Source organism: Muscardinus avellanarius (assembly GCF_963383645.1).
Source record: "Muscardinus avellanarius genome assembly, chromosome: 18".
NCBI lineage: Eukaryota > Metazoa > Chordata > Mammalia > Rodentia > Gliridae > Muscardinus > Muscardinus avellanarius.
This window is the reverse complement of record NC_137804.1, coordinates 31,316,050-31,388,138: the sequence shown is the minus strand read 5'-3', so window position 1 is coordinate 31,388,138 and position 72,089 is coordinate 31,316,050. Positions and strand designations below refer to the sequence as shown.

Sequence of the window (72,089 nt, the reverse complement as noted above, 5' to 3'; positions counted from 1 at the left end):
AATGGCAGGAAGATATACACACGACATTCCTATTTTATTCTCTCTGAGATGTCCAAAAATGTATGGTCTCTGGTTTTTGAACCCAGGATGAAACTGAGAAGTCATCTAAGTAAGATGAAATGAGAGAGGAAAAAAACCCGAAAGAGGGCCAAAAAGAAAAAAATAAAAGTAAATCAGACTTAACAAAGCACGTAATACCAGGTGAATTTACCAGAGAAAATTACCTGAGATGTTTGTTTGTTTGTTTTTTTCCTTTTTCAGCTTATGGTAATTAAGGCAGGTGGGTCCAAGTCAGCCACAGGTATGTGAGGGCACAGGATGCCAAGAGAGCAGTGCAGTGGGAGCCAGAGACGGCACTTTCAGGGCTGCTGGGGATGGAAGGGGCCCTACAGGTGACGGTGGATAGGTGCAAGCAGCTCACCACATAGTACTGAGAGCAGGCCCTTAACAGGAATCCTACAGAGAGAGGCTTATTGAAAAATCCCACCTGGGGTAAATCACACACACACACACACACACACACACACACGGTGTCCCCACACACACCTAGGAAGAGGTCTGCTTGGTTTTGTTTTTCCAAGAGCCAGAACCATGTTTTCTGAGCTGGTTACTATGCCTTAGATTTTCTCTTTCTCCTTTTTTTTTTTTTTTTTTTTTTTTTTTGGTGGTTCTCGAGATGGAAACCAGGGGCCTTCTACCTTCAGCTTACACCCCTAGACCTATTTTGTTTCTTATTTGGAAACAAGGTCTCACCAAGTTCCTAAGAGCCTCATTGAGTTGTGGACACTGGCTTCGAACCTGCTGTATCAGCTTCCCAGTACTGGAATTACAAGCATGCACCACCACACCTGACCTGATTTCGTTTTCTCTTAAATGTACATTTAACTTATGTAGAAATACCCTTTTCCTAGCAAAAACAACATACTTTGTGATTTTGATAGTTACATAGACTAGAAACTAAGTTTCTGGCAGCCTGTGTTGTCTTTAGTAAAGACCTCCAAGAAAAGCCATCCTGTCCATGTTATTTTTTATTTTAAGAAGCCAAGAGCATTTTAAAGCATTTGTTGTATTTTTGGATTACCCAATTTAATTTTAACAGTTATAGGTTACCCCAAAATCAAGACATTAGACAAAAACATTATTATTTTAAATCACTCCTTCCTATGAAAAAGGTTTTATTCGGCAAACCATGAACCTTACTGGCTTGTTATCTAGGGAGAAGCAGCATTTATTAGACATTTAAAGACCATGTTGCCCAGAGTAATTTTAAAATGGTACTGACTGTTCATGTGAAGATTGGATTAAAATGGCATGGGAGGCAGGGAAGGAAGTTTTTCTTTCATTAAGACAGCTTGTCTGGGTGCTAAAATGGTGCCAGGCCACACTCAGCGTTCTGGACCTGGAATACCAAAATAGCATCCAGCCAGGAAGGCGCTGGGTGCCCTGGCAGAGAGTGGGTGAGAAAGAGAGCTACCCACTGGAGCCACTAAGAAGGGTGAATGGGGACATGGGGGCAGGAGAGCCAGGCAGATAACACCCTGCTCGAGGAATTTTAAAAAATGGCAAAGAGTATAAAAATAACAGGATCAGGGTTGGTAGAAGGACCAGACACTGGTGGCTTGGCCCACTGGACCATAAAACAGCAAGGAGAATCAGCAGACCAGAAGCCAAAAAGCAGTGGCAACAATGGGGTAGAACCAGTGGATGGTGGTGGTAGCTTCCTCCTGGAGTAAGGGAGGAGGGGAAAAGTGGGGGCATGCCTGCCTCACTTTAGTGGAGCCCCAGCATCTTACCTTATATATATCTGACTCATAGCACCACTTATAAGGCAGTGAGTTTTTCTCAATTCTTTTCTCCCCTAAAGAAAGATTTTGTCTGTAGGATTCAGATAAGGTAGGCACAAAAAAGCTTTATTGGGTAGGTTCCACAAGGGGACCACAGAGCTGGTTAGTTCGGGAGCAGAGTAAAAGGGTGACCATACAGCAATTCAAAGGGGCTCATGAGGTGGGGCTTTGAGGGGTGGCCCGTATGTGGGCCAGAGCCAGTGGTAGGAGTTTAGGCCATGACACTCACAGCTCCAGGGAAAGTTTTGTTAGATGGTTTTTAAGGATCCTATTCATTTTTTCTACCTTTCCTGATGACTGCAGTTGATATGGGACTTGGAGCTTCCAAAAAATGCCAAGGGCTTGTGCCACCTGTTGAGTAACCTTAGAAATAAAAGCTGGTCCATTATCAAACTGTAAGGGAGTCTAAACCAAGGGATGATGTCTGAGTATAGAACATTGGCCACCATGTTGGCTGTCTCATCCTTTGAGGGAAAAGCCTCTACCCAACCTATTAGAGTGTTGACCATGGTAAGAAGATATTTTAGTTTTTTGTGAGAAGGCATATGGGTGAAATCAATTAGCCAGTCCTGTCCTGGCAAATGTCCTCTTATTTTGTGGGTAGAAGAAAGGGCAAAGGCCTCCTTGGAGAGAAACAGCAGTGCAAGTAGAACAGGAGGCATTGACTTTACTAGTTGTTGCAGAAGAATAAAGCTGTTGCAGGAGAAGAGAATAAAATAAGGGGTTTAGGAAACATTTAGGCATCATAGGCCCCATGTGTAGGGAATTATGTATTAGGCTGATGACCTCTTTGGCTTGAGCCTCAGGTAGGGCAATCTTATCCTGTATCTTGAGTCATCCATCTCCTGTGCTAGATGCCCCAAGTTTGGTCAGGTGTTTTTGTTCAGCCAGGCTGTAGTTAGGTGTCACTGTGGGAAGAGTTAAGAATAATACAGGGGCCGGTGGGCTTGGTTGGAGTTGTTGTGACAGCTGTCACGCTTATAATCAGCTTTATTGTTTCCTTTGGCCAATAAGGAGAAGTGTGCCTGGTGGCCCTGAAAGTGGATGATGGCCAGCTGAGATGGTAAAGAGAGGGAGTCTAGGAGCTTCTTAACTGAAGTGGCATTAACAATGGGTGAGCCCTTAGTGGAGAAAAATTGAGACATGGCAGTGTGCTATTAAAAAGAAATATTTAGAATCAGTATATATGTTTGCCCACTCGTGTTTTGCTAGGTATAGAGCTTGAGTCATGGCAATCAGTTCAGCCTTTTGAGAAGTAATGCCATCTGGTAACCTGGCAGCCTCAATGACTTGAGTTAAGGTGACCACTACATTAGGCTGCTCTTCTCTTACCTCTGGTGTCAGGAACAGAGTGGCCATCAACAAAATAAGTAATATCTGGATTAAGAAGGGGGGGTATCCTGAAGGTCCGCCTGGGGCTTAACTAAGGCCGCATATCTATACAAGAGTGAAAATCATTAGGTGATTAAGAATCAGGGCCTGAACCCTGGCCTAGTGGTAGAAGAGTGGCCAGGTTAAGGGCTGGGAGTGAGACAGTCTAATGTCTGGATTTTCCATGAACAACAAGTAAAGTTCGTGAAGGGGACAGAAGAGAGAGTGTTTGAGGAGAGAGTAAATCCTGGAGACTATGTGGGGAAAAAACCTGCAGCCATAGACAAATATTGAGAGCCTCTTTTGTGAGCATGGCAGCTGCTGCCAGAGCCCTAAGGCAGGGTGGCCACCCATGAGTAGTGGGGTCAAGTTGTATGGATAAATAGGCCACTGGTGTCTGGGTTGGTTCCAGGGGTTGAGTAAGCACTCCTGTGGCTATCCCTTGCCTCTCATCAGTATATAATAAGAAGGCCCTAGTGGGATTGGTGAGTTCAGGAAGGCTCGATGAATAGCCAAGGGTGAAGTGAGGGGGCCAATTGGGGTTTCCTTGATTGCTTTATGTAGTGGCTCAGCTAAAATGGCAAAGTTGGGGATCCAATGCTGGAAAAATCCCACAAAGCCCAAGAAAGATTGGATTTGATCAGCCGAGGTGGGTGGCTGCAAGTCTTGTAAGACCTTGACCTGGTCAACAGTCCCCGGGTGTTTGGGGTGAGATGTAGGCCTAGGTACCGCACCTCTATTACCGATGACTGGGCTTTATGTGGGGCTACCCTGTAACCCCTACTTCTGAGAAAATTAAGAAGAGCAGTGTGCCATTTGGACACTTTAAGGGAGAGGTTACAAAGTAGAAAATCATCTACATATTGTAAAAGGGAACTAGAACCCAAGGGTACTGGAGGAGGTTCTGTGCTAGAGCCTGGCCAAAAAGGTGTGGGCTATCTCAAAAACCCTGGGGAAGAATGGTTCAAATTATTTTTTGAGCGACCTGTGTGTCAGGGTCCTCCCACATAAAGGCAAAAGGTGGATACAACTCAGGATGCATAGGAATAGTATAGAAGGAATCCTTGAGATCAATAATGGAAAAATGAGTGGTAGTGGGGGGAATCTGAGATAAGAGGGTATAGGGATTAGGACAACTGGGTGGATTGGGACCACATCATTAATTAAGCGGAGATCTTGGACTAAACAATAAGTCCAATTAGGCTTTTTGTGGGGGGGGCACTGGGGGTGGAACCCAGGGACTTTTCTACCTCAGGGCTATACTCCCAGATCTATTTTATACTTTATTTGGAAACAGGGTCTCACTAAGTTGCTGAGAGCCTCTCTAAGTAGCTGAGGCTGGTTTTGAACCTGTGTGACCCTCCTGTCTCGAATGGGGGTATTGTAAGGGGAATCGATGGTGATAAATAATCCCTGGGCCAGGAGATGAGAAATTATGGGTTCAAATTTGTGTTGGTGGTAGAAGGATATGGGAAACTGGGAGCGGGCAGGGAAAATAGTGGGGTTATGGAGGACAATCCCCAAAACAACTACCAGGGCTTGAGCTTTCAGATCTGCCTTTTGGCGAAGTCAGAGTGTACACTCCATCGCCACCTCCTCTCAGGAATTAGACTTTAAATGCCATGTTTACCAAATCTTGGATAGGGGTTTGAGGGCCATCCTCAGGCTTTCTTAAATTTTTCCAAATATCAGGGGCTGACTGCCCAATTAAATGGATTGCCGACATCACAGATCCTACCTCAGTAGGTGGATCTAAGCGGGTATAGAGGGTAAAAGCCTCCTGAAGCCAATTAATAAAAACAGCTGAGTTTTCATCTAGACCTTGGGTGATTTCCTTAAGTTTATCATAATTAACCACTTTATGGGAAGCAGCCTATATGCCATCAAGAAGGCATAGTATGAGCTGGGTGTGGTCAGTAGGCTGAGACCAGAGGATCATGGTTCGCGGACAGCCTCAGCTACCTAGTGAGGCCTTCTGCAACAGAGTGAGACCCTGTTTCAAAATAAAGAATAAAAAATAGGGCTGGGGGTATAGCTCGAAGGTCGAATACCCCTGGGTTCCATCCCCACACCCGCAAAAAAAAAGAAGGCATAGTATCATATTGTCTCTCATTTTTATTCCCACATTCCTCCATTTAGGGCTGATAATCCCAATGAGGATCTTCAGAAGGTACCGCAGCTGCTCCCGTAGGGAGTGTTGGGTTGGTTAAATGAGCCTGGTTGGCCCATTCTCAGGCAGCCTTTACAATATGATCCTGTTCATCTGGAGTTAAGGCAGAGGTTGAAATAACATGAAGATCCCACCCTGTGAGATTGTACACTTGCACAATGTATTGGAATTCTTTAATAAAACCAATGGATTGGTGGAAAAGGAACCCAGTTTTCTTTCAATTTGAGCAAGGTCAGGGAGGGAGAAAGGGATATGGATGCAGACTACGTCTTCTGAACCAGTTGTCTTGCAGAGCGGGACCAAGAGAGAAGGGTGTCCTTGGAGCGGGTACAGTAACATATGGGGGAAGGTGAGGGGAAGGTAAGGGTTGGTCCTTTAAGGAAGGATGGTAGGGTAAAGGAGCAGGTTAGAGTGGGAGGCTGTCCTAGAGTAGGTTGGTGGTCAAGGCAGTGAGGAGAGATACTGGGGATCAGGGTCCTCAGAAAGAGGTGCCTGCAACCCAGCAGGGTCAGAAGATGGCGACCATATGTCACCACAAAATGGTGATGTGTCTGTAACTCAGCAAGATCACAAGATGGTGCCTGCATGCCATCACGAGGTGCTCAAGATGGTGACTGTGACCTAGAAGAGTTAGAAAATGGTGGCAGCTGGGAAGATGGTAGCTGGTGGGAATCCCTAGCCAGCAGGACTTGGGTGGTGGAGCAGAGGAGGGGGTAAATGTGAGATGCAAATCAAAACTACTCTGAGATTTCACCTAGCTCCAACTAGAATGGCAATCATTCAAAACACAAACAACAACAAATGCTGGTGAGGATGTGGAGAAGTGGGAACTCTAAGACATTGTTGGTGGAATTGCAAATTAGTGCAACCACTTTGGAAAACAGTATGGTGGATTCTCAGAAGAATGGAAATGAACCTACCATATGATTCAGCAATACCACTTCTGGGTATCTACCCAAAAGACACCAAAGGACCAAACTAATGCATGTGTATCTATGTCCGTAGCTGCACATTTCACCATTGTCAAATTATGAAACCAGCCAAGATGTCCATCAACAGATGAATGGATTATAAAACTATGTACACAATGGAATTTTACTCAGCCATAAAGAAAAACACAATTATATTACAGGGAAATGCATGGAACTGGAGGACATATGCTAAATGAGGTTAGTTGGTCACACACAAAAAAAGAGAAATCAGATGCTCTCCCTAATATGGGGAAGCTAGGGAGAAAATGGGTCATAGGAGGAACTCTAGACAAAGAAGGAGATACTATAGATAAGCAAATAAGGTGACCTAACTGAGGGGATAGGAGGGAGGAAGAGGGTAATTCTCTAATGCATATGATGTACTTTAACAAATATATCAATGTCAACCACCAAGCCAAACATGAGAAGGAGGGAGGGGGAGAGAATGGGGTGGGAATTGGGTAAGGGCTAATTGGGTGATGTGTGCATGTATTTCTCTACTATCTTAAGTCCTATTAAGATATATGACTATAATGAACCAATAAAAAATTTAAAAATAAGAAACACTGTATTCCCCAGAATATTTTCATCAACCACAGAGTATAGCTAGCAGAGATAGAATCTCAAGGGTGGGAGGTCCCTGTTTCTCATTATTTTTCCTCAGACAGTTGAATTATCTAGGTGGACATAGAAACCTAAAACTGCCAATAAATCAGAGATAGCCACCTACAGATTTTTTTCCTACTAAATTTTCACAGGGGTCTATTACCAGCCTATGTCATGTTAGGTGACAGAAGAAAGAAGACCAGGACATAGAGGACATTGGTCTCTGTATAAATTACATGGGCAGAGCAGAATAGAAGTTAATTTGGAGGCAATAGGATCCTGAGGATCCTGGGCCTCTGGATCTGCACTTGGAGTGTTTGGGACCCAAGGCTCCCAAAAGTGGAGGCAGTGGTGGCTGGTATTTGCAGAGCCTCCCATCCCTTCCCAGGAACCTGAAGGTGCAAGGTGCATGTAGGTGTGGCGCAAGGGTGTGAAAGCAGCCCATTCCCCTCTATCCCGATTGCAATGGCCATGGCTGTGGAGCTGTGCCAGCTTTCTGGCTGCTGCTGTTGTTAATAGCAACCCTTGCAGGGTGCAGCTGGATCCAAAGAGGCTTATCTCGCCTGGTGCCTGTCCCTAGCTGCAGCTGCGCAGCAGGAAAGACTCACTGCTGTTTAGTGACAGGCGATCGTTGGCGTCCCCTCTGTTTTGGAGTTCTTTGGAGGTGGGTTATGGGTATTTCTGAGATTTAACTTTAGGCAGGGCTTTTCTTTTTTTAAGACTATCCCATTTTTGATGGGGGTAGAATGGAGGGCACTCATTTGGAGCCTCATTAGACAATAATGGGTTTCCTTGAAGCCTCAATAAGGACCAAGTACTGGCCCTGCTCCCCTTACGTGGGCATTAGGCAGTGTGGATCTTAACCCCAGAGGGTGTGGATCCCAGATTGTGACTGGCTGCCACTGAGCCCCTTAGTAAGCCAGGAGGAGGTGCAGTCTCTTCTTGTCTCTTACACAATTTAAAGGGGATTTCTTTCTGAAGGGGATCTGATTGTAGATTTTTTTCCATGATTGGGGGTCTCCACAAACTGGAATTGCCTCCCAGGCACTGGACATCATGGTTGTTCTGGGGGAACTTCTCATTGCTTTCAGAAAGGAATGTACCTAGCCGGGCGTGGTGGCGCACGCTTGTAATCCCCGCGCTTGGGAGGCTGAGACAGGAGGATCAAGCAGGTTCGAAACCATCCTCAGCTGGCTTAAGAGACCCTGTTTCTAAATAAAATATAAAATAGGTCTGGGAGTGTAGCCTGGAGGTAGAAGATCCCTGGGTTCCATCCCTAGTACCACTAAAAAGAAAAAGAAAAAGAAAAAGAAAAAGAAAATAAAGGCATGTACCTTTTGGAGTGCAGTAGTGTTAAGACCATAAGCGAGATGCCCCGGAAATCACTAGAGATGCAGTGGCGATAAACTACCATTAGGTGTCGCTGTTGCTCCACAGTTGTTTCAAAGCTCTACACCCGGAGCTCAAGCTACTCACTGAATTACCGGACCAAAAATCCTGTGAAAATTATTATTATTTTTTTAATTTTATTTTATTGGTGCACTGTATTCATACATCATAGTGGGATACAAACTTTTGTAGACATACATGCACACATCGCCCAGTCAGCCCCCACCCGATCCCCACCCCATTCCCTCCCCATCCCTCCTTCCCATGCTTGGCTTAGTGGTTGACATCTAGTATTATAGCAATTTATCCAAAATTAAAAATGTTAATCTCACATAACAGTTTCATTTGTCTGATACCAAGCTTTTGATAACTTAAAGATAACATTTCAATATTTCTTTTTGCTTTCTTTCTTACCAGAGAATATTTTTTTTCTATTTTTTAGGTGAAACTATCATATATTCATATATTTATTTTTCAGAAAAAAATCTATCCTAATATGGAATATGAATTCTAGATACCCAAAACGATCTTGAAAAAGAACAAAGCTAGCAGATATATATTTTCTGATTTCAAACCATATAAAGCTACAATAATTGAAACAGTGTAATACTGTTCTAAAGGCAGATATATAAACCATTGGAGTTAAATACAAGCCTAGAGTTAAATTCTTCCCTATATAGTCAAGTTATTTTTGACAAGGTTTCCACGAACATTTGGTGGTGGAAATAATAATCTTTTAACTAAATATTGTTGAAAAATAATAATTACATGGAAAAGAATACAATTGGACCCTTACCTGATCCCACATACAAGTATTAACTCAAAATAGATAAAAGACCTAAATATAAATCTTAAGACTATAAACTTTTAGAAGAAAATCTGGGTCATAAAACCTCACAACATTGAAATTGGCAGTGATTTCTTGGTTATGATTTCAATGGCACAGGCAACAGAAGAATATACAAACTCCCTAAAAAATAAGAAAAAAATATTGTATATCCAAAGACAATGTAAACAGAGTTAAAAGTTACTAATAGAATTGGATAAAATATTTCCAAATGCTATATCTGAAGGTATATTAATATTCCAACTAGAAATCCTAAAAATTAACAACAATAAAGGCAAACAATACAATTTAGAGATAGGTAAAGACTAACAAAAATAATGAATCTCCACAGATAACCAATCTTAGTTGTCTGTTGGATGGAAAATCTTGTTTCTCTGCTTCTGGTGAGTGTTACCTATTTCTTCTTTGTAGTTAATCTCTTTGAGTATTTTCTCTAGTGCTGGTTTTGAAGACATAAATTCCTTCAGTTTCTGTTTGTCATGGAAGCTTCTTATTTCTCCATCTAATTTGATAGAAAGTTTTGCTGGATAGGAAATTTTTGGCTGGAAGTTGTTTTCTTTCAGAGTTTGGAATATGTTACTCCAAGCCCTTCTGGCTCTCATGACTTGGTTTGGGAAGTCTGGAGTGATTCTAATTGGTTTGCCTCTGAATGTCACTTGGCCCTTTGTTTTTGTTGCCTTTAAGATTCTCTGCTTGGCTTCCACATTGGTCATTTTGACAATTATGTGGCGTGGGGATCCTCTTCTCCGATCCTGTCTAAAGGGAGTTCTATAAGTTTCCTGGATCTGTGTATCAACCTCTTGCTCTATATTTGGAAAATTTTCTGCTATTACTTCCTTGAAGAGATTGTTGATCCCTTTGGTTTCACTTTCTTTTCCCTCCTCTATTCCAATTATTCTTAGGTTAGCTCTCTTAAGATGGGCCCATATTTCTTCCATGTCAGATTCCTGCTGTTGGATATTTTTTTCTAGATTAGAAACTATGCGTTCATTTTTGGATTGCTCATCTTCTAAGAGCGAGATTCTGTTCTCCATGTGGTCTAATCGGTTGTTTGTGCTTTGAATTGAGGCCTTTACTTCATTAATTGCATCCTTTATCTCTTTTTGGCTCTCTCTGAGTTCTTTTCGAAGCACCTCTATTATTTCTACAGTTATTTTCCTGATTTGATCTTCTAGAAATCTCTGATTTTCAGTTTTATCGGGTTCTGATGTTGTGGGGTTGTGCGCATTCATTACTCCAGTGTTATTCCTCTTTCCCATGATTTCGGAGGTTTGTGCCTTCTCTGGGTTCTTCCCTTAGGTCACTATGGCTTCACTTAAGGTGCTCTGGATCTCGAGTCTGTATTATCTCAGACCCCACTACTCCTTTACTGGGTTGTATCACAGAGTCTCCGACCCAGGGAGTCGATAGAGGCTGCTTTAAACTATGGGGGGTGCCAGGTTGCACGTTCTCCTATGGTGTGATATCTCTGCCACCACCACTCCCTCACTGGGTCAAGTCCCAGGAGGTACAGTACTGGGATTTCTCCTCTGTGGCCCGCAATTTGACTCACTGTTCTTGAGTACGCAGATGTAGCTGTACTGGACTCGGTGAATTCACTGCTGCTGCCGCCGCCGGTGGCAATATGGCGCCTCTGCCACGCCCTCGGCCGTGAGGCTGGCGTATTTTTTCTTCTCTGGTTTTGATTTCCACTCTGAATCCCTGCAGCGTGTGCTGAGCTCGGCCACTGGGAGCTTTAGACGCTCTCTGCGTGGAGAAATCCCGCCTGGCTGTTCCGCAGTGGCTCACCTCGGCTTGCTGTAGCCATCCATTGAGTTCGCCGCTGCCGCCGGCAGTATGGCGCTGCTGCCGCGTCCTCGGGCGCGTGTGTCTCCTCTGTGGCCCTGAGCTCTGTTCTCAGTCCGCTTTCTCTCTGGAGCCTGGTGGTTTTTTTTTGTTTTTCTGGTGATGGTGTTTTCTGGCTATGAAAGGCGCTGGTTTTGTGGTAATGGAGATTGGTTGTTAGCGGGGCTCTTAAGCCCCGCTTTTCTCGGTCGCCATCTTCCCAGAAGTCCTGTGAAAATTATTACTTAAAATTTATTATTGAGCTGGGTGTGATGGTGCACATTTGTAATCCCAGCATTCAGAGGCTGAGACAGGAGGATCGTGGTTCACGGACAGTTCTTTGGAACTCAGTGAGGCCCTGTTTCAAAATAAAGAATAAAAACTGGGTGTGATGGTACACACTTGTAATCCCAGCATTTGGGAGGCTGAGACAGAAGGATCACACAGGTTCAAAGCCAGCCTCAGCTACTTAGTGAGGCTTTCAGCAACTTAGTGAGATCCTGTTTCCAAATAAAATATAAAATAAGTCTGGGAGTATAGCTCGGAGGTAGAAAAGCCCCTACCCCCCCCCCCGTACCACAAAGAAAAGATAAAAAATGGGGCTGGGGGTGTAGCTCAGAGGTAGAATTCTCCGGGGTTCCATACCCAGTACCACAAAAAAAAAAAAAAAAAAAAAAATTGAGCCACATGTTCCATCTGGGTCACACTGTGGAGTCATTTTCTCTATTTAACTATAATTTGTTGAATAGGAAAATTAAAACTAATAGGCATCTTGATGCAGCTTTAACAAGTCTTTATTACAAAGTCAGTAGGAAAGAGAGAAGAAAAAGCAGCGTGCAGGCACACTGGAGAGCCCAAAAATGGAACTCTGACCCCCTCCATCCCTAGCCTTTAAATAGATTTTGAATTGGTATGTTTTCAGAATTACCAATGCATTCAGCTAGTAACTTATTTCTTAGCCAGGTTGTCCCTTTTTTCCCTCTGGACAGCGCACTTACTAAGTGCAGAGGCCAATAATTTACCTGGTTTCTGCACTATCTTTATGGCTCTGAAATGTCCCAGGCAGAGTCACTGTAATTTTTGGATTTTTAATTGTCTCTAGATATTTTTAGAGCTAATGGGTTTATATTAGGATATAGGGGGAGAGAGGAGAGGAGAGGAGAGGAGAGGAGAGGAGACAGAGAGAGAGAGAGAGAGAGAGAGAGAGAGAGAGAGAGAGAGAGAGAGAGAGAGGAGAGACTGCATTGTAACAGCTGCCACCCCTCTCTGCCTGCGTGCCTACGCAGCACCCAGGCTCTGACTGCTTTTCAGATTTTGGAAATGAATATGAATACTGGAGCAATTTTCCAAAGCTAGCACATTTTTTGTTGTTTATACCTAGAGACTGAGTTTGGCCTAGGTGTCTGTCTCAGTCACACACACACACACACACACACACACACACACACACACATCATTCACACATACCTGATCCCAAACTTAATGAATTCCAGTTTCATGTCCCTCAGACATTGCTTGGGGAATTCCCAAGGGGGTGATAGGATTCCCTCCCCTGCGACTCCTGTAGTGGGACCAGATTGACCCTTGGAGTGGCTTACCATAATTTAGATATCAGTGCTAGAAAATAAACTTGCTGGCCTAAAACCTCCAAGGCTGTTAGTCCTGGAGTCGACCCCTTCAGGTAAGGTCTCTCATGAGGTGGCCGGAAACCTCTGGCGTGCTCAGTGGACTGACATCAGTGACGCACTTCTGAGGGGCAAAAGCCCCTGGGCCCCCATCCTCAGGACTGGCTCAGAAGTGCCTCCTGGCTGGCTCAACAAAATGTTACAGAAGATGCCAGCCCACAGAAAAACAAGACTCAGAGGCTGGAATAGGATACATCAGGGCTGTTTATTCACTGGTGAGGCTCAAAGCTCTGGGTCTGAGGCCTGAGCTTAGGACATAAAGGGTTTTATACAATTTCCAACTTAACTCTCAGGTGGAGGGGTGAGTGGAAAACTTTTTTTCCCCCCCAGCGTAAGCAAGATGCAGAAACAGAACAGCAGCCTGTACATTGCTCTCTTCCTCTCTCTCTCTCTCTCTCTCTCTCTCTCTCTCTCTCTCTCTCTCTCTCTCTCTCTCTCTTGCTCTAGCAGTTATGTGCCTTATCTTGCAGTTAGAGCTACCCAGAAGGCCCAGCTATGTTCATCAGGGGAGACAGTCTTGAAGGAAGAAAAAACAGGTTAGAGAAAGTTAGGCCTAAGAAACCTTGTATACCAGATTTTTTTTTTTTTATGGGTTTGGGGATGGAACCCAGGGGCATTTGACCTCCAAGCTACACCCCCTGCCCTATTTTTTATTCTTTATTTTGAAACAGGGTCTCACTAAGTTGCAGAGAGCCTCACTAGGTAGCTGAGGCTGTCTGCAAACCGCGATTCTCTGGTCTCAGCCTCCTGAATGCTGGAATTACAAGCCTGCGCCACCACACCCGGCTTTGTATACCAGTTTTTGATGACCACTTCCTAACTGATTAACATGCCTATGTGCAGAGCTGGGTGGGAATCTGAAGACAGATAAAAAATGAAGGTGGAGAGGCCAAACTTCATCTTGTCTTTAGTTACCAATTGGGCATCTGTAGGTCCAATGAAGTGTCAATGATTTCAGCAAAAGTGTTGCAGGTTCTGATTTTTTCTATTACTAGCCAAGGGACTGGGGTAAGAAAGGAACCTCAAGTTCCACGAGGGTGGTACCTTGTTTGGAATGTCCCACCACTGCATCCCAGGGCCCAGCACTGGCTTCCTCCTCACATACAGAGATCATGAGCATCTACCTTACAGAGCTGTAGGATTAAAAAAAAAGTTGAAAACTGCCTGGCACACAGGAAATACTCAGTTATGGGGAAGTCTCTCTAAACCTGGCAAACTCATCCTGCCAGCCTGTGACACAGAAAAATTGTCCCTTCTTCTGCACCAGCCCTGAAAAGAAAGTTCCTTTCCAGTGGCCTTACTTCTCTCAGTGATTGTGTGTGTGTGTGTGTGTGTGTGTGTGTGTGTGTGTGTGTGTGAGAGAGAGAGAGAGAGAGAGAAGGAGAAAGAGAGAAGAAGAAGAAGGAGGAGAAGGAGGAGAAGGAGGAGAAGGAGAAGGAGAAGGAGAAGGAGAAGAAGAAGAAGAAGAAGAAGAAGAAGAAGAAGAAGAAGAAGAAGAAGAAGAAGAAGAAGAAGAAGAAGAAGAAGAAAGCGAGCCGCTAAAGATTGAATCCAGGGACATTCTATCAGCTCTTTTTATTTTTTTAGTTTTTATTTTTAAGTTGCTGAGGCTAGCCTCAAACCTGCAATCCTCCTGTCACAGCTTCTCAAGTACTGGGATTACAGGTATATTTCACCACACCTGGCAAATGCTATCCTGTTAATCCAGAGCTGAGTATAAGAGATACCTTGGAATGGTTAAAAAAATAGCTTTTGCTTTTCAGCTAAATTTAATTTGTTTTCTTGTTTTCTTGTGATGCTGGGGACTAAACCCAGAGGTGCTTTATAACTGACCTTCATCCCCAGCCCTTTCTGTTTTTTTTAGATAAGATGTTGCCCAGGTTGGCTTTGAATTTAGGATCCTCTTGCCTCCACCCCCTGTTGAATTTTGAATAGATGCTATAGACTTATGGTACATCATTTCAAATGAAATTAGCCCTTCCCCAGCCAGCCTTTCCTCTCTCCAGATGCAGCCATGGGTTTGTGTTTCTTAAGTGTCCTCTCAGAGGTACAGTAAGGGGGCTTTTCCCTGTAGATGACACAGCCTAACATCACTCCAAGTCAAAACACAATTCTGCCTCAGCCTTGTAGGACCTACCTGAATCCCATTGGGCAGTCAGTGGACTCTTAAGGGGCCATTCAGGCAGCCTCTATGTGTCTCTGATTCAGGGCAAAGTTGTCAGGGCCAATCTGGAGTATCTTATTCTCTTGGAAAGTATGACAGCCAAGAAGGGGTTAAGTCTACCTCCAGCCCCCACCATATGACTCCCGGCCTGACTTGCCAGCTGGTGCCAAGTGGATTTGCCAAAGTTGAGATGGAGGAGCTTTTCAAACTTTGTCTCTTCTAATAAGTTTGGGTTTGAAGTCTAACTTGTCTGATATCATAGTTGCTACTCCTGCTTGTCTATGAGTACTATTAGCATGGATTACCTTGCTCCAGCCCTTTACCTTGAGTTTGTTCCTATCTTTACTTGTAAGGTGTGTTTCTTGTAAGCAGCAGATGGATGGATTCTGGCTTTTAATCCATTTTGCCACTGTATGTCTTTTTATTGGGGAGTTGAGGCCGTTTACATTCAGTGTGATTATAGAGAGATAATTTTTAATTCCCAACATGTTAAGATCTTATTTCTGTTTGAGATACTGTTTATTCTTCTTTGCTTAGTTGTCTGCTGGATGGGAATTTTTGTTTCTTTGGTTCTGGCATGTATTACCCATTTCCTCTTTGCAGTTAATCTCCTTGAGTATTTTCTCTAGCGCTGGTTTTGAAGACATAAATTCCTTCAGTTGCTGTTTGTCATGGAAGCTTCTTATTTCCCCATCTAATTTGATAGATAGTTTTGCTGGGTAGGAAATTTTTGGCTGGAAGTTGTTTTCTTTCAGAGTTTGGAATATGTTACTCCATGCCCTTCTGGCTTTAATGACTTGGTTTGGGAAGTCTGGAGTGATTCTAATTGGTTTGCCTCTGAATGTCACGTGACCTTTTGTTTTTGTTGCCTTTAAGATCTCTCCTTGGCTTCCACATTAGTCATTTTGACAATTATGTGGCATGGGGATCCTCTTCTCGGATCCTGTCTAAAGGGAGTTCTATAAGTTTCCTGGACCTGTGTATCAACCTCTTGCTCTATGTTTGGAAAATTTTCTGCTATTACTTCCTTGAAGAGATTATTGATCCCTTTGGTTTCACATTCTTTTCCCTCCTCTATTCCAATTATTCTTAGGTTAGCTCTCTTAAAATGGGCCCATATTTCTTCAATGTCAGATTCCTGTCAGATTTTTTTTTCTAAATTAGAAACTATGCGTTCATTTTTGGAATGATTATCTTCAAGAAGTGAGATTCTATTCTCCATGTGGTCTAATCTGTTGTTTGTACTTTGAATTGAGGCCTTTATTTCAGTGATTGCATTCTTTATCTCTTTTTTACTCTCTCTGAATTCTTTTAGAAAGTCCTCTATTATTTTTAAAGTTATTTTCCTGATTTGATCTTCTAGAGATCTCTGGATTTCTGTGTTATCAGGTTCTGCTGTTGTGGGGTTGTGGGCATTCACTGCTCCATTGTTATTTCTCTTTCCCATGATTTTGGAAGTTTGTGCCTTCTCTGGGTTCTTCCCTAGGTCACTACGAGTTCACTTAAGGTGCTCTGGATCTCAAGTCTGTGGTATCTCAGTCACCACTACTCCTTTACTGGGTTATATCACAAAGTCTCAGACCCAGGGAGTCAATCAAGGCTGCTTAGACTGTGGGGGGTGCCAGGTTGGGCATTCTCCAGCAGGGAGTTGTGACTATGGTGTGATATCTCTGCCACCGCCACTCCCCCACTGGGCTGGACTGCTAAAATCTCCGACCCAGGAAGACTATCTGCGCAAGTCCCTGGGAGTGCAGTACTGGGATTTCTCCCCTAGGGGCCGCGATTTGACTCACGGTTGTTGAGCGCGCTGATGGAGCTGTAGTGGACTTGGTGAATTCGCAGCTGCCGCCGCTGGCAATATAACACCACTACCATGCCCTTGGCTGTGAGGCTGGCGTATTTCTTCTCTGGTTTTGAGCTCCGCTGTGAGTCCCTGCCAGGTGTGCTGAGCCTGGCCCTTGGGAGCTTTATATGTTCCCTGCGCTGAAAAAACTGCTGACTGCCACCCGGCTGTTCAGCAACTGCTCACCTTGGCTTGCTGTCCACCCCTCCTCTCTGGAGCCTGGTGGCTGGTTGAGTGTGTTGGTCTTGAGCTGTCCGGTGAACTCACCGCTGCCACCAGCAGTAAGGCGCTGCTGCTGCATCCTCGGCCGTGAGGTTGGCGTAGTTCTTCTCTGGTTTTGAGCTCCGCTGAGTCCCTGCGGGGTGTGCTGAACCCGGCCCTCGGCTTGCTGTCCACCCCTCCTCTATGGAGCCTGGTGGCTGGTTGATTGTGTTGGTCTGGAGTCGTCTGGTGAATTCGCCGCTGCCGCCGGCAGTAAGGCACTGCTGCTGCATCCTAGGCCGTGAGGCCAGTGTACCTCTTCTCTGGATTTGAGCTCTGTTCTGAGTCTCCCTCCTCTCTGGAGCCTGGTGCTGTAAGGGAAGATGTAGCCCACGCCGTTCCGCGCCATGGCTCCGGCCGCTCCGGCTGCTCTGTATAGCTGTAAGAATACTGACAGATACACCAGCTTTCACAGATGAAGAGAAAGAAGCTTGAAGAGGCTGTCATTTGTCTAAGGTGGCGATGGGTTCTGGTACCAAAAAGGCTGTATTCCATCCTTTCTGGTGTATATCCAGGCTTGGGGGCTGTTCCTGTAGGCAACTCTGAACATTATCTCCAAATAAGAAAGTCTGAAAAGCACTCACCTGTGATCTGTGGAGGCCAGGGTTCATGGGAACCTTTGTGAAGGAGGGAAGCAAGCTACTGCAGGAAAGGAGGCTGAGAAAAGGGTGTGCTCAGCACAAGTCTAGCCTTAGCCATGCTCCACTGCGAGCTCTGGAGCTTACCATTATGGTTGTAATGGTGCTGTGGGCTCTTTTTCTCTATCCAACTAAAATTTGTTAAATAGGAAAATTAAAATTAATAGGCAACATGATGCAGCTTTAACAAGTATTTATTACAAAATCAGTAGGAAATAGAAAGAATAGAGAAGAAAAAGCAGCATGCAGGCACTCTGGAGAGCCCAAAATGGAACTCTGCCTCCTGCATGCTGGAGAGCCCAAAAGTAGAACTATCCTCTTCTCATCCCCATCCTTTAAATCAATTTTGTATTGGTATGTCCTTATCAGCATTACCAAGGCAATGGGCTAATAACCTATTTCTTAGACATGTGGTGCCTTTTTTTCCTCCAAAGGACAGTGCACTTACTAAGTATAGATTACTAATAATCTACCTGGTTTCTGCCCTATCTTTATGGCTCTAAGATACCCCAGCAGAGTCACTGTGGTCTTAGGGTTTTTAATTGTTTCTACAGATTTTTAGGGCTAAAGCCTTACTATGGGTAAAATTTAGGACAAAGGGTAGAGAGTGGAACTCTGCCACCCCTCCTTGCCTGAGTGCCTGCAGAGCAACCAGGTTCTGACTGCTTTTTTTACGTTTTGGAAATTAATAGCAGAAAAATATTCCAATACTGGCATAATAAAGACCCCAGGTGACTTGCAGTCTTAGAGCTTCCATGCCAAGCCTTCCTTTCTGCTCATGCTCAGTCACTGGCTGCTAGATGCAGCAAATGAAAATAGGGTGCGCAGTTAACATTTCAGTGGATATCCTTATTCTAGACATATTTTTTCTTGGTATTGGGGCTTAAACCCAGGGCCATTCTACCTCTGAGATAGACCCCCAGCCCTTTTTATTTTATTTTATTTTATTTTGAAACAGTTGCAGAGTCTGGCCTTGAATCTATGATCCTCATGTCTCAGATCCCCAAGGGCTATGTGCCATCACACCCAACTGGTTCATCCTTAAAAGTGTATTCATTGATTTTCTGAAATTTAAAAATTTTTAAACTGAGAATCCTGTAATTTACTCAGCAGCCCTAGGAGGTAGAAGGGTGGGTGTAGCCTCTCAGGTTCAGGAATTGAGCACCAGCAGCCAACACACAGCCAGAGCGTGGGGGGTACCTGGAAGGACATGAGCAGCACCCCCTGCAGGCAGGGAATCTAGAAGCCCTGCTCTCAGACAATAGTAAAAGATGAGATTTCTCAACTCCCACTTAGACAGCCAGAACAAAGCACTCAGGGCGGCAGCCTGGCCCTGCCTCAGCACCCTCTCTCTGGGTGTTGCCATATGAGGATGGTTTTACTCCTTCAGAGCCATTTCCCTGCTGGGTGGGAGCCTCAAAAAAAAAAAAAAAAAAAAAAAAAAAGGCCAAAGCTATGTGCCTTAACTTTGCCTCATTCAGGATTTCTGAAATGTATTCAAATGATGTACATTTTCTTTAAAGTACTGAGGCAGGATCCCTAGGTTTGTTGTCCTTAAAACCATTTTTTGGCTAAAAGCAAAATAAAAAGAATAAAGCTTCTTCACAATCCCCCCCACCCCAAGTATAAACAAAGCAGAGCTGTCCGAGATAACATGGCGCAGTCTCTCTCAGGTGTAAGTAAGGCAGAGTCACCCTGGACAGCTCAGGCTCTCTCAAATATACACAAAGCAGTGATGAAAAGACAACCAATACAATTATTAACTGCTTTATCTGCTTCTGTCATGCTCACACTAGAATGTCTCATACATAGCCCTCCCCCTCAACAATAGGCGACCAAATGCATAAAAGAGCTTGTATATTTGTGTTTGGGTGCTCAGATTGCTTGCTGAGCCTCCACTAGTCAATAAAGGACTGTTTCCAACTCTGGTCTCTGTCTTCTGACTTTGGGGATCTAGTTTTCTTGCAACAGTATCTTAGAAACCTCTCACCTAATACAAACAAAACAAAACTCCAGAACCCTAGGAAGGGAGAATTGGGGGAAATTTTAGGAGAAGAAAACCACTCTGTAATTAAGCAAATTGTTTCTGAAGGGGCCTCAGATCCTTTCTTAAAATTCAGAGAATTTGCCAAGTGTGGTGGTGCACACCTGTAATCCCAGAACTTGGAGGATGAGACAGGAGGATTCAAGGCCAGCTTCAGCAAGGTAGCAAGACTCTTAGCAATCTAATGAGACCCTGTTTCAAACCAAAAAACAAAAAAGGGATGGGGGTATAGCTCAGAGGAAGAACATCCCTGGGTTCAAAGCCCAGTACCAAAAAATTTTTTAAATTAAATTAAATTAAATTTAAAAATCCAGAGATCCTCTCCCAAGGTTGGGGAATTCCTATACTTTTTTTCTGGAGGATTCTGAATGCCTAGTACAAGAAGATCCATAGGCTGGGCCTAAAAGAGCCCCCAGTATAGTGGTAAGTGAAAAGAACAGAGTGTGGGTGGGCAACAGTAATGTCCAGCATGGCTCCATTTGTGTAGAAAAATGCACAAAACCACCCACCAAGTCTTCTCTGTCTGTAGGTGTGCAGGTCTATGTGCAGGTGTTCAGTCCAGCAGACTAATGGGGGAGGAGTGAGGGTGTACAGGGGGCAAAGGAGGCTCTTATATTCCATTCATTTTATTTCATTTTATTTTTGTGATATTGGGGATTGAACCCAGGGGCATTCTTTTTTTGTTTTGTTTTGTTTTTTAATTTATTTTTATTGGTGCATTGTAATCATATCACATTGGAATACAAGACTTGAGAGGATATACAAGCACACATCATCCAATTAGCCCTCATCCAGCCTCCATCCCATTCCCTCCCCCTCCCTCGATCCCATGCTTGTTTGGTGATTAACTTAGATACATTTGTTTATGTACCTCCTGTGTTTTAAAGAGGCTCCATCCTCCCCTATTCCATACCCTCTGATTGGTCACCTTAATTGCTTCACTATAGGGCCCTTTCTATAGCTCGTCCTCTTCCTGTTGCCTCTTTCCTCCTAGTTTTTGTTGATTAGGGGAAGCATCTGATTTTTATTTTCTGCAATATTTCTCTGTGCACGCCGCACTGCAAGTACGGATCCCACTCTTGACGGCCCCAATAGTGGCCTGGCTATCCGATGGACTGATCCAGACCTCGCTGGCTCAAGCAGCGGCTGTGCCTCATGGGAGGCCCCAACACTGGCCTAACCCCTTGGCTGGTTCTGATCCCGGCCTCGGTGGCCCCAGCACCAGCCAAGCCTCAAGGCATGCTCCGATCCTGGCCTCGGAGGCCTCAGTAGTGGCCTTGCCTCACAGCAGGCTCCGATGTCGGCCGCTGGCCCCAGCACCGGCCTAACCCCTCGGCAGGCTCCGATCCCGGCCTCGGAGGCCCCAGCACTGGCCTTGCCTCACAGCACGCTCCGATCCCAGCTTCGCTGGCCCTGGCACCGGCTTAACCCCTTGGCAGGCTCCGATCCTGGCCTCGGAGGCCCCAGCACCGGCCTTGCCTCATGGTAGGCTCCGATGCTGGCCGCTGGCCCCGGCATCGGCCTAACTGAACCCAGGGGCATTCTAACTCCAAGCTATACCCCCAGCCCTATTTTATTTTTATTTTTAAACAGGGTCTCTCCAGGTTGATGAGAGTTTCACTACTTCCTAAGGCTGTCCTCGAACCTGTGGTCCTCCTGTCCCAGGCTCCCGGGTACTGGGTTTATAAGCATAAACCACCAGGCTCAGCTTTGTTTTGTTTTACTTTAAAATGACAGAACATCATTTTTGTAACACTAATTATTAAATATAAGGACCATCTAGCCAGGTATGGTAGCACACATTTGTAAGCCCAGTACCTGGGAAATTGAGACAAGAGGATCGCGCAGGTTCCAAGCCAGCCTCAGCCTCAGCAACTTAGTGAGGCTCTCAGCAATGTAGTGAGACCCTGTTTCTAAATAGAAAAAAATTATATATATATGTGTGTGTGTGTGTGTGTGTGTGTGTGTGTGTGTGTATGGTCTGAGAGTGTAGGCTGAAGGTAGAAAGCCCCTGGGTTCCATCCCCAGTACCATACACACGCACACACACACACACACACACACACACACACACACACATCAGGACCATCTACTGGTGGGCACAAGAGGGAGCTGTGGTACACACCCAGGTTACTTCCTCAATGCCATCTATCCCAAATTAGAGAGCTGAACAGGGAATGCAGTCTCCCAGCCTTTACCTGCAGTTATGAAATTATGTAGATTTGACATGTATAAATATGCCTAGCTAAGATGCAGCTGGCATGTTCCTTTTCAATGTGCCCATCCTACTGGGTCTGGCAAAATGTCTCTTTCCTTCCTTCAAATCAGTCTGTGCCTCACTGTGATCCATTCTAAAATTCTTTTCTGTGATGACATCAAGGACCCTCACAGCCTGAGTCAAAGTCTGCCTCCATTTTGGGGACCTCCTCAGAACCCTCATCCTAGTGACAGAATCACATCTAACCCTGAGAGCCTTGGTGAAGGGAAATGGACTCCTGCTCTGGTGAATAGCTTGGCAGTGGCCTTTCCAGGTGATGATCTTTGGTGACAGTCATCTGCCCCCAGCCAGCTGTGGCCTCAGGTCACTGGGACTGTGGGAATCCTACATTCTTCCATCCCCTGCTGGAGCTCTTGCCCCCTAGAGTGGCCCAAGGTTCCTATTTATTGCCTTGAGGGTTTAGAAACCAAAGATCCAGAAACCTGTAGAGCGACATAGAGGAATGGTTCCTCCAGGAGCCCAGGGAAAGGGTCTGCCCTGTTGCTGAGAGCAGCCAAATGTCTTTTCCCTCTCCCAGATTAGTCAATGCTGGTCACTCCAGACCTTGTTCCCACCAGGGCACAGCAAACCTGGCCAGTACCCTGGTTGTTACCAGCCCAGAGAGCAGCATGATGGCCTCGGAGTGCTGGGGTGGTCAAACATCACAACATGGGAAAGAGTAGCCAGAGCTCTGGAAATAGTAGTTGCAAATTTAGACTTAGGTTAGAGAAAATTAGAAGACCCCCGCTCCCTCCCCTATCTGTCAGCAAGCTGAAAGCCACAACAATCTTCAGGAGAAGGGAAAGTGAAATTGGAGAGCATTTGTAAATCAATGGGACCAGTCCCACCCCATTATATACACAAATAGGGCAGCATCAGCCCAGCCAGAGTAGTCTGCCCGGGAGAGGAGAGGGAGATAAGATTTCAAGTAATAAGCACTTTCTGCTTCAGCTAGGTGTAATAAATTTTATGTCTTCTCTTTCCTTCTTCGGAAGGTGACCAACTGTATAAAAAGGTTGTTATGCCTTTGTTTGGGGCCCAAGGCTAAAGAAATCGCTGGCCTGGACCATCCGCTGCTGATTAAATGACAGACCTGCATATCCTACTTCTGGCCTCCAGGGCCTTCTGTTTGTCTCTGAGATCAGACCAGCACTGTTGCTCTTGGTCCTTTTTATTTTTATTTTTTGGACCTGAGGATTGAACCGAGGGATGTTCTAGCTCTGAGCTATACTCCCCAAACCTTCACTTTTTAAAAAACATTTGAAACATGGTCTCACTAAGTTACTGAGGTTGGCCTCAAGCCTACAATCCTCCTGTCTCTACCTCCCAAGTTCTAGGATTGCATGGGTATGCCACTGTGCCTACAGAGGCCTGACCTTACAGGAAATTTAAGGACATTTACAACTCCCCTCTCTCAATTAAAAACCCTGTACCTTTTTGTCTCCCAGTGGCTGATGAGAATTTCCAGTCTGTTGTTAAAGCGGTAACATAGGAAGAGGTACAAGAAGAGCCAAGCTCCCAGCTGTTAGGGAAGTGTGCCTATGCCTGCGTGCAGCTGATACTGAGGGAGAGGCAGACGGACAGGCGTGAGAGACAGCACAATGAGACAGACAGTTCTAAGATCCAGCTTCCAGTCCAGTTGGCCTGACAAACATGCCAATCCCCCATTACTTTCTGGGAACTTCTGGGCAAAGCACCAGGTACTATTCCCTGGGATGCAGAATACTCACTGGAACTCAAATAGATGCAGACACATTCAGGGAGTTTCACCAAATTTATGCTTGTTAAGTCACTTCTGCTGTCATCCCATGTCAGGGACAAAAAGCCCATACTGAGCTGGCTACGGTGGTGTTCCCCTGTAATTGTAGCTACTCAGGAGGTGGAGGCAGGAGGATTGCAAGTCTGAGGCCAAATGAGTAAAGAGATCCTATCTCAAAAATTTTAAAAAGGGCCGAGGGTAAAGCTCAGTGGTAGAGCACTTGTCTATCATGCAGGAGCCCCTGGGTTCAATCCCAAATACTAAAAAGTAGAAGCCCATAGTAGTGGTAAACTGAGTTCTAACCACTGCCTGGCCCTCGGCCTCTTCAGTATGTGCTCCAGGGATCCATCTACAATAGCCCTGAAGGCCCCAATTCCAGACAGTGGGGGCAAGAGCCCAGTTGTGACTCATGGGGCTTTCCATTGTTATCTCAGGAGTTCCCAGCAGTCTCTCAGGGAAGGGGTGATGGATAGCCCCTTGGCATCCCCAGTAGCTTGTTGTAATCCTGGGGGGCGGGGTGCAAGGGGCATGTTGGGGTGGAAACGCAGGGCCACAGAGAACCTGCTTTAACAGCTCTTTTGTGTTTTTTGCTCACAACTACCAGTGAAGGCTTTCTGGTGACACTGGAGGTGGGAGCCATGTCCTGCTGCAGAGCCTACCCACTGTCCTTCCTGGCTTGGATAGACAGCTCACGCCTAGCCTGGTGAGCCCACCGCAGGCACAGTGCAGCGGTGCCTTCTGACATGATCCTCAGTGGTATTTAACTCAGAGCATTAGATTTCTTACACCTCAGAGGGCTGCTAATCTGAGAAACTGAATCCAAGGAAACCATCTCTCATCATCCAGACCCATCAAGTCTGATTCCCTCTTCCATGAACTCAAAATTTCTGGTGATCGAGGGAGGGGGAGGGAATGGGATGGGGGCTGGATGAGGGCTAATTGGATGATGTGTGCTTGTATATCCTCTCAAGTCTTGTATTCCAATGTGATGTATGATTACAATGCACCGATAAAAATAAATTAAAAAATTCTGGTGAATGAGATTAAAATAATAAAAATAGAGCTGGGCATGGTGGTGCATGCTTGGAAGGCTGAGACAGAAGGATCTGGGTTCGAGGACAGCCTCAGTTACTTAGTGAGGCTCTTTGCAACTCAGACAGACTGTTTCAAAAATAAGACTAAAAAATAGGGCTGAGGGTATAGCTTGGAGGTAGAATCCCCTGGGTTCCATCCCCAGTAACACACACATGCGCGCGCACACACACACTTCAAAATATACATTACTAAATTTTTTTCTATTCTGATGGGTTTTTTTGGTTTTGATCTGTATTCTGTTTTTCTCTGGTTTTGAGTTACTATTTCTTTTCTAGCTTCTTGAGATGAAAACTTAATTTATTGACTTTTGGCCTTTATTCTTTTCAGTGTATGTAGTTAGGCCTATGAATTTCTCCCTGAGCACTGCTTTAGCTGCATCCCTCTGCTACTGAGCTACCGCCTCAGTCCTTTTTATTTCTTTCCTTTTGAGAGAGGGTCTCACTAAGTGCTCAGGCTAGCCTGGAACCTGCAATCTTCCTGCTTCAGCTCTTCAAATTGCTAGTACTATCTTCTTGTTTTTAAGAACTATGTTCTACTCTTCTCTAAAAAATGAAAGTATTCAGACCATTTCCTGAATTCCCTCCTCTCTTTCTGGTACTGGAAACTGAATCCAGAGGCATTCTACTCTGAACTATAACTCCACCCCTATTTTATTTTTTATTGAAACAGGTCGTACTAAGTTGCTGAGGGTCTTGCTAAATTACTGAGGTTGGCCTGGAACCTGTAATCCTCCTGTTTCAGCCTCCCAAGTACTAGGATTACAGGTATGTGGCACCGTGCCTAACTCTGAATTCCCATCTGAACTATAGAGTTCGTTTTACTTTATTTCCAGAACTGCTTGTCTGTAAACTCTCTATTAATAAATCTTTGAGAAAATAAAGCTCTTGAGAAATTTAAGGCTCCTAAATATAACAGAAACAGGTCAAAAAGAATAGCTTGATGACTTCTGTTTTTGGGATAGCATTTCAATTAAATAAAATTTACAAACATGATCCATTAAAATGAAACCAATTATTCAAGCAAAGGCTTCCAATGCCTATAGAAGAAACCTTACAACCTCATCATCATCATCATTATTATTACTACACAGTGTTGGGCCAAACTCAGAGCCTACTACATATTAGGCAAGCACTCCATCCCTACCCCTAAAGTCTTACTTTAAACCTGCATTTTAAAGTTAATGAAAAATCATTCCAGATTGCACTTAATTAGAAGCTCAGAAATGAAAGCACTTGCAAGTGGCTGCTCTAGATTTGCTCAATTTATTTCACATCATTGTGGTCACTTTTATAGCTGTTTAGACTTATTTTCAATCACTGTTCAAAGAATTCACAGAATTCACAGACTTCATTAACAAACTAGTATTTTACAGCCAAGTGTTTTCAGTAGCACAGCAAAATAGAAAAGAGGCCCACAAGTTGCTTCTGTGTGGAACTTGAGTCTGATTATTTACATGTCTAGAACATTATTGCTTTATTAGTCCTATTTTTAAAATAAGTGATTTCTAGGAAGCCTCCTCGTAGGTGTTCCTTCTGCGACTGCTCTGGGCTCACTGGCTACATACCTGACACACAGGTGTCAAGCAGACCACCTGCCTGTGTTTGTGCTACTTGGGGCTGGCCGAGGTGGAGCAGGGCCCTCTGCACAAGTTCCTTCAAGTGAAAAAGGTGGAAACATTTGCGGCAGCTTGAAATTCTTCTCCCTGATCTTGTGGCTGATAGGCTGCGTTCACATACAGGCCTCTATGTGAAACTTAAATTAGACCTAAACAAGAGAGCTCATGAATGAGGACTAATGCTCCTATGAAGCCACTGACCATGCAGGGAATACATCCAAAGCAACAAAAATAACTAGAGTTTCAGTATGATAAATGTTTTAAAGAAAATATCCTGGATGATTATGGTCCAAGGTGGCCACTGAGCACAAACTTGTCAGCAACATGAAGACTTTGGGGTATATTTCACAGCTGGGTTTTCTTATTTTTTCTATATGAGTTTCCATTTTGGGAAAAAGATCTTGGAGATTTCTTGTGGCCCCTGGAGCTCAGGGGAGTCAAGGATATTGGGAATAGGAGACTGGTGTCCTTAGGGACACTGGCGCTCTGGCTGCATATGGGGCAGGATCCCTGAGAATGCTGGCTGCGTCAGGTTTTGGGGATGGGAGCAGAAGTGGAATGTGGCTGTAGTCAGGGCTTCAGTCCAGCTTCTTGTTGTGATCTGAGCAATGCAGAGATGTGAGAAAGTCGACCACGAGCTTGGCTGTCTTTCTGGGTCTCTCCATCACCACGGAGTGCCCACAGTTCTCCAGAAGCTCCACCTGGCAGTGGGCAATTGACTTGGCCAACATGTCTGCTCCAGACACATCGAGCACCTGCCGAGAAAGAAGGGAAATGACGTGGTACAGACATTTGAACACCCCGGTGCACTCTGCACTCAACAGGATTTCCACTGAGACCTGGCAGGGGTGAGGTGAATTGAAGGACCAAGTCAATTTGCTGACAGGGTTTGTGGCTCTCTAATGGAAATGACCAGCATGCCCCTGATCTAATTCTGTAAACTCGGTACCAGGAACTACACTGTTGTCAGCAACATTGATGTAGAAAAGACACAGTGCTTGTCTGTGAGGAGGTTCTGGTCTATTAGGAATCCAGACAGGTCAAGAGACAAAGGGAGACCAAAGTTACAGGGGTCGTGTTGGGGACGGTCCTGGGAGCTGAGACAGCACGTGGGAGAGGAAGACACTGCTTCTGTGTCTCAGAAGACCCTGAGGGGAGCACAGGAGGCGTCTCAATGGCAGGGGAAGGAGCACTAGAGTGGGAAGTCCTGGCAAGTGCAGCTCAGCAAGTGCTGACAGAGCAATGGTGGGAGGGACAGAAGGAAGGCCACTCCCTCTGGCCTGCTGGGACAGGGAGGAGCCAGGGTCTATGAGGGAAGCACTGGCCTGCTGCTGGAGAAGTGTGTCCAAGCTGTAGGCAGATCACACAAGGACATATAAGAAGTGAATGCTAACTACCATAAGCCTGGCGTACCTCTTTGAAGAACTTTGGGGATCCCTACAGTCATGGGATCCAGACCCAAAAGTTTATCAACAACAGGGAATGCTTTTCCAACTTGAAAGAACTTTTCTAAATCTCACACTGTATTTTCCTTTGGTACTGGGGATGGAACCCAGGGCATTCTACCTCCGAGAAACACCCCAATTCTATTTTTTATTCTTTATTTTGAAACAGGGTCTCATTAAGTTGCAAAGGGCCTAAGTAGCTGAGGATGGCTGCGAACCTGTGATCCTCCTGTCTCAGCCTCCCAAATGCTAGGATTACAAGCGTGCACCACCATGCCTGGCTAAAGCTGACACTTTTTAAACAACTCATTGACTATAATGCTCACCTCCTTCACCCTCCAATTATGTCACCTGGTTCATCTTTTTTCCCAGTATCCTACCCGGGATTTGTCTTCACAGCCCTTCTTTTAGTTACTTTAACCAGCACCTCATCCAGAAGCCAGCCTCTCTTCTCTATCCAACTCAAGAACTTTCTATTTGTGAGCATTAGTCTCATCAACCCAGGCCATTAAAATGAAGATTTTCCCACCCATCAAGAAGTGCAGTGGGCAGAATGCCTTAGCCAGAGAAGGGAGCACTGCCAAGCACCCCGGAACAGGGAAAGAAGCCCTAAACCCAGAGCCCAGCAAGATGGGAGCACCCAGCCAGGGACTAGACATTTCTGCAGTGGCTACTATCTGAGCAGGAATAAAGGCCAACTACTGCGGAAACTCCCCACAAGAAACACGGATTAAAAAAAAAAAAAAAAAAAACATGAAAAGGCAGACACTCCTGGCTAAGCATCCATCCTGCAAAGAAACCAGAAACCACAACTCAGCCAAATGTGGTGGCATAAACCTGTAAACCCAGTACTTGGGAGGCTGAGACAGAAGGATAGCAGATTAAAGGCCATGAGTGGAAACTTAGTGAGACCTCATTTCAAAATAAAAAGGGCTGACCAGGCCTGGTGGTGCAAGCTTGCAATCCCCGCACTTGGGAGGCTGCGCCAGGAGGATCACACTTCATGGACAGCCTCAGCTACTTAATGAGGCCCTTTGCAACTCAGTGAGACCCTGTTTTAAAGTAAAGAATAAAAAAAACAATAGGGCTGGGGGTGTAGCTCAGAGGTAGACTATCTCTGGGTTCCATCCTCAGTACTGCAAAAAAAATTAATTAATTAAAAAATAAAAATAATAAATTTTAAAAAGGGCTAGGAGTGTAGCTCAGAGGGAGAGCACACCTGGGTTCAATCACCAGTACCACAATAAACAAAAAAATTAAAAGAAACAAGAGCTCATAGGCAAAATCCTAATGTGCACTGTAGCTTTGGCTCTGTTGAGCTGGCCAGCACTAGAACCCAGCACTCTCCACGGTCACCCGTATGGAATTCTAGGATGGGCCCTGATGAAATGTGCACATCTGTGGGAACCATATCAAAACCTGCCTGGTCAGATTATTCACATAAATGGAAACTTCTCCACGCCATCTTAGGCCACAGCCAGGTCTAGGGGCGGCAAGTGAGGTATCTGTCTGGGGTAAAACACTGAAATACTCAGATGAAAAAGTATTTTAATGCAGTATGCTAAAAATACAAACATTAATGCAAAAAATGCATTATGAAAAAATATCAAAATTATAAACACAGATAGGATCTGACCCTGAACCTGCTCTGTCATCGAACCCTTGTCCTGGCCCTATTATGCATTACCATGGCAGGTGGACTCCAAGCAGCTGGAGAGCAGGGATCCTATCCTGGTCTCTCCTATATTTTGGGGCTTAATACTGTGTCAGAAACACACTAAATGCTCAGTTAATATCTGTTGGCTGCTGGGTGTGGTGGCGCACACTTGTAATCCCAGCACTGGGGAGGCAGAGACTGGAGGATCGCTGTTCATGACAGCCTCAGCTACTTAGGCCCTTTGCAACTCAGTGAGACCCTGTTTCAAGAAAATAAAAAGACTAAAATATAGGACTGGGGGTGTAGCTCGGAAGTAGAATGCCCCTGGGTTCCATCCCTAGTACCCCCCCTAACACACACACAATCTGTTGGCTGATGAAATGGGCAACTCACTTCTGTGATCCAGGCCCCTTTAAGAAATGAGTACAAAGGCACCTGGAAACCACTAACAAACCCAACCAGGGCAACGAGCCCTAACTGATCAAATGGCTTAACCACAGAGTCAACAGAAAGAACATCATTCACAGTAACATCCTGCCTGATGGTTAGGAGGATATGGGGCCGTTCTGCTTATCAACCACAAGCCTGTTGTACATGTTTTTGTTGCCCCAGTTTGAGGTCGACTGCAGGTTAAAAATTTTCACTGCAAAATGTAATGTAACCTTTGTACCAGTATTGGAATGGCCTAGGAAGATTTGGGAAAGCTCTGATTATTAATATATTTCAAAAGAAAATAATTGATATATTTCAAAATAGTTGTGTCAAAATGGCGGCAGACATGGGTAAAGAAAGGACTTGATTTCTGCCTAAAATAGGCAGCTATTCCAATGTAAATTAACCTAGCTCAAAGTAATTAACCAGTCAATAGGAGAGGAGAACTAGGCCTGTCTCTATCTAAAGACAGATCTTAAGAGAGGAGAACTAGGCCTTTCTCTAAAGACAGATCTACATGATTGGATTAGCTAGCTAAGATGGTAGGAGGGGTCGACCTTCATGAAAGGAGACACCTCACCACACCTTGCTAGGGGAGGTACCTTATAGGGACTTTCACTACGTCAGAATTACGTAAACAAGATGGAGGTCATGGGTATAAAAGTCTGGTCCACGTGTGATCCCTTTGGTGTATTCATTTCAAGTCACCCCCTCATGCCATTTTGGCATGGGGCCGTATTTCTATTTTCTGTATTTCTATCTTTTAATAAACTTCTTTAAATCTTCAGCAACTGTCCAAGCTATGCATATTTATTCTTAGCTTAGGACAAGAACCCGTGGTAATTTTCTGTTTTTGGTCGTTTTGGATTTTGTTATGGTTTGGGGGAAAGTGTGTCCGGGACCCTCGCAGGGGTTCCCGGGGAACAGTTTCCTCAAACCATATTCCCCAAAACCGTAGCAACCTTAACTTCACCTTTTCAGCTAGCCAATCAACAAGTTACAAGTCTTTGCTATATGCTTCAGCCTCCTGCGAGGGGTATAAAACTAGCCCAAGCCTTTTGTTCAGGGCTCTCGTTTTCTCACAGCTGTGTCTGATGAGCTGAGAGACTGGAATCGAGTCTGTAATAAACTCTCTTTAAATTTAATATTGGCTCGTTGTGACTCTCTTGTGGATGCGCCCACAACAGCTGGCTTATATGTGTTGGCATTAGTTGGTGGGTTTGCCTGTCAGACTGTTCATTCACTTTCTCACTTGCTTACTCACTGTGTATTCTGGGTCTCCTGAATTTCAGGCATTGTGCCAGTGGAGAGAAGGAACATAGAAGGCAGAGCCCTTGTCTTTCTCCATAAGGCTCTCCCACTCGGGTGGAAGACACAGGAGAGGGGCTTGAACTTGATAAGTTGGGTCCCTCCCCCACATGATCTTGCAGCGGAACCCCAGAAGCCAGAAGGGATCGCAAGATTCCAGGGGCCTCGAGACTCCAAACATCTCGAGACTACAGATGTTGCGAGAGAATCGGCATGCCTATAAAACATTGGTGCCTCCGATCCACCACGTGACTCAGCCGGCCGATCAGGACTCTGCGCACCTCTCCAGATGTGTGGCCCATCGGTCCCTTCCCCCACAGCTGGCTGACTCTCCGGAGGGACTGGGTCCGAATCAGCGGTCTCTGATAACCTGGTTGGTGTTTTTACCTCCCTCCTAAACCCCCTAACTCTATTTTCAACCTAACAGAACTGAAGTAAAGAAACTCTGGAAGGGGTGCCAGTTCAGTGTGGAGGTTGTATACTACCCAAATCCAGAAAGCATAATTTTCTCAGATGACAGTGCACACAGTTCTCCCTGCACTTGTGTGGTACAGCAGCTGGTCTAAGGAGATGACTTCAGCCTGACAGGGATGGGAGTTGTGACGGGACTATTGATGTCAGAGCAAGGAAACAGCCAGGGAGCTTGGAGAGCAAAAGGCTCTAAAATAAAGGACCCCTGAAGCCAGCTGTTTGGCCTCTGCCCTGGAGAGTCCACAAAAACAAAAGATCTAATCAGATTTGTAGCAGGCCTTTAGAATGTTGAGTTCTTACCCTGGAGCAAAACAGAAATTCTGGACCACAGGCCAGGGCCAACTATCAGAGGCAAAGGACTTGTGTGATAAATGATTTGCTTTTTGAAAATGGGAGGAAGATCACTTTCACCTACTTTAGCTCATTTGAGCCTCACAATTGCCCCTGCAGGAAGACACACCCTGGCTTCAGGAGCTCTGTGACTTATTCAAGGTCACAGGCTAATCAGAGGCAAATCAGGGCTGAAGGGCAGACTTTCTGACTCCAAGAAGACTCTGCTGCTCTTTCTCCAGGACAAGGGATCTGGCCTCTCCCTGCTGGACCAAGAGCCCTGATTCACTGATCCACCAATTCACTGTAGGGATTTTCACAATGCAGAAAGGCCTTCATTGTTCTGGTTCCGATTTCTGAGCAAGTGACTCCCTGCTGGCAGAGCCTGACTTAGGCACAAAGCTTCTTTCAGTCCCCTGGCTACTGCATAGGAAGCACATGGGCCTCCCCACCCCCTCCTGTGCTGTGCATCCTTGGCCACACTTGGCTGGCCTGAGACCCCATCCCCTGCCTACCCACACACGCCTGAGTACAAATCTGGCCTTTCTTCCCGGTCTCTTCCAAAGGAGCCTTCCATACTCCTAGTCAAGGAGTGTGCTTTGCTTTCATTAGGCCTGCTGGGCCCATGATGGATGTAGATTTTCACATTGGGGTTGCTATGGTTTGAGTGTCTCTCCAAAGACTCATGTGTTGGCAACTTTATCCCTCTAGCCTCATGAATGGATTAATGTTATTCTCATGGGAATGGGTACATTATCACAGAAGTCGTTTTGCTAGAAAAGTGAGCTGTGTCTAGCATGCTAGCCCTCTCTTGCCATGTCACAGTGTAGCAAGAAGGTCCTCACCAGAGGCTGAGCAGCTGCTGGCTCCCTGTGATGTAGGACAGAAGGAATAAATAGGTAGAAAGGAGACAGGCAGGAAGATAAAGTAAAATACAGCTTTAATATAGAACCTGTTGCTAAAGTGCCTCAATCTTTACTCTCTAAACCAGTTCTCTTTCTTGGCCTGACTGTACCAAATTCCTGGGAAATCTGCAGATCCTAGAGTTAACTGAAAGAAACTATAATTTCCCATGCATTGTTAACAAGAAGCATACGATTTCTTGAGAAACCAATAATTTAGGGGACTCTCTAGCTTATCTATTGATCAGATAATGGAGACCTCGATCAGCCTAAGGACTCCAAGGACAACCAGGCCACCATAAACTGCCTTGGGATATGGGATTGAGGTCAGCCTCACATCTCCCTCCTGCCCACTCTCATACTCCCCCCAAAAGGCTTCTCTCAGCCTCTTGAGATGGCCAACCTTCTCTCATGAATGTGTATTTCCTACTTTCCTAAATAAACTTCTATGTCTCAGATTGGTGCATGCTGAAATTCTTTTCTGTTACATAAGCTAATGATGCCATGGATCCCAAGTAGAGGAATCAAGCCTTCCCCAGTGACACCAGCTCCTGGACTCCCCATCCTCCAAGATTGTGAGGCAAGCACATTTTTTGTCTTCTTTTTTTTTGGGGGGGGAGGTTGTTACTGAGGATTCAACCCAGGGGTGTTCTACCTTTGAACTATACCCTCAGCCCTATTTTATTTTATTTTTTTAAACCAGGACCTCACTTATTTTCTGAGGACCTTGCTAAGTTGCTGAGGCCAACCTCAAACCTGTGATCTCCTGCTCAGCCTCCTAAGTTATTGAGATTACAGGTGTGCAACACCACACCTGGCAGATTTTTAGTCTTTACAAACTACCCAGTCTCAGGTATTTTGTTAGAACAACAGAACACTGAACACTATGACAAAGAAATGTTTTCTCTAATACTTTTTCTGACAACATTCAATGGCATAAGACTCCTGCAGACCCTTTAGCAGACACATTATTCTGTCAGCATTGCCTCATTCTGTTTCTCATTGCCTCCTCTTGCTTTAAACTTTATGAAGATCTTTCACTAGAATATGATTTCTGAAATGAATTCTTTTCTTTTTTTTGTGGTACTAGGGATGGAACCCAGGAGCATTCAATTCTGAAACAGGGTCTCATTAAGTTGCAGTAGGCCTCACTAAGTTGCTGAGGATGGCCGCAAATCTATGATCCTCCTGTCTCAGCCTCCCAAGTACTGGGATTACAAGGGTGCGCTGCCACACCCAGCTAAAATGATTACAAGCAGACAGGAGCATCTGTAAATAAGCACCTCTTTGGAGAGCCTGTTATGGGTTGTATTCTGTCCCTCTAAAAATCTATTTGTTGAAACCCTACTCCCCAGGACCTCAGAATGTACCAATGCTGATGTTCACTGATGCATTAATAGGAGAAAGCTGGAAGGGATCTAAATGCCCATCAGAAGGGTACTAATTAAATATGGGGAGACAGATCCATATAGTAGAATATTATACAGCTTTAAAAAAGAATGAAGTAAAAGACTATTTGGGGCATGAATCATGGATAACAAATCTAAGGGGGATTTTGATGAGGAAGAGGACAAATGTATACCAGTATTGGGAATGGCCTAGGAAGATTTAAGAAAGCTATGATTATTAATATATTTCAAACATTGGGTGAGGGGCAAATCTGTGCAAGGACTTGGTTTCTGACTAAAAGTAGGCAACTATTCCAGTGTAAATTAATCTAGCTAAAGGTGATTAACAAGTCCATAGGAGAGGAGAACTAGGGCTTCCTCTATCTAAAGACAGATCTTAAGAGAGGAGAACTAGGCCTTTATCTAAAGACAGATCTACATGTTGATCTAGGGAGGATGGAGCAGGGTTTGACCTTGCCCTTCATGAAAGACACCTCACCACACCTTGCTGGGGGAGGTACCTTACAGAGTTAAGGGGAGGTACCTTACAGGGACTTTCACTACGTCAGAATTATGTGAACAAGATGGAGGTCATGGGTATAAAAGTCCGGTCTACGTGTGATCCCTTTGGTGTATTCATTTCAAGTCACCCCCTCATGCCATTTTGGCATGGGGCCGTATTTCTATTTTCTGTATTTCTATCTTTTAATAAACTTCTTTAAATCTTCAGCAACTGTCCAAGCTATGCATATTTATTTTTAGCTTAGGACAAGAACCCGTGGTAATTTTCTGTTTTTGGTCGTTTTGGATTTTGTATGGGTTGGGGGAAAGTGAGTCTGGGACCCTCGCAGGGGTTCCCGGGGAACAGTTTCCTCAAACCATATTCTCCCAATCCGTAACATAATGTTTGGTTTCAAAGTATCTGTCCGTAGCCTGCTTATTAGAAACTTCACAAGGAAGAAGTGGACAACAGTCTGCTAGTAGCAGATGAATATCACCAATAAAGGCAGGACGTTATGCAGAGAAACTCAAATTGAAGAGCATTTTTATAAATAATGCACTTGTTCTCTTCAGATACTTCCATGTTATGAATGATGGCAGATTAAGAAACTGTTTCCAAAGAAAGGAGACTGAAGAGATGTGTCATCTAATAGATCTTGGGTTGGATCCTGGATCAGGGTGGCAGGAGGAGAGGGGAGGACATCATGTAAGACATTACCAAAGCAAACGATGAAGCTGAACTATGGACTGTAAGTTAGGTGAAAATGTCAGTTCTCCAACTTGACACTGTAGTTATGTGAGAAGATACTTTGTTCACAGTAAATGTGTCCTAAAGCATCAGGGGTAAGAGGGACAAGCAACCTACTCCAAATGGCCCCAAAGGACAGATACATTTTATTTTAATTAACTTGTGGTACTAGGGATTGAACTCAGGGTCATTCTACCTCTGGGCTACACTCCCAGCCCGACTTTTATAATTGATGTTGAAACAGGGTCTTGTTAAGTTGCTGTGGTGGGTGTCAAAACTGCAATCCTCCTGTCTCAGCCACCCAAGTACTAGGATTACAAGTGTGTACCACCATGCCTGGCTCAAAAGATGTATTTTTAGATAGATGTGGAACACACATGCCATGAAATAATACTCAGGGGTAAAAAGGGACTTTTCTCACTATTGATATACATAGGGACATGGAAAACCTCAGCAATCTATGCTCGACTGAAAGAACTGATGCAAAAGACACACAGTATGTCCTCAGAGTACAAGTGAAGGCAAAATGGGTTGCACAGGACCAGGCTGGGAGTAGAGATCAGAGATCAAATGCAAATGTGTTACTGTGTGATCCTCCTGTCTCAGCCTCCCAAGTGCGGGGATTACAAGCGTGCGGCTAGCCTTTTTTTTTTTTTTTTTTTTAAACAGGATATCACTAAGTTGTTGAGGGTCTTAAGTTGCTGAGGCTCGCTTTGAACCTGAGATCTTCCTGTCCTGGCCTCCTAATTAGTAGTATTATAGGCACACATCATCACACCAAGCTTTTATTTATTTATTTATATTTTTGAAACAGGTTCTCCTAGGCTTAAGGGATCTTCCTGCTCTAGCCTCCTAAGTAGCTGGAACTATAGGTCCATGCTACCACATCTACCTGATAAAAATAATTCCAAATAGTAACTTAAATTGCCTTTTATTTTAAAAGTCAGATGTCAATGGTCTGAAATCAGAGAACTATGCTCACTGGCGCAAGTGTATTCTCCATCTTTCTATGGTGGCTTACTTCAAGGACCACTTATTTTGCCTCAAGGCATTCTTCCACAGGGCCCTGTAACATACCTGGTCTTGTTTCCCCCAGATTATCTGTGTTGGGACCTTGATCTTGTCCATGTTCTGATGCAGAGAATATCTGGACTTCTCGTTGATGATCTCCAAAAACACTTGTAGGTAAAGGAAAAGAGAGATGAGTGTGTGAGCTGAGGATATGGGAAAGTCCAGGCCATAGCTGTAGAAGTTTAAGCTATGAAAGGCAGTCAGCCTTTAACAAGTTCCAGCTGAGAGCAGTGCTACTTACACTTTCGGTAGAAGTTGTTATGAGGGATGCGGACATCCACAAGGCCTTGCAGGATCTGAGGATAAATAACCCAAAGTTAGAAAGCAAGAGAAGACTCAGCCTGGTATGGGATACATGCCAAGAATTCAAGCTACTCTGGAAGCTGAGGGAGGAGGATCACAAGTTCAAGGTCTGCCTCAGCAGTTTTTTTTTTTTTTTTTTTTCTAGTACTGGGGATTGAACCTGGGGGCATTCTACCTTTAAGTGATACCTCCAGCCCTATTTTTTATTCTTTATTTTGAAACAGGGCCTCACTAAGTAGATGAGGCTGCCTGAGAACCACAATCTTCCTCTCTCAGCCTCCCAAGTACTGGTATTACAAGCATGCATCACCATGCCCAGCTGCCTCGCAGTTTAATGGGACCAGTTCAAAATAAAAAATAAAGCTGGTCATGGTGACACATTCCTGTAATCCCAATACTTGGAAGGCTGCGAGAGAGGAGGGTTTCAGGTTCAAGGACAACCTCAGCAACATAGTGAGACCCTATCTTAGAAAATAAAAAATAAACTGGGTGTGGTGGCGCACGCTTGTAATCCCGGTGCTTGGGAGGCAGAGACAGGAGGATCACGCAGGTTTGAAGCCAGCCGCGCGCACTGGCTTAGGAGACCCTGTTTCCAAATAAAAATGTAAAAATAGGTCTGGGAGTGTAGCCTGGAGGTAGAAGGGCTTCCAGGAACCCCAGTACCACAAAAAAGAAAAGAAAAAATAAAAAGGGCTGGGGTGTAGCTCAGAAGTAGAATGCTACTGGGTTTAATCCCTAGTATGAAAAACAAACAAACAAACAAACAAATAAAATGAATGGATAGGGATGGGGGTTCATGTTCTGGGTTCAATTCACAGTACCACACATAAATGAGTATTTTTTTAATCACTGTGGTTGATAGGCTTATTACACAATGAAGAAATAAATTACTATTAGGAAAATTTTGGGGAGGGTCCCATACTGCTTTTTTGGTCATTTGACATCATCTTTGCCTTCTCTGCAGAGGACTAAACATGGTGATAACAAAATGTAGACAGGCCAGATCTCCTGGATCTGGGCTACTGACCCAAAGAAGTAGCTGTGGTCAGAAGGAACACAGTCTCCATCTACACGCCCAACCCACCCCCAACAAGACCAGGTATGTCACAGGTACAGGTTTTCTACAAGCAGCTGTCTCTCCTCTTGTCTACTTGGGAATAGTCTAAAAGCCATAAGTATATTTTTTCAGAAGTCTTGTGTGCTGACTGAAGTTGGAAAGACCCAGCCATGGCTGCTCTAGACCGAATCAGCCCTTTGGAGCATGACTGGAATCGAGGTGGTTCTGGAAGTGGAAGCACAGAATAGACTATTAACAGTTAGTTCAACAACACTGCGCAGCATCAGATATTTGTTCTGCTATTCATCCTGTACTCATGCATCTTACCATCTTCCATCTACCTCTGTTTGCTTGATCAGTGGATTAACACTGAATCGTATATGCACGTGTCTACCCATCCTGTATTCATCAACCCCTCCATCCTTCCCCTGCATTATCTAGATACCCTCCTACTCATCCAACCAACCACTCAGCCACCCAACCAGGCTTTAGTTCTAAATCGCCTAGGCATGCACATGCACTGATTCCTGTATGCATCTATTCCACATCTACCCACCTATCTGCTCTTCATTCCTGCGTCATCAGGACATCCTATCGAGGCATTCTCTCTAGTCCTAGGGCCTATTTCATGCAAGTACTGTGATAGAGTCTGGGAACAGAACAGCAAATGAAGACAAAGTCCCCTGATCTTAAGTGCTTAGTATAAAAAACACAGATAAGAAAGATGGCATAGTGGGCTGAAAGTCAGATGTTCTTGCTTTCCTTGGAGGAAAATGTTTTTGGAGATGCCATTTTTTTTCTCAGTGTTTTCCTATCTTTGACGATTCCAAAGATGGAGTCTTCCAAAAAACAGATTTGTCATCATATTCTAGAATATCAGTGTTGGAAGGGGACAGTACGACTTCATGACTAAAAAAAGGACTAAAAATTTCAGGAATAAAACAAACCACAGAATTAGATTCTGGGTACCTCTTTAGAGACAGGCTACACCTACTGACTGAGCAATATTCACAACATCTGAACAGACCCCTACCCCCAGCTCCGAGGAGGCCAGACCCAAGCCTCCTGAGGCACGATTTAGTACCTACAACAGAGAGAGATAATTTAGTGTCACGAGGCCTCGGCCCTGGATTCCCTCCTCTTTGTTTTCCACACTATTCCCCCAAATGACCTTATTCATAACTATGATCTTCAAAATCTTGCTCTGCCCACAGCTCCCACTTTGTAGCTTCAGGCCAGACTTCCCTCGCTGCCATTCCCAACTGCCTGCTGGACACCTGGCCTTACAGGCAACCTGAACATAAGGTATCCAAACGCAGCCTCTATGTCTGTCCTTCCTCTCCTTCCTATTTAGGAAATGCTACCTTTGTCTACCTGGTTACTGAAGTACTAGAAGTCACCTGCAACACGTCATCCTCCTCTGCCCCCATGCCTATTCTTCTTCCCAATACGTTTCATGTGTCTTGTCTCTGTTGCTACCACCTAGTCCACACTACCATAGCTGCCATGCTACACAGACTCCAAATGAGTCAAGGAGTATACATTCACTGGTGAATTATAGTCTTACATCATAATCTCATACATCCTTCAGTGATTACCTGTTTTTTATTGGTACATATTTGTTCATGCACACAACTTAAGTAGTTTTACTAACGTCCTTAGAAAAACCCCAGACTCCTTTCCATAGCCTGTCATGCCCTAGAGGATCCAGTCCAGTGGTTCTCAAACTGGGCTTGGGAGCCTATGAGGTCATATCATGCTCATTCACAGTGCTCACTGTCACTTGCTTTCTACTTAAGGTCTCTCAAAAGCTTAGTGTTATTCAGAACCTATATTACACGAGATAATGTTATCACTCTGATGGCCAATGGAATAAAGGCTTGTGCATTCTTGTGTTTTAAAATTGTTCTGAAGCCAGGCATGGTGGTGCACACTGAGGCTGAGACAGGAGGATCGCGGTTCACAGACAGCCTGATTCACAGACAGCCTCAGCTACCTAGTAAGGCCCTTTGCAACTCAGTGAGATACTGTTTCAAAATAAAGAATAAAAAATAGGGCTGGGGGTGTAGCTTGGAGGTAGAATGCTCCTGGGTTCCATCCCCAGTACCAGCAAAAAAAAAAAAAAAAAAAAAAATTATTCTGAATCTTCCTGCCTCAGCTACTTAGTGAGGCTCTCAGCAATTTAGTGAGACTCTGTTTCCAAATAAAATATAAAATAGGTTTGGGAGTGTAGCCCGGAGGTAGAAAGCCCCTGGGTTCTATCCCCAGTACCACAAAAAAATTATGAATCTTAATATTAATAAATATAGCCCCCCCTCAATAAATGCCCTTTGGGTTCCTTGATAATTTTTTAAAGAGTCTTAAGATTTTTTTGTATGTAGTATTCAAGATTGAGCTCGGGCCTGGCATGGTGGCGCACGCTTGTAATCCCAGTGCTTGGGAGGCTGAGACAGGAGAATTGCACAGGTTTGAAGCCAGCCTCAGCTATTTAGTGAGGCTCTCAGCAACTTAGTGAGACCCTGTTTCCAAATAAAGTATAAATATAGGTCTGGGAGTATAGCCCGGAGGTAGAAAAGCCCCTGGGTTCCACCCCCAGTACCATACACGCAAAAAGATTGAACTCACGGGTGCTCTATTACTGAGCTATATCCCCAGATGTTCTTAATTTTATATTTTATTTTACTTTTTTACACATTTTACTGGTGCATTATAGTCTTACGTCATAATCTAAATCATAGTCACAGTGACGTGATTCAGCACTTGGTGACACACAGCATTTTCCAGGGCACCGAGATTGACACTAGTGTTCTCACATATGTGCGTAATGTGATGGGAGCAATTCCTTCTTTGATCCTCTCTCTCCCTTCCCTTTCCCTTAGACCACCTCTCTGGCCCCCTGGCCCCCTGAGGCTTCTCCTCTGTTATCTGATGTCCCTCTGGTATCTGGATTACTTCCTAGCTCCCACATATGAGAGAAAACATATGCCTTCACTTCCTGTGACTGGCTAATCTCACGTAACATACTGTTCTTCAGGTCTAACCATTTTCTTCAAATGACATTATTTTGTTCTTTTTGCTGAGTAGAATTTCATTGTGTGCACATCCCATAATTTTATAACCCTCTTATCTATTGATGGAGACCAGGTTGGTTTCATAATTTGGCTATTGTGAATTGTGCTAATATAAACATGGATATGCATATATTACCATAAATTTCTAATTTCAGTCCCTTTGGAACTATCCCTAAGAGTGGTATAAATAGATGTAATTTTTATTTTAAGACAAGGTCTTCCTAAGTTTCCCAGGCAGCTTTGAACCTGAGAACCTCCTGTCTTACCCTCCCGAGTAAGGGAATCACAGGTGTGCACCAACACACCTGACCCTAAGTTGGTGTGTGTGTGTGTGTGTGTGTGTGTGTGTGTGTGTGTGTGTGCTGGGATTGAACCAAGGGACATTCTACTTCTGAGCTACACCCTCAGCTCTATTTTATTTTTTATTTGGAAGCAGGGTCTTGCTAAGTTGATGTGAGCCTCACTGAGCTGCCGAGGCTGGCTTTGAACCTGTGATCCTCTAGTTTCAGCCTCCCAAGTACTGGTATGCCATCAGGCAAAGCAAGACTTTTTAAAAATTGAGAATCTTATTTAGTCCCTGCCTCCCTTTCCAACTGCACCTCAACACTTTCTTTGAGGGCCTCAGGACCTGGTCTCCTTCCCTTGAACCTGAGTATGTCTTTTCCACTTCTGCACATGCTGTTTCCTCAAAGAGGCTTATCAAGCCACGTGTCTCCTTGCTTTCAGTCGCAATGCCATCTTCATCTCCTCTCTAAAGCTCATTTCAATTTGTAATGTTTTGTTTACTCAATTGCTTGCTTCCTCACTAGACTCTGTCTGCCCGGGGACTTAGGTATTCACCACTGTGCATGCACAGAGCCCGCCGTGTCATAAGTACTATAAAGCTACATGTTAAGTGAGTCAGCGGAAGTGGACAAGGAATCGAAGAGTAGACGCAGGAGAGAAGCTGGTAGTTGCCACCTAAGCCCTTGATGAAGGGAAGCATAAGGCCACTGAGAGCACGGTACCTGCTGGGGCACCTTGAAGCGGACATAGGAGCAGAGCTGGAGCATTTCACTCATTTCTTCTGGGGTAGACGGGATCAAGGGAATCTTCTGTATGTTGGCCGAGTCCTGCAGCTCTTTGAGTCGTTTCACAAACTGATTATCAGTGGAGTACTGCAAGCCTGTAGGATTCAAACCAAAACAGCTTCACAGTACATCTACCTTCTTGCCAACACCCATTTATGCTGCACACCTGTAATCCCAGCACTTGGGATTTTCAGGTTCAAAGCCAGCTTCAGCAACTTAGTGAGGATCTCAGTAACTTAGTATGACCCTGTTCCCAATAATAAACAAAATAGGCCTGGGAGTGTAACCCAAGGTAGAAGGCCTCTGGGTTCTATCCCCAGTAAAGAACAAGCACACACACGCACACACGTGTGCACACACACACACACACACACACACACCCTTTAAAATATTTTATGGCTGGTTACTCCATAGACCATAAGCATCAGGAGTCCATCAAAAATGCAAGAGCCCACTGAGTGAGGTGGCGCACGCTTGTGATCCCAGTGCTTGGGAGGCTGAGACAGGAGAGAGACTGGAGGATCGCGTAGGTTTGAAGCCAGCCTTGCTGGCTTAAGAGACCCTGTTTCCAAATAAAATATAAAATAGGTCTGGGGAGTATATTCCGGAGGTAGAAGGGTTCCATCCTCAGTACCACCACAAAAAAAAAAAAAAAAAAAAAAAAAAAAAAGCAAGAGCCAGCCCTTCCCTAAACCTCCTGAATCTAAATCTTTTTTTTTTTTTTTTTTTGCAAGTCTGGGGATGGAACCTCCGAGCTACATCCCCTGCCCTATTTTTTATTCTTTATTTTGAAACTGGATCTCACTGAGTTGCAGAAGGCCTCACTAAGTAGCTAAGGCTGTCCGTGAACCACGATCCTCTGGTCTCAGCCTCCGAAATGCTGGGATTACAAGCGTGCGCCACCACGCCTGGCTCCGACATCTTTTTTATTTTGGCTATACTGGGGGTGGAACCCAGGGGCATTATATCTCTGAGCTACACCACCAGCTCTATTTTTTCTTTTCTTTTCTTTTCTTTTTTTTTTGTGAGTCTGGGGATAGAACCCAGAGGCATTTGACCTCCGAGCTATACCCCCTGCCCAATTTTTTATTCTTTATTTTGAAACAGGGTCTCACTGAGTTGCAGAGGGCCTCACTAAGTAGCTGAGGCTGTCTGTGAACCATGATCTTCATGTCTCAGCCTCCCAAATGCTGGGATTACAAGCGTGCACCACCATGACTGGCTAGATAGGCCTGTTAACAAGTTGCGAGGGAATGCCCATGCACGCCAAGGTACAAGGAGCAGTCATGTGGAAGGCCACCTGCTGTTCCCTTTTCACATCTGTACCATTTAGAGGAGGTCTGAGGAGCTACATTATACAAAGCAAGTATGGGGCAGAGACTGACTGCTTCTCCATTTGTGTGGCCCCTTGGTACTCTTACTTGGGATCACTGTACAAAACGTGGGGACAGCGTGAGCAATCCTGACCTATCTCCAGGTGAGCAGCACACAGCCCTCTTCCTCCAGAAGAGGCCTAGACAGTGGTTGAGACTCATTCCCTTTGAGGCTGACCATTGTTTTCTATAATCCTGGAGCAGGACATGGGAGCATACACAGTGGCTCACACCATGCAAAAAAACTTATAGCTATTTAACTTACTCAAGAAGCTAGATTTTAGAAAGAAAGGCAATGAATACTGATCATGCTGTAGAAACTCATACTTTATAAATCTATAACTCTCCAAATCTCACATGAGTATCATGTATGACTTTAATGAGAACATGGAGCAGATTACATTATCTATTTCCTCTCTTTAGTTCAATTTAATTTAATTTTAGTCTGCAAGGGACTTTATCATTGAATGACATCCCCAGTCCTTTTTCTTTTTAATTTTGAGACAGGTTCTTACTAAATTGCAGAGGCTGGCAATTTATAATCCTCCTACTTTAACCTCCCAATTGCTGGGATTACAGGCATGTGCCACTGCACCTGGCTCTCCTTTCTCTTTAAAAGTAATCCTAGAGCTAGGTGTGGTGGTTCTTGTCTGTAATCCCAGTACTCAGGAGGATGAGACAGCAGGATTACAGGTTCAAGGATAGCCTCAGAAATTTAGTGAGACCTTGTTTTGAAATAAAAAATAAAACAGCACTGGGGGTATAGCTCAGAGGTAGAACATCCCTGGGATCAATCCCCAGCACCAAAGAAAAAAGAAAAAGAAAAAAGTAAATCTAGAAGCAGGGCGCAGTGGTGCACATCTATAATTCCAGTATTTGGAAGTGGAGACAGGACATCCCTGGGATCAATCCCCAGCACCAAAGAAAAAAGAAAAAGAAAAAAGTAAATCTAGAAGCAGGGCGCAGTGGTGCACATCTATAATTCCAGTATTTGGAAGTGGAGACAGGAGGACCACAGGTTTGAGGCCAGCTTCAGCAATTCAGCAAAACCTTCAGCACTTTAGTGAGATCATGTTTCAAAACAGAAAATAAAAAGGGCTGCAGGCATAGTTCAGAGGCAGTATTCCATTGGTTTAATCCCAAATACCAAATAAAAAAAGATCTTTTAATAAATAAAAATCTTTGTGTTTTCAGCAAAATGGAGAAGGGGATGATAAAAGTATGGTTGTCTCACAGGCTATTGTGAGAACTGAATCCATATAAAGACTTTAGCTTGTGAGAGCTCAATAAATATTGGATATTAACATTAACACCAAATTTCAAAATACTTATGACCTTCAAAGCACTAAGTACATTTTAATTACTCACTGCAAGTTCATTGAGAAATAGGACTGGCTCTATGTTTTACTAATATGGTAATACTAATGATTATACAACCATTGTTAATGGTTTGAGTTATCACTCTAATATTTGCATATCTTTTTTGTGTGTGCTACTGGGGATGGAACCCAGGGGCATTCTACCTTTGAATTACACCCCCAGCCCTATTTGTTATTCTTTATTTTGAAACAGGATCTCATTGATTTGCAAAGGGCCTTACTGAGTAGCTAAGGCTGTCTGAGAACTGATCCTCCTGTCTCAGCCTCCCAAATGCTGGAATTACAAGCTCCTGCCACCATGCTCAGCTAACACTGCATATCTTTAAAGTGCTCATGAAGAAGATGATTTCAAAGATAGTCCCAGCAGGTGTTAGCCACTGGTTTCTTCAGAGACTCCCACCCTCTGTGCTCAAGTTGCTCAGAGGGATGCTCTAGCCCTATAACTCACCAGCAGGACACACGAGACACAGGCTGGAGATATCTGATGGGTAGTAAGCAGCGTAGACTCCAGCCACATGGCCGCCCATGGAGGTGCCGATCAGATGGAAAGGTTTTTTGTTCAGCTTAAGACATTCTACAAACTAGGGAGGGAAATGAGACGGAGGCTTAAAGAAGATTTACTGGATATCTGTTATACAGCTGTAGCCATGGCAACAGTGATTACAGAGTACAGACTCCTGTATAGCTCAACAAAGCTACAGGCGATTGAAAACAACTACTGGTGAAAGACAGCTGAAACTCCACTGGATCCATCATCAAGACAAGTCTTGTGGCAGGTACATGCTTCTCACTGCCTGCCATAGGCGATCAGGATCTTTAATAAGTATAAAGCCAACAATAAACTAAGTAAGTCAATAAACTTCTATAAAAATCCAGAGAGTAAATGTCTTCTGCCTGTAGGGTGTATGGGTTGGTTGCAACTACTCAACTCTCCTGTTGTGCTATAAAATCAAAGACCATACATAAATGTACCTGGATGTGTTCCAAACAAACTTAGTTTACAAATATAGTGGCAGGCCAGAGATGCAGACAACAGTTTAGTGATTCGTGCCATCGTCCAGTTCTGTCTAACCAACCATCCACCTACCTACCTGCATCTAAAAAGATATGGAACTAGGGTCAGCTGCTGAGGATACAGCAAAGAGCCAAAGAGATAATGTTCTTGGCCTCATTGGAATATATAGTTTAATGGTGGAAGCACACATTATTAAGTAAACATCTTCATCTGGGGAAATACCTACTGTTAACCTGAAATTAATGGGCTGCTCAATTCTGAAATAGCTCATAAGCCCTCATGACCATAAAAACCTGGTGAAAGAGCTAGAGAGATGCTAAAATAAGATAAAATGCAGAGCACATCCTCCCTAACCAGGCAGAGGCACAGTGACTGAATCATGCAGCTGGCAAGAAGAAAAATAGAACTTCAAAGAGTTTTGTTTTGTTTTTTTTGTGGTACTGGGGGTAGAGCCCAGAGGCTTTCTACCTCTGGGCTATACTCCCAAACCCATTTTATATTTTATTTGGAAACAGGGTCTCACTAAGTTGCTGAGAGCCTCACTAAGTAGCAGGGGCTGGCTTCAAACCTGCGCGATCCTCCTGTCTCAGCCTCCCAAGCACGGGGATTACAATCGTGTGCCACCACGCCCGGCTCCAAAGAGTTCTTAAAGAATGATCTTAACGACTTCTAAACTTCCTTTTCAAAGAGTTGAGAAAATGCCCAGATTGTATTTTCTTATGAACAAGTGCAACAGGCTTAGAAAAGTATGTCATAAGCCCAATCCCTCCATAGCTGACCAGGAATATCATCAGGTTGCCATTTTGCTTGCAATAACTTGTAGACAGAATACCCTGGACACTGGTCTCAGCGTGACTCAGCATGAGACACCCTTGCTCTCCAGCCTTGGGCATGCAGTGGTGGGCAAGGCCCAGTCTGGAAAATTTTGGTGGTCCCTCCAGCTTACCTGATGTATCCTCTTAACTTGTCCATCGATGGAAAGGTCATCCAGGGAGGAGCGCGTGGTGCCTTCATGTCCTGGCATGTCCACGCAGATCAAATGCAGGTTCTTTGGAAGGAACTAAGGATACACAGACCAAGGGTCAGAAGGTAGTGTGCAAAATGCATCTGCCCACTTTTCTGGGAAGGTGACCCCCCACATGCCACATGATCTGTAGATCTACATCCTATCCCTGGGATCTACAGTTCTGGGCCTGTTTTTCCCAAGTACTGTGAATAAGCACTGCCAGTAGCATTATAGGGAGCAGAGGCCCCCAAAGACTAATCCACAGATGGCAAGGGGCTCACAGGATAAATGCAAAGTCAACACAACTCAAAGTTAGCAGGATTAAGTCTCTTGTTCTTGCTTGACATCACTTAGCAGGCATTACCTCCTCCTCTCCCTCTCCCTCCCAGAGTCTACTCCTGCCATGTGGCCACTGACTTGGAACTAGATGGATGATTCTGTTCTCCCAGAGCCCTGGCCAGCTCCAGAGCCAAGAGGAGCAATGCTTTCCCCACAAACCCTGCCCCTGAGTTCAATTCCCAGTAGGAAAAAAAAAAAAAAAGCCAGGTATGGTGGTGCACACTTATAATCCCATCTCTTGGGAGGCTGACACAGAAGGATCACACAGGTTTGAAGCCAGCCTCAGCTACTTAGTGAGGTTTTCAGCAACTTAGTGAGACCCTGTTTCCAATGAAGTATAAAATTAGGTCTGGGAGTATAGTCCAGAGGCAGAAAAAGCCCCTGGGTTCTACTCCCAGTAACCCCCCTCCCCACAAAGATGTTTATATGAGGTGGGGACAGGAAGTGAGTGAGGTGTTCAGGAAGGCATGAAGATGCCAGTCCTCATAGTGACATTTGGACATGAGAACACAAGTGACCAGGGGCTCTGTGAGCCCCTTTCCCCTTGGGGTCCCTTAGGCATGGTCCTTCCTAAGGTGGGAGTCTGGAATGTTCCTTCACCCAATCTGCTGCAGCAGGTCACTCCTACCAAGTGCAGCAAGTCGCTATACCAAGAAAACCAATGAAGCCAACATCACACTAATACCCAAACCGAATAAAGACAGTTCAAGGAAGGAAAACTACAGGCCTATATCTCTGATGAACTTGGATGCAAAACTATTAAATAAAATACTAGCAAAACACATTCAAAATCACATAAAGAAAATCATTCACCATGACCAGGTAGGGTTCATCCCAAGGATGCAAGGCTGGTTCGATATACAAAAATCAATCCATGTAATTCATCATATAAATAGAATCAAAGACAAAAATCACATGATCATCTCAATAGACGCTGAAAAAGCATTTGATAAAATTCAACATCCATTTATGATAAAAAAAAAACACCACAGAGAATTGGAATAGAAGCGACATATCTCAACATTATTAAGGCAATCTACAATAAGCCCACCGCCAACATCATATTAAATGGGGAAAAACTTCAAGAATTCCCCCTAAAAACTGGAACAAGACAAAGATATCCTTGATTACCACTTCTCTTCAATGTAGTACTAGAGACTCTAGCCAGAGAAATAAGGCAAGAAAAGGAAATCAAAGGAGTACAAATAGGAAAAGAAGAACTCAAACTTTCACTATTTGCAGATGACATGATACTATATTTAGAAAACCCAACAAACTCAACCAAAAGGCTTATAGAACTGATCAACAAATTCAGCAAAGTCTCTGGATACACAATCAATCTTGAAAAATCAGAAGCTTTCCTGTACACCAACCATAAAAAGAAATTCAGAAGACACTTCCACTCAGGATCTCCCACAAAAAAAAAAAATACCTAGGAATAAACTTGACCAAGGAGGTAAAAGGTCTCTACAAAGAAAATTATAAAACACTGAAAAAAGAAATCAAAGAAGATCTTAGAAGATGGAAGGATCTTCCATGTTCATGGATTGGCAGAATAAATATCATTAAAATGGCCATCCTTCCAAAAGTGATCTACAGATTTAACGCAAATGCCCATTAAACTACCAAGATCATTCCTCACAGACAGAAAAATCAGTCCTTAAATTTATCTGGAATAACAAAAAGCCCAGAATAGCCAAGGTAGTTCTCAGTAACAAAAACCATGCAGGAGGAATCACAATACCTGACTTTAAACTATACTACTAAGCCATTGTAATAAAACAGCATGGTACTCGCAAAAAAACAGATACATAGACCAGTGGAGCAGAATAGAAGACCCAGAAACAAGTCCACACACTTTCAGTCAATTGATTTTTGACAAAGGGGCCAAAAACATACACTGGAAAAAAGATAGCCTATTCAACAAATGGTGTTGGCAAAACTGGTTAACCATATGCAGAAAATTGGAAATTAATCCCACTTTCTCACCCTATACAAAAGTCAACTCACGATGGATCAAAGACTTGGAAATCAAACCAGAGACCTTGAGGCTCCTTGAAGAGGGCATAGGTCCAACACTGCAACACATAAGCACAGATAAACACTTTCTAAACAAGACCCCAAAAGCACAACAAATTAAAAGGCGACTCAATACATGGGATTGCATGAAACTGAAGAGCTTTTGTTCAGCAAAGGAAACTTTCAAGAACCCGAATCAAGAGCCAGCAGAATGGGAGAAGATTTTTGCTACCTACACCTCCAATAGAGGACTAATATCTAGAATATACAGATAACTCAAGAAACTCAACACTAAGGAAACAAAGCATCCAATAACAAAATGGGCAAACAAACTAAATAGACATTTTACAAAAGAAGAAATTCAAATGGCCAATAAATGCATGAAAAAATGCTTAACATCACTGGCAATCAGAGAGATGCAAATCAAAACTATGCTGAGATTTTACCTAACTCCAACTAGAATGACAATCATTCAAAACACAAACAACAACAGATGCTGGCGAGGATGTGGAGAAGTGGAAACTCTAAGACATTGTTGGTGGGATTGCAAATTAGTGCAACCACTTTGGAAAACAGTATGGAGAATCCTCAGAAAAATGGGAACAAATCTACCATTTGATCCAGCAATACCACTTCTGGGTATATACCCAAAAGATAGGAAGCCAAACTACCAAACTAATTCATTTGTATCTATGTTCAGAGCTGCACAATTCACCATAGCCAAACTATGGAACCAGCCAAGATGTCCATCAACAGATGAATGGATTACAAAACTGTGGGCTATGTACACAATGGAATTTTACTCAGCCATTAAAAAAACTCAATTACATCATTTTCAGGGAAATGGATGGAACTGCAGAACATTATGCTAAGTGAGATTAGTCAGTCACAAAAAATAAGAAATCAGATGCTTTTCCTTATATGTGAGAGTTAGGGAGAAATGGGTCATAGGAGGAACTCTAGATGAAAAAGGAAATCCTACAGAGGAGCAAACAAGGCAACCTAAAGGAGGAGAAAGGATGGGGGGAGAGGAAAATCTCTAAAACACACAATGTAATTAAACATATCGAAATCAACCACTAAGCCGAGCAAGGGAAGGAGGGACGGGGAGGGAATGGGGTGGGAATTGCGTAGGGGTTAAATCAGTGATGTGTACATGTTTGTACACACAGGTTTTTTTTTTACCACAATATGATGTATGAATATAATGCACCAATAAAAATTAAAAAAAGAAAACCAAGAAAGTGATTTGGAAAACTTCCAGAAAGCTGTCAGGTCAAGAATATTTCTCTAAATGGCTAAGGAAAAGAAAAGCAGAAGTAGAAGAAGCTGGGGAGCAGAAGAAAGTAGAAAGGGGAAGCAAGAGAATAAACCTGAAGTACAAAAGAATAAAGGAGTTTTTTAAGAGCCCAGCCTTGATCGTCATGGCCATTCTGAATTGAAACTGTGTCTGAAACCTCCTCTAAAAAGTATTCACAAGGTGAAGAGACTAAGGTACAAGTTTTTTGTTTAGTACGCGTGTGTGCGTGTGCATGCGTGTGCGTGCGTGCGTGCGTGTGTGTGTGTGTGTGTGTGTGTGTGTTACTGAGGATTGAATCGAGGAGTATTCTGCTTCTGAGCTACATCTCCAGTCCAGTTTTATTTTTATCTTTTTATTCTGGAACAATGTCTTACTAAATTGCTGAGATTCACTAAGATGCTGATATTGGCCGCCACCGTGATCCTCCTGTCTCAGCTTCCCAAGTACTGGAACTACAAGTATGCACCACCATGCCCAACTAAGGCACAAGTTTTACAAATAACATTAAACTTAATTTTTTTCTGACCAATATTTTTTCTCTGTGTGTGGTACTGAACCTAGGGGCATTCTACTTCTGAGCTATAATCCCAGCCCCCTTTTTATTTTTTTATTTTGAAACAGGGTCTAAGTTTCTTAGAGTTTTGCTAGGTTGCTGAGGCTGTCCTTGAACCTGCAATCCTATCTTAGCTTCCCAAGTGCTGGGATTAAATATGTGTGCCACCATGACTGGCTTTGAGGAAAGATTATGAATCGTATATTGTGTTAGTTTTAAGACTAAACTTGAACTGTGGTTCTGGGTTACCACCGTGCCAGTGACATCCTATGCAAGTGCAAACCCTTTCTTTCTAAGAGAAAAGTCTGGAAGTGCACCTTGACCACGCTGAGCCACATATCCTTGTGTGCAGAGAATCCATGGAGCATTAGAATGGACGGCATGCGCCCCGGCCTGCCTCGGACGGAGTAACAGAACTGGTAATCCTCATGGCACACGTAGCGGACCTGCATGCCCAGTGTCCTCCGCCAGTACCTAGAGGGAAATAAAGGCAAAAAAAAAAAAAAAAAAAAGCAGTGTGCTCTGGGTAAATGGCTTCAGGAGGTACAGGTCCTCTGCAGACATCCTACTTAGTGATGAGAGTAATACTTCTCTCTACTCTACTCTTATCCTCTGGGAGTCCCCCATGACTTCATCTTCAAGAAGCAGTAAGGAAAAAGGGGTATTTTCTTTTTTAAAAAAAATTTATTGGTGCACTGTAACTTCATATCATTGTGTAGTTCTGAGTGACAGGGACACACAAAGAATATTTGGTGAGCTTCAGGTGTTTTCTTAAGAAGTGTATCACACACAATAACTTTCTGTTAATATAAAGTTTGGTGACACTCTGAGCACCAGCTTATTTCTTGAGAACTGTGTGCACCAGCCCTCTGGCTTCTTGCCTCACAACATATGGAATCAGCAGGCTGCAGTGTTGCCCCAAATCGATTTCCATATAAAATCATCATGGAAACAGATTGAGTTTTCTATGTGATGAATCTCTCCAAGATCAAAGATAAGTAATTCAATTAGAGATTTGCTTTGTGATATACTTTACACTATAAAAGCAGCCACGTCATGCAAAGCAAATGACATAAACTGGTCTTAACCCTTTGTGTAAAATAAGGGGAGGGGTGGTAAGGATATATATTCATATTTACTTGTATCTGTCCACAAAAAAGTGTGGGAGCATAAACAAAGCACTATTAAAATAAGTTATCTGGAGTAGAAACAGGAAGAAGATCATTTACAGCCTTAGTACAAAAGCCAAATGGCTCCTTGTTTCAGGGATAGAAGTCATTGAAGGCTCTATTGACCTAAATTAAGAGCCCCCCTCAAAAGGAATCTCTCTGAAGTTCATTTTTGAGAGTGGCTCTCCCAGAATCTAGACCCTTCCTCCTGCAAGTCTTACCTCTAGTTACCTGAAACCTCTCAGAAAAAAAAGGGTACATACAGATTTCTTTTTTGTATTTTTATTGTGGTAAAACAGACACAACAAAAAAGTACCATTTTAACCTTTTTTTTTTTTTTTTGGTACTGAGGATTGAACTCAGGGGCATTCAAACTCTGAGTTGAATTCAACCTCCAGTCCTTTTTATTTCTAATTTTGAAATACGGTCTTGTAAGTTGGTAAAGCTGGTCTTGAACCTGTGATCCTCCTGTCTCTGCCTCCCAATAACTGGTAATACAGCTGTATGTCACTGTGTCTGGCTCATTTAAACCATTTTAAGTATATAATTCAGCTGGGCATGGTGGTGCATGCTTGTAATCCCAGTACTTGGGAGCCTAAGAAAGGAGGATTGCAGGTTCATGGCCAGCCTAAGCTATTTAGTGAGACCCTCCACAACTTAGTGAGACCCTGGTTTTTTTTAATTTTTTTTTTTTTTTTTTTTTTTTGGTGGTAGTGGGGTTCCCAAAAGCCCTTCTACCTCTGGGCTACACTCCCACGGGCTACACTCCCAGACCTATTTTTTAACTTTTTTATGTGGAAACAGGGTCTCTTAAGCCAGCAAGGCTGGCTCCGAACCAGCGCAATCCTCCTGTCTCCGCCTCCCAAGCGCGGGGATTACAAGCGTGCACCACCACCACGCCTGGCGAGACCCTGTTTTAAAATAAAGAATAACAAATAGGGCTAGAGATGTAGCTGAGAGGTAAAATGCCCCTGGGTTCAATCTCCAGTATTGAAAAAAAAAGTGTATAATTGATTGATATTAACTGCCTAAAATATTGTACTACTATCACCACTGTCAATTTCCAGAACTTTCCCATCATCCTAATGATCCTAATAGAACTCTGTGTTCACCAAATAATTTCCATTATCTTTTCCCACAAACCCTGGTCACTTCTCTTTTTTTTCTATCTATGAGTTTGTCTGTTCCAGGTATAAATGTATAAATGGACTCCTATAAGATTTGTTCTTTTGTTTCTGGCTTATTTCACTTAGTATAAAGTTCTCAATTCTCATCCACTTATCCATTCTTGCTGATGACTGTTTGGGTTGTCTCTACCTTTTGGCTACTGTGAAGACGCTGCTATGAACACTAGTGCACATATGTTGTTTGAGTCCCTGCTTTCAACTCTTTGGGATATATGCCCGAAAAATAGAATTTATAGGTCATATGATAGCTCTCTGTTTCTCTTTTTCAGGAACTGCTAAGCCTTTTCACAGTAGATGTATCATTTCACATTCTCACCAGCAATGCATAAAGGTTATCTTTTCTCCATATCCTCACCCAAACTTATTTTATATTTTTAAATGTTATGTACATTTTAAAGAAAGAAACATATCCAATAGCGTTCACTATTCTCCTCCTCCCTGCAGCTCCTAGAAAGCACTAGTTTATATCTGGACACTGCATATAAATGGATCAAGAACAACATGGTTTTTGAGTCTAGCTTCTTTCACGTAGCATGATGCTTTCAGGATTCACCTATCTTATAGCATCTATCAGTACTTCATTCCTCTTAAAGGCTAAATAATAATCAATGCATGGATTTACCACATTTTATTTATTCATTCATCTGTTGATGTACATTTATGTTGTTTCTATCTTTCTACCTTTTGCTCTTATGAACAATGCCATTATGAATATTCATGTAAAACATTTTGTGTGGACATGTTTTTACTTCTCTTGGATAAAAGTCTAGAATGGAATTGTTGGGTCATAAGGCAACTATATTTTTAACCTTTCGGAGGCACTCACAGACTACACCAATTTTACATTTCTACTAGCAGCATATGAGGAGTCCTCGTACACCATTTCTCCATACCCTTTCTAACTGCATGTAACATAATCATGGGGGGATGTGTCATCAGAGGACTAAGGAGGGACATCTTTGAGAAGCTAATATAGTAATTCTGCCTACCAAAAGGGTTAGGATATAGCTTTTTCTAATAAATCTCTGGTTAACCCAATTTACTTTTCACACTGAAGAGCAATGCTGTCTTTTTAAGAAACCAAGAAAATGACGGCACTTACCTAACTTGTGTGAGGACCTAGGTTCCATACACACACACACACACACACACACACACACACACACACACATACACACACGTCAAGAGACTATCTATGTGCATCTATCACTACACTCTCCTGTTTTATTGGTCTATTTGTCCGCTGTGCCAATTTCACACTGTTTTGATTTATTGTTACTTTATAATTAGTCTTGAGAGCTGGTAATATAATTCATCTAGCTTTGTTCTCTTTCAAAATCAACTTGCAGCTGCTTGTGGTAAGCACATCTTAATCCCAGATTCTCAGGAGCTGAGGCAAGGGAATCTCAAGTTTGAGGCCAGCCTGATCAACTTAGTGAGACCCTCTCAAAATAAAATATAAAGGGCTGGGGATATAACTCAGTGATACAGCACCCTTGATTCAATCTCCAGTACTAGAAAAAAAATCTTCTGGCTTAACTGGCCTTTTGCTTTTCCTTATAAACTTAGTAATTAGCTTACTAATTTCTATCAAAAATTTAATGGAGTCTCAAATGTATATACTGATCTGTAGACCAATGGAGGGAAAACTGACATTCTCTACAACAACTTTTCCAACCCACAAATACAGTCTATCATTGATTTCAGTCTTTTCAATTCTCTCATGTATACTTTGTAGTTTTCTACAAAAAGGTCTTCCATATTATTCTTGTTATTTTGTAATTGCTGATACTATGGTAAATGGCATCATTAAAATTTTTCATTTGTTTGTTGCTGACATATGGGAATTTGATTACTGGTCTTATGTTCAGCAACCTAGCCAAATTCATTTATTAATTCTAACAAATTATCTACAGATTTTCCAGACTTTCTATATACACAGTCCTTACACAGTCCTGTCATCTGTAAACAATGTCAGTTTTATGTCTTTATTTCTACTCCTTATCCCTTTTTCTTTCTTATATTTATGTAAGCCAATTGTTTACTATGATTTCTTATCCTGATTTTACAAATAAGTTTCTCTGGAAAAGAAAAACTTAGAAAAATCTCAGTCTATCCCATCCTGTGAATATTCTCCATGTTTTCCTTATGCAAACAAAGTCATAACTGTCCTTGACAGCAGAGGAAGCCACTCTTCCACAGTGGCTGAAGGCACCCCACCCCAGCCATGCCTCTCCACTGACTCACTGTGAGGCACCTAGCACCTCCTGTGGGAGCAGCCATGGCCCATGGCCAGCCCACTGTGGACGTGGGCAGACTGTGCTCCAGGGACAATTAGATTCAGGGAAGCCTGCTTCTAAGACTGGATGTGGCTTACCAGGGACGCCTGTGCCAGTTCCTCAAGGAGCTGTGAAGATCCCAGAGGGAGCCCAAGGGGCATGTGGCGCGATGAGCAGCATGTCCGTATGCCCATATGGCAGGGCAGTTGTATGGGTGGTGTGGGAGCTGACCTACCTCTCCTGCCTGCTGCACCTGGTTACATAGCAATCATAAAACCTCACCCAACTCCCAGGTCTGAAAAGTGACCCCACTGGTGGCCATTATGGACAGCTGAGCAAATGAAGACCTTTGGAGTAGCTGTGACTGAGGGATATGCATGGCTCATGGTCAAGTTGCTCATCCCATGACAACCACTGTGTGAATGTCACCGCAGCGAGGGGATCTGGAGGGAACAGGCTGTGCTTTCTGGTGCAGGAGAGGAAGCCACTCAGGGTTTTTGACAGCTCTCTGTGATGAATCGTGGGTTCTATGACTATAATCATAATCCCCCGTGTCACAATGCCATCTGGCATGATCTGAAATATTTTCCAGGATTTTCTTTTTCTTTTTTCTTTCTTTTTTTTTAATTTTTTTTATCCGCTGCAACCATCTGGGTTTTCTTCTTGGTCTATGTATTTGAGTTCACAAAATAAAGAGTATTATGTTTGTCCTTGGGCCACTGCTCTGAGCTGGGTGACCAGAGTGGACAGACTTTATGGTCACATGTATCTAACTGGGCATGGTGGTACCTGTCTGAGGCAGAAAGATCACTTGAGCCCTGGAGTTCAAGGCCAAACTGGACAACATAGCATGACCTCATCTCAAAAATAATAATAATAAAATTCCATGCATTTATGCTGTCAACTAATGAGGCACTAAATGCTCTGATCTGTGGAGTCTCTGGTTTGGGTGTTATTATTTGGTAATAAAAGTGAATTGTTTTTTATGCAGCATTATTCCTAATAGCCAAAAGGTGGGAAACAACCTGTCCATTAACAGACAAATGGATAAACCAAATGTGGCATAACCATATTGCCTTGGTCTGTTTTCTGTTGCTATAACAAAATACCTAAGATTGGATAATTTATAAATGGAAGAGGTTTATTTTGGCTCATGATTCTGGAGTCTGGGAAGCCTAAGACCCTGGTGCTGGCCTCTGCTTGACTTCTGGTGAAGGCCTGTGCAGAAAGCAGAAGGGCAAGTGGGCATGTGGGGGAATACAAAACACATGGAACTGCCCATCTCTCTAACAATCCACACTTGTGCAATAACTAGTCCATCTTAACAGGACTGCTTCAATTCCTCTTAATGACCTAGTCACTTTTTTGTGTTTATGTGGTACGGGGGATTGTACCTAGGTGCATTCTACTTCTGAGCTTATACCCAAGCCCTATTTTATTTTTTTTATTTTGAAACAGGGTCTAAGTTGCTGAGGGTCTCACTAAATTGCCAAGATTAGCTTCAAACCTGTGGTCTTCCTGTCTCAGCTTCCAAGTGCTGCCTAATCACCTCTTTAAGGACATCCCACATTTCAACAATGTTATATTGGGAATGGAATCTCAACATGTGGTTTAGGGGGAAAATCATATTCAGACCATAGCACAAACAATGGAATTTATTCAGTCATAACAATGAATGAAATGCTAATATACTAAAATATAATATAGATGAACCTCCAAATATTATGCAATGAAAAAAGCCAGAGAGAAGTCACACATAATATGATCTCATTTATATGAAATGTCCATAACAGACAAATCCAAAGAGACAGAAAGTAGATGAGCAGCTGCTAGGAGATAGAGAGAGGCAGCACCTGGGAGTGACAGGTATGAGGTTCCTTTGGGAAAAAAAGTCCTAGAATTATACAGTGGTAATGACTGTATAACACTGTGACTATATTAAAACCACTGAACTGTAAACTTTAACATGGTGAATTTTATTTTAAGTGAATTTGAGCTTTATTTGCTGTGAATTAATTTCCCCTTTTAATAAAAAACAAATATTAAGCCAGGCATGGTAATGCACATTTATAATCCCAGTACTTGGAGGCTGAGACAGGTTTGTGGCCAGCCTCAGCTACTGAGGCCCTCTGCAACTTAGTGAGACCTTGTTTCAAAATAAAAAAGAATAGCCAGGCGTGGTGGCGCACGCTTGTAATCCCAGGACTTGAGAGGCTGAGACAAGAGGATTGCACAGGTTTGAAGCCAGCCTCAGCTGCTTAGTGAGGCTCTCAGCAACTTAGGTGCTGTTTCTAATAAAATATAAAAATAGGTCTGGGAGTATAACACAGAGGTAGAAAGCCCCTGGGCTCCATCCCCAGTAACACACACACACACACACACACACACACACACACACACACACCAAAGAGACAAACAAAAACAAAATAAAAAAGAATAAAAAAATAGCTTGGAGGTAGAATGCCCCTGGGTAAGTTCCCAGTAGCCCACCCCCCTAAAAATGACTTCAATACCCTGACTCTGAAAGCCTTATTGGTTGGCAGCCCAGGGAACCAGGAGATGGTTGTCCACACGGGAGGGTGGGATTAGCCTTTATATAATCACACTCTGTCTTCATCTGTCTTCAGCCATAGCCGTGGGTGGGTATGGTCCACATCAGTGAACTGCACTCTGCTCCAGTTTGATTTTGTTTAATAAAAGTGGCGTTTGTTTGGCAGGGTTGTGAAATGGGGCACCACTATGGCCTCCCCATGTCTGGCCTACGAGGAGCTGTGAGGACAGAGGCTGCTGTGTGTATAAGGGGTTGGGGAGGCTCAACATCGGTCCTGGGTGACCCTCTGAAGAAGTCACCACCCCCTACACACCTGACAGAGCTAGAATGAAGATAATGCCCTGCCAGGCAGAAAATTTCCCACTCTGGTGAAACAAAAGAGCCAGAAAGGAGGGCAGAGAAAGGCAGGACAGCCTCCCTGCCTTTTCCTTCTCAGTCCCAGTTCGATCTCAGTGGGATCCCTGAGGAAGAGAGAAGACGGGCCCACTCTGCTGTATTCACGCCCTCATGGGTGCAGGAGGGGCAGGTTCATTTGTTAAATGGACAATAGCACAAAAAAGTCAGGGAAGCACATCACGAGAAGGCCGCTTCCTGGCCCCGCCAGGACCCTCTGACTCCACCAAGAGAGGCTCTGTTCAGGGCTGCCCTTTCCTGCCTCTCACTCAGAGTGTTCGGTGGCAACAGTATCCACGCTGGATGAATATCACTGTAGTTGAATGCCACTGGGTTTATTTTTACTTTTTTTATATTAACTTACTGCAAGTCTGTAAGCTTGCCACTTATGGTAGTGATATTTGTATTACTTCTTTTTTAGGTACTTGCTAAACTAACAGGGATGATCTCAAACTGTGATCCTCTTGTCTCAGCCTCCCAAGAACTGGGATTAGAGGCATGCACCACCATGCCCCAGCTGGAAACTTTTTTCACTTTATCAATTCGCAGTTCTAGAGCAACTCTATAAGCACCCTATCCTCCACATGACTCTCAGAGGCCCTGCTGTTTAATAAGTGTTTTACTGACATCACTGTACCCATCCGGACATCACTTTGTCAGAATCCAGTGACCCAGAAAACACCAAAGGCGTTCCCATCACCATGCACAGCCCTTGCTTTCGGGCAGATTTGGGGCTTTGGGAACAGGATGGCCTCCAGAACAAAGATGCTGTCAGAAACCTCAAAGATTGTACCTGGTGAGAAGCGATTACCAATTCTTTAAGAATACTTTCAAAATTCAGGAGGATACACATCTTCCAGTTTTTCTTTATGTTTGAAATATGTCACTAAAACCTGGCAAACAACAAACATGACAAGCAGAGGTGACAGTATTATGATACCATGAAAAGATCAATTATACAATTAACTTACCAATAGTAGATCCTGATCAGGGCTGAAGGCCACAGGAGGAAAGAAGCTACGAATGCCAGGATTGGGATGGCCAGTGTCCCTCCCGCAATCACAAACATGTTAACCACGTCCAGATCCATCTTGCTCTTTACAGCTGGCTGGCCTGCAGGGACTGAAAAGAGGAAGAGGATGGCACTGATGCCTTCTCAGAAGGTGAAACTCGAGGGGAGAAGAAAAGGGAAGGGCCCACAGCAGGGTGCAGAGCAGAAGAAACAAGAGCAGGCAAGACCTAGAAACCAATAGACACAACTGGATGCAGTGAGGAGTCCTTAGCCAACCATGGAGTTTTAAAAAATGAGTCACACTCTAAGGCACATTGCTGGGATAATCGGGGGGATCTGGGCAAGGACGGAGTGAGCACTAGATAAGATATTGGATCAGTGTTACAGTTCTCAAGTGTGATGGTGAAATTATGGCTGTATATGTACATGCATCCTGGAGTTTTCAAGGGTACACAAGGGTAATGTATGTATATGAGTGTGTGGGGGGTAATAAAGCAAATACAGTGATATATTAATTACTGAGGAATCCAAGTGAAGGGTATATAGTATGACTTCAACTTTTTTACACTATTGCAGTTTTTTGGGGGGTGGTACTGAGAATTGAACCTAGGGGCATTCTACCTCTGAGCCACACTCTCAGCCCATTTTATTTTTTATTTTGAAACAGGGTCTCACTAAGTTTGCCACAGCTGTCCTTGAACTGAGATCCTCTTATCTCAGCCTTCCAAATATTTGTATTACAGGCATGTGCCACCATGCCTGGCTTATGCCTGCAATTTATTATTATTATTTATTATTATTATTATTATTATTATTATTATTATTATTTAGGGTTTTTTTTGTGGTACTGGGAGTGGAACCCAGAAGCATTAAAACATTAAAGAAAGAAATTGAAGAAGACCATGGAAGATGGAAAGATCTCCCGTGCTCATGGATAGGCAGAATAAATATCATCAAAATAGCCATTCTGCCAAAACTGATCTATAGGTTCAATGCAATTCCCATTAAAATACCAGAAACATTCTTCAGAGACCTAGAAAAATCAATCATGAACTTTATATGGAGAAAGAAAAGACCCAGAATAGCCAAAGCAATTCTCAGCAATAAGAAACATGCAGGAGGCATCACAATCCCAGACTTCAAATTATACTATAGAGCAATAGTAGTAAAAACAGCATGGTACTGGCACAATAACAGATATACTGACCAGTGGATTAGAATAGAAGATACAGAAACAAACCCACATATCTTTAGTCAATTAATCTTTGACAAAGGGGACAAACACATACGCTGGAGAAAAGATAGCCTTTTCAACAAGTGGTGCTGGGAGAACTGGCTAACCATTTGTAAAAAGATAAATCTAAACCCCTATATCTCACCAAACACAGGAATCAACTCAAGATGGATCAAAGACTTAGAAATTAGACCTGAGACTGTGAAGTTAGTAGAGGAGAGCATAGGTTCAACACTACAACATATTGGCACAGGCAGTAACTTTCTCAACAAAACCTCCAAAGCTCAGGAAATTAAAGCAAGAATAAACAAGTGGGATAACATCAAACTAAGAAGCTTCTTCTCATCAAAGGAAACTATCAATAACCTAAAGAGGAAGCCTACAGAATGGGAAAAGATCTTTACTAGCCACCATTCTGATAGGGGGCTAATATCCAGAATATACAAAGAGCTCAAAAGACTCTACACTAGCAAAACAAACAACCCAATCAAGAAATGGGCAAATGAACTAAATAGACATTTCACAAAAGAAGAGATAGAAAGGGTCAATAGATACATGAAAAGATGTTCTTCATCACTGGCCATCAGGGAAATGCAAATCAAAACTACACTGAGATTCCATCTAACCCCAGTCAGAGTGGCAAACATAAAGAAATCAAACAATAACAAGTGCTGGCGAGGATGTGGGGAAAGAGGAACTCTTTTACACTGTTGGTGGGAATGCAAACTAGTTCAGCCACTATGGAGATCTGTGTGGAGATTCCTAAGAAAGGTGGGAATAGATCCATCATATGATCCAGCTATACCACTCCTGGGTATCTTCCAAAGGGGTTGAAGTCAGAGAAATAAAGCAACATATGCATACCTATGTTCATAGCAGCACAATTTGTAATAGCCAAAATATGGAACCAACCCAGATCTCCATCAACAGATGAATGGATAGCAAAACTGTGGGAAATACACACAATGGAATTCTATTCAGCCATAAAGAAGAACAAAATTATATCATTTGCAAGAAGTTGGAAAGCCCTAGAGAACATTATGTTAAGTGAGATCAGCCAAGCACAGAAGGAGAAGGTACATATGTTTCCTCTAATATGCCCAAACTAGGAAACACAGAGGATACCAGTGGGACTCCAGATAATGGAGGGGAAATATCAGCAAAGCTTGAATGGAAAGATAGGAGAGGAGGAGGAAGGCTGATCTTGATTAATGAGGGTCTACATCTGAACATGTGTAAAATTATGAACATGACATGGTTAACCTGGACAACCATTGGTGGGAGGGGGGAAGGGAAAACGGGGGCAGGGGGAGAGGGCACCAAATATAGTTTAAATGTATACTATTTATGTTCAATTAAAAAATTGTTAAAAAAAAAGATTGGTAAGAGTCTCACTACTTGCTGAGGCTGGCCTCCAACCTGCAATCCTCCTGTTTCAGCCCCCAAGTACTGGGATTTTTGTATGCACCACCACACCTGGCTCCAACAAAACTTTATAAAAATGAGTTGAAAACCAATTTGAGCCTGCAGGCTATAGTTTTCCACCCCTTTATATAACATATCAACCCTGATAAATAGGCAAGATGGGCATTTTATCCAATTTTATAAGCTAAGAAACTTTGGTTCGGTAAGATTAATTTTTTTTTTTTTTTTTTTTTTTTGGTGGTACTGGAGTTCCTGGAAACTTTCTACCTCCAGGCTACACTCCCAGACACCTATTTTTTTTTTTAATATTTCTTATTTGGAAACAGGTCTCTTAAGAAAGCGAGGCTGGCTTCGAATCTCGCAATCCTCCTATCTCCGCCTCCCAAGTGCGGGGATTACAAGTATGCACCACCATGCCTGGCTAAGGTTAAGTAATTTAACCATAGTCACCCAGAAGGTAGACTTGTGATTACATAACAGGTTTCTAACTTTTCTAACTTGAACAGATTCCCTTTGCATCAAACTTGACTTTAAAAACTTTTTTTTTTTTTTTTTTTTTTTTGTGGTACTGGAGTTCCTGGAAACTCTTCTACTTCCGGGCTACACTCCCAGACCTACTTTATATTTTTATTTGGAAACAGGGTCTCTTAAGCCAGCAAGCCTGGCCTTGAACCTGCGCCATCCTCCTGTCTCTGCCTCCCAAACGTGGGGATTACAAGCGTGCGCTACCACGCCTGGCTAAAAACTTTTTTTGACACTGACCTGAAGCTTATAGTGAAAACATGGTCATGTTTCTCCAGTATTATCTCAATGAGGAGGGAGATCAGGTCTACACACGAAGAAATCTGACTCGATGGGACCACAGACCTGCGCAGCCCACCCTGCTCAGTTTTCCCCAGATGACAAATACTCGCAACACCGAATCACCATCAAGAAACGGTTCAAGAGCCGGATGTGGTGGCGCATGCTTGTAATCCCAGCATTCGGGAGGCTGAGACCTGGAGGATCTTGGTTTGCAGATAGCCTCAGGTACTTAGTGAGGCCCTCTGCAACTCAGTGAGACCTGGTTTCAAAAAATAAAGAATAAAATATAGGGCAGGGGTGTAGCTCGGAGGTCAAATGCCCCTGGGTTCCATCCCCAGACCCTCAAAAAAAAAAAAAAAAAAAAAAAAAAAAAGAAATGGTTCAAAGTGCTTATGACCCAGCAGCTGTGCCCAGGAGCCCTTAAATTTCTTGTCTATTTGCCTGACTGCTACTGGAGACTTCATAACCAAATGCAAGACTGAGCCATGAAGTCCTCTTACCCCCAGACTCTTTGGAATCTAGTCTTCTCTTTGCCTTTGATCATTTTTGTATGAGGCAATCCTGGTAGTATCCTTTGGGAACAAGTCTCACTCTCTTTTCATATTTTGAATTATTGTTGGGTTATTAAAGATAAAATAATTTGAAAACTCAAAAAACTTTTTTTCAAGTGGTCTTTCCTCAATCAATTTATGTATCTATACATCTATCTTTTTTCCCTTTTTCCCTGTTTTTGCTTTTTTGTGGAGCTGGGGATTGAACTTAGGGGTGTTCTACCTCTGGTATACATCGCTAGTCCTATTTTAATTTTTATTTTAAAACAGGGTCTCACTAAGTTGCTGAACCTGGCCTTGAACCTGCAATCCTACTGCCTCAGCCTCCCAAGTACTAGAATAGCAGGCATCTACCACCACACCTGGCTTCTTTCTTCAGTCTTTCCATCCTCTGTTGTTGCTTACTCATGCCTCTCATTTTTAATTTCTCCAAGAAAGTATGAGCTCTGTTTCTCCAAAATTTTTGACCAAACGAGCCCCTCTAGAGGTGACAGATGCGTGGCTAGGTCAGGTGATTCTTTTCAGTCACACATATGCTCCGCCCAGGCAGTGGTGGAGAGAAATGAACACTACCTTTGTTTCTCATTCAACTGCCCTCTCAGTTCTCAGTTCCCTACTGTTAATACAAGTTTCCGAACATGCTTAAATCATTGGTCTGTTTCTCCTTCTAGATGAAGAGTTCCGCAAGGGTAGGGATAATCATATATGTTCTTTCTCCGTGCCTAGCATTCCCTGGACACACACAAAATACAAATAGATTAAAGAAAAGCTAAGTTACAAAATGGGTTCCTGGGGTGTGGTGGTACACACCTGTAATCCTAGTACATGGGAGTTTGAGACGGGAGGATAACAGGTTGGAGATCACCCTCAGCAACTCAGTGAGCCCATTTCAAAATAAAAAATAAAATTGAGCTGGAGGATGTAGCTCAGAGGTAGAATGCCCCTGGTTTCCATTCCCAGTACAAGAGAGGGAGGGAGGGAGGGAGGGAAGAGAGAGGAGAGAGAGGAGAGGAGAGGAGAGGAGAGGAGAGGAGAGGAGAGGAGAGGAGAGGAGAGGAGAGGAGAGAGGAGTTCAATCCTGTTTGTCTTAGGAACACCATTCCCAAGAATGCTGTAAGAAACCTGATGTTTGATCTTTTTCAATAATTAGAAAACTCTGTGAGGAGTTACCTGTTAAGTGCTGGATACAAGTGCTGGGAGTATTGCTCAGTGGTAAAGCGCTTGCTAGCATACACAAGGTCCTGGGCTCTATTTACACTGCCGAAAGGCTTTGCCATTGAGGAGTGAGCCAGATTACTCACAGAGTGAAAGAACTCTGAATATCCATTCTGAACATTGTGGATCTCACTGGGGCCAATAAACATGGGAACTGTCAGTTTCAAGGAGCTTCTCTATTATCACAGCAAGTCCTTAAAAATGCCCAGGGAGCCAGGTGTGGTGGTGCTCACCTGTAATCCCACTACTTGGGAGGCCAAGATAGGAGGAGTTTCAAAAATAAATAAATAAACAAACAAATAAATAAATAAGGGCTGGGGTATAGCTCAGAGGCAGAATGCTCTTGGGTTCAATCCCCAGTAAAACACACACACACACACACACACACACACACACACACACAGAGTTCCCAGGACACTGTGAATTCTGTCTCCCGAGCTGCAGAAAGTTAATTGTATGATGCACCTTTAGAGTAGGAATGAGGACATTTGATGGCCAGAGCTCTATGCACCCTAGGCTCTGAGCTGGAGGTGGGGCCCCGAGCAGAAGGCACAATCCTAACAAGCCTCCTTGCTTTGTTGTGCCTGTTGTGGATGTCACACCTGGTCCCAGGGAAAGTCCCACTGGGCTCCATCTTTATTCATCAGCAGGAGAAAGTCTCATGTTGATAGGATCAGTTTAGCAAGGGTTGGCCTTATTACAGAGAACTGCTTTCCCTAACAAGGTCAAATGAAGCTAAGCTCTCCTTGAAGAAACTGAAATCTTTTGATTGCAATGTTTTTCTGTACAGATAAGGAGCAATTATCCCTATTTCTGGAACATCCTTCACTTTATGAAGGACTTGACCTAGCTTTCTTTTAAAAAGGCAGCTCCCCTGCCTGTTGGCATTTATTAATAGAATACTCTATGTGCCCAGTGGGGAGGCTGAAGACAGAAAGAAGCCTGGTTTCTTGTGGAAGTATGAACCACAGGAACCACATTTTTGTGGTCCCCAAAACCATAAATAGCTAAAAATCAGAAAACCAACTAAGAGGGGTAACATGGAGTTTCCAAGACAACTAACAGTTTGTGAGATAATTTTAGGAAATAAGTGTGTGTGTGTGTGTGTGTGTGTGTGTGTGTGTGTGTGTGTGTAGTACTGGAGACTGAACCCAGGGGCATTCTACCTCTGAGCTATCCCCCCAGCCCTCTTTTTTTATTTTTATTTTGATACAGGGTCTTGTTAGGTTGATGAGAGTCTCACTATTTGCAGAGACTAGCTGCAAATCTACAATCCTCCTTTCTCAGTCTCCCAAGTACTGGGATTACAGGTGTGCACCACCACACATGGATCTTAGAGAATAGAATATTAAGTAATACTTTGGGGGTATACAGCCTTAGTTAACACTGAAATACATACTAAGAGAGTCATCTCTTTCCAGTTTAGGTCCTGCTTAGGTCAAAGAATAACTCTCAGAATGGTAGTGTCAAACAGTTCTGACCCTGGGGCCTCCTAGAGGTATTCAGCTAGTCAGTGATGCATTCTCTCTCATTTACTACTACAGATACTCTGAAGTTATCCTAGGAGTACAAATCAATCAGTGCATGCTGTAATCCCAGTACTTGGGAGGCTGAGACAGGAGGATAGCAGGTTTGTAGCCAGCCTCAGCAGTTTAGTGAGGGCCTCTGCAACCTGGTGACACCCTATTTCAAAATAAAAAAGAATAAAATAGAGCCGGGTATAGCTCAGAAGTAGAATACCCCTAGGTTCCATCCCCAGTAAAACACACACACACACACACACACACACACACACACACACACACAGAGTAAAAAGGAATCAACTTCAAGAAAAATGCAACCAGGCATTGAGGCACATGCCTGCAATCCCAGTACTTGGGAGGCTGAGACAGGAGAATTACAGGTTCAAAGTCAGCCTCAGCAATTTAGTGAGGCCCTCAACAACTTAGTGAGGGCCTATTCAAAATACAAAAATAAACTCGGCATGGTAGTGTACATCTGTAATCCCAGTACTTGAGAGGCCAAGACAAGGATTAAACGTTCAAGGACAACATCAGCAACTTAGTGAGACTCTCAGTAACCTAGTGAGACTCTCTTTCAGAAAAAAAATAAAGTGCTGAGGATGTAACTCAGAGACAGAATACCTCAGGATACAATTCCCCCATACCACACACACACACACACACAAAAAAAAAGCTGGGGTATAGCTGAGAGTTAGAATACTCTTGGGTTTAATGCCTAGTACCACCAACCCGGGGGTGGGGGGAGAAGAAGAAAGAAAAGAAAGAAGTAATACTTAGTAGGTGACATGTGGATCCAGAGAATAGTGAGGTGGCATGGGGATGGCTGCCACTGAGGGCAGGGGCCCAGAACCAATGGGCACTGGGCAGGGAGTATATTCCAGGCAGCTCTCTCTAACTGGAGACTTCACACATCATCGCAAGACCTTGGTTCCTTATCTCTTAAATCAGAACATTCAACCACAACATTTCTTCTGTTCTTTTCTACTTTAGTGAATTAAACATTGCTGAAATTATTCCATGCTACTAAATAATAGGATTTGGCTTGTACTCCCAAGAATATTGTCTGCTGTGTTTTTCCCAAAGGTAAGACAGTACTTGGCACACGTTGGGTGCTTGGTAATATCTGTCTGTCTTAATAAACTGAACACACACTTTATCTACCTGTTGTGTGGAGTGAGGCATGCCAGAGCATGGTGGTAGTGTGAGGTGAGGTAATGCCACAGGAGGCTGGCCATTATGGCACCAGTAAGGGCAACACACAGTCACATGCCAGACCAGAGCCACCACTTGGCCTCATCTGCCACCTGCTAACACATAAGCTGTGCATTTGGGGGCCTTTCTCTCTGAACACAGGGACAAAGATTAACTGGACAGGGGATGTATCCGTGGATTCAGATAAACATCATATGAGATAAATGGTGTTTAGTCTGGGGAAGTCAGGCACAACACTTCACATTTGTGTGTGTGCGTGTGTATTACTAGGGATTGTGCCCAGGGGCATTCTACCTCAGAGCTGCACGCCTAGCCCTATTTTTTATTCTTTGTTTTAAAACAGGGTCTCATTAAGTTACAGAGGGCCTCAATAAGTAGCTGAGGCTGGCCATGAACATACGATCCTCCTGTCTCATTTTCCCAAGTACTGGGATTCCAAGCATGCTCCACCATGTCCAGCAACACTTCACAATTCTTTTTCAGTAGTCTCACTGATTTTGAAAATAGGGTCATGAGCCCCAACATATCAATGTTTAGGACAGAAAAATAAAATCTGAGAATAAACAGAATGTAGAACATTTTTACAACATCCTACCTTCTTTAGATGTCTACCTATGGTGCATCAAATTTGACAAACTAAACTTCTGGCCTCTCTCATAATGACAATCATCATAATAACAACAGCACAATAACAGTGACCTCGATTACCACAGCCAAAGATCCCTTCCTATTGATAATGCCTCTGTGCCAGGCCCCATCTAGATACATCCTCCCATTCTATTTCTCAGGACATCATGAAATGGAAAGCATTGTAAAGTGAAAACTGTGAGAATAAGTTGAGAAATTAGCTGTTCTAAGTCCAGGTCATATCATACTGTGATTACAGAGGAAAATCACACTGAAATTTCCAAGCAAGCAAATAAGCTTGCACAGTCATCACTGCACTCAGGACAAAACCCCCAGGATTGCCTCCCGTGGGTGCTTGCCTCGCCTCCAGGCCCTTACTGTCTCCCACTCACTCTGGCTGAGCACACTCCTCCTCTGCAGTTTGCTGCCCCAGCAACTGTTCTTGAGGCAAGCCAAGGATGAGCATGCCTGGCTAGGGTACTGTGCTGTCCTTACTCTCTTCCCTGGATATTCCCATGATTCTCTTTACTCTTCCCCCAGATATTCCCACCTCCATTCTCTACCAACATTCTTTCAAAGAACTTGAAAATCAACACACCCCACAGGACCTCCTTCCAGCCTTTTCCAAATGTTTGGTTGACCACTCCATGACCTAAAAGTCCTACAATGCCTCAAACACATCTCTCCCAACTCCTCGGACTCCCTGATTTCTGCCAACAGTTCCCTATTAGCCTTGCCTCCTAGATGTCAATGTATCTTTCCCTCTCGCCACCTGCTCACAGCTGTGCAATGGAGGAGAGATAGCAGCACAGATGTCAACTTGTCTGAGTCTAGATAGATTGCCATTTAAATTTAAATTAATTAAAATGAAATGAAACTCAAGCTAGGCATGGCATCATATGCTTGTAATCCCAGTCCTTGGGAGGCTGAGACAGGAGGATCACAGGTTCCCAGCCAGCCTCAGCAACTTGTGAGGGCTTCTGCAACTTAGTGAGACCCTGTTTCAAAATAAAGAATAAAACAGGGCAGGGGTGTAGCTCAGAGGTAGAATTCCCTGGGTTCAATACTCAGTACTGCCAAAAAAAATGAAACCCAAAATTCAGCTCCCAGTCACACCAGCTGCCTCTAGAGTGCTTAAAGGCCAACTTGTGGAAAGAAGCTACCAAGCTGGATCACACAGCATTGGGATTTACTACCATAAAGGCCTCCTGCAAGAAATCCCTTAGGCCAGTTTGATTCAACACGGACCAGGAATGGGGGGTCCCCATCAAGTGCAGGGTTTCCCATCAGTCAGACATACTTCCTCGGCCCTGCCCTGGGCCAGGTTCCCTATTCTATGGGAACTGCTCTTTCATACTAACATCTGTCTACCACCAGGCCAGAGGAATCATCTCAATTCACATCAGGGACTGAGTTGTACTGGTTTTAGGTTCACCAGATAAAATGCGAGCCCCCCCAATATGGTTCCAACTTAACTTCCCAGTTTTGATGTCCTTGTTTCTGCCTACACACTAACTAACCAGCTCCCTGCTCCCTGTCAGCCAGAGGAACTCTTCTCTGCCTCTAGGGTCTGTCCCAAGGCCACATTCCCGGGAAAACATGTGGCCCTAGAGGCCCAGGCCTTCTACACTCCCTTCACATCAGAGTCTGTTCCTGGTACATTCTGGAGAATTGTTTGCAAGGAGGTGTGTGCTAGAGCTTTGAGAACTTTCAAGTCCCCAGTTCTTCCCACAGACCCGCTGACTCAGAATCACGAGCCACAGTGGTCTGCGGAGGATGGAGGAAGCTGAGTCCCAGCCTCAGCAAGGGCTCCTTGGTTGGGACAGTCTGTGGTGTGAGATATTCATACTTACTCCTCAGAGAGCACAGCCTTGTTCCCCAACCACTAATGGCTTTGGCAAGAGCTCTGAAATCAGAAGAAATAAAATGACAAAGCATTAATCATCTTAGGGAGTGTGAATGAAGTGCTAACTAACCTCTGGTCAAACTGCAGGCTGCAGGGAACTCTCCTAAGCACAGGCAAAGTGCAAATATCCTGTGGCTTCACAAGGGCCCCTGGCTCAGGCCACCTCCCCAGTTAGGCAAGGGTGAGTCCAGGGTGGGGCCTCTCAGATAGGCAGCCCCAGCCAAGGTTACAAAGAAAGCAGGTGCCAGATCAAGCATGGAATGTACTGCCTGAGAGCAGGCTGCCTGGGTGGGAAACAACAATAGAGACCACGGGGACACATGGCTTTGGGAAAGGCAGGACTCTCCACTGCCGGCTGGACTAGGGCCTACCTAGACACTGCACTGGGGAAAGAATGGAAGAAGTACAGCAACCAACCAGCAAAGGAGGACAATCGAGTGACTAGGGAATGAACCAGGGCTTCACACCCAAAGGCAGGGATGGCTAAAAGCAGAGGAACTGGTCAGATAAGGCAAGGGGAAGTAAGCTCACAGACCTGGGAACTATTCAGGTGGATCTGTGTTAAACATGAAAAACAGAACCATGAGAGGTCCAGATGAAACCTGAGAACTGTTTTATTTTTTTTTTATTTTTTTTTATTTTTATTTTTTTATTTTTTTTTTGCCCTCTCCCCCCTGCCCCCATTTTCCCTTCCCCCCTCCCACCAATGGTTGTCCAGGTTAACCATGTCTTATTCATAATTTTACACATGTTCAGGTGTAGACCCTCATTAATCAAGACCGGCCTTCCTCCTCTCCTATCTTACCATCCAAACTTAGCTAATATTTCCCCTTCAATATCTGGAGTCCCACTGGTATTCTTTGTGTTTCCTAGTTTGGGCATATTAGAGTTAAGTGAGATCAGCCAAGCACTGAGAACTGTTTTAAAATCTCTCTATGGGAGATATCGCTATGGAAGATATCTCTGTTTTAAAATATCTCCATGGTGGCTCATGCCTGTAATCGCAGTATTCAGGAGGAGATAGGATGATCACAGGTTCAAGAACAGCCTCAACAACTTATCAAGACTCTCAACAACTTAGTGAGACTCTTTTTTAAAAACAAACAAACAAACAAACAAACAAACAAAAAAACAGGGCACAAGCTTGTAATTCCTGCTCTTGGGAGGTGGAGGGAGACAGGAGGATCATGCAGGTTCAAAGCCAGCCTTGCTGGCTTAACAGACTTTGTTTCCAAATAAAATATAAAATAGGTCGGGGAGGTAGAAGGGTTCCATCCCCAGTACCACCAAAAAAAAAAAAAAAAAAAAAAATCTGTATTATTATAATAGAGTAATAAGTTGACAGTATAAATTTTATGTTGTTGTTATAGTAGGGATAAACCCAGGGCCTCTTACATGCTAGGTAAGCACTCTACCATTGAGCTGCATATACTTCCAGCCCTTTTTAGTTTTTTTTGTTTTGTTTTGTTTTTTGGTGGTACTGGGGTTCCTGGAAACCCTTCTACCCCTGGGCTACACTCCCAGACCTATTTTATATTTTTATTTGGAAACAGGGTCTCTTAAGTCATCAAGGCTGGCTTCGAACCTGCGTGATCCTCCTGTCTCCGCCTCCCAAGCATGGGGATTACAAGCCTGCGCCACCACGCCCGGCCTTTTAGTTTATTTTGAGGCAGGATCTTGTTATGTTGTCCAGGCTGGCCTTGATCTTGCAATCCTCCTGCCTCAGCCTCTCAAGTAGTTGGAATTATAGACAGACATCATAGCACCTGGTTTAAATTGTTTTTAAATTTCCACTTGAAAGAAATAACATAAACAAGATTGAAATTTGTCAATATATCCAAAAGCAGCAGACTAATTTCCTGAGTGTATATAAAGTTTCT

General features: G+C 43.6%; 1 protein-coding gene across 1 annotated transcript; it reads right to left on the bottom strand.

Annotated features, from left to right (window-relative positions):
• Window positions 1–26,961: 26,961 nt before the first annotated feature.
• Window positions 26,962–59,818, bottom strand: ABHD6 (abhydrolase domain containing 6, acylglycerol lipase; the record flags this gene model as incomplete). The annotated part of the gene is made up of 8 exons (XM_080714879.1): window positions 59,672–59,818; window positions 51,439–51,595; window positions 46,851–46,964; window positions 45,338–45,470; window positions 42,075–42,232; window positions 36,878–36,932; window positions 36,643–36,743; window positions 26,962–27,138 (listed from the first exon to the last, which is right to left on the bottom strand). Exons 1-8 carry the CDS (start codon window positions 59,788–59,790, stop codon window positions 26,962–26,964), a joined length of 1,014 nt encoding a protein of 337 aa, XP_080571005.1. The 5' UTR covers window positions 59,791–59,818.
• Window positions 59,819–72,089: the final 12,271 nt, after the last annotated feature.